The sequence below is a fragment of the Benincasa hispida genome, chromosome 12, assembly GCF_027475165.1.
Source record: "Benincasa hispida cultivar pf3 chromosome 12, pf3_genome.v1.1, whole genome shotgun sequence".
In the NCBI taxonomy this organism is placed as follows: Eukaryota; Viridiplantae; Streptophyta; class Magnoliopsida; order Cucurbitales; family Cucurbitaceae; genus Benincasa; species Benincasa hispida.
Genome location: NC_143489.1, coordinates 80,510,131 through 80,574,529, shown reverse-complemented (window position 1 = coordinate 80,574,529; position 64,399 = coordinate 80,510,131). Strand labels below are relative to the sequence as shown.

General features: G+C 31.6%; 2 protein-coding genes across 3 annotated transcripts; one reads left to right on the top strand and one right to left on the bottom strand.

Moving 5' to 3' along the window:
• The first annotated feature begins 21,805 nt into the window (after nt 1-21,805).
• On the top strand, nt 21,806-28,054 carry PBS1 (Protein kinase superfamily protein). 2 transcript variants are annotated; one of them, XM_039018452.2, is made up of 5 exons: nt 21,806-22,778; nt 23,353-23,558; nt 24,728-24,917; nt 26,567-26,958; nt 27,046-28,054. In XM_039018452.2, the coding sequence occupies exons 1-5, from the start codon at nt 22,658-22,660 to the stop codon at nt 27,538-27,540; spliced, it is 1,404 nt and encodes a 467-aa protein (XP_038874380.1). In that variant the 5' UTR covers nt 21,806-22,657; the 3' UTR covers nt 27,541-28,054. The 2 variants fall into 2 exon arrangements, with proteins under 2 accessions (XP_038874380.1, XP_090164376.1); XM_090308250.1 differs by lacking the exon at nt 23,353-23,558 and having other exon boundaries at nt 22,190-22,778.
• Nucleotides 28,055-29,241: 1,187 nt separating this feature from the next.
• Nucleotides 29,242-33,083, bottom strand: SAG29 (senescence-associated gene 29). Its single transcript, XM_039019870.2, has 6 exons — nt 32,889-33,083; nt 32,153-32,189; nt 31,384-31,594; nt 31,047-31,208; nt 29,752-29,871; nt 29,242-29,653 (listed from the first exon to the last, which is right to left on the bottom strand). The coding sequence occupies exons 1-6, from the start codon at nt 32,938-32,940 to the stop codon at nt 29,432-29,434; spliced, it is 804 nt and encodes a 267-aa protein (XP_038875798.2). The 5' UTR covers nt 32,941-33,083; the 3' UTR covers nt 29,242-29,431.
• Between the last annotated feature and the right edge of the window lie 31,316 nt (nt 33,084-64,399).

Genomic DNA, 64,399 nt, shown 5'->3' with positions numbered 1-64,399 from the left:
ACCTATCTTTAGCTCCAGCAGGATTATTACATCCTTTGCCCATACCGGAGCTGATTTGAGATAACATCAACATGGATTTCATCGATGGATTACCAATATCTGAAGGGTACAACTCCATCATGGTGGTGATTGATCGATTGTCGAAATATGCCCATTTTATCGCACTTCGCCATCCCTTCACAGCAGCCACGGTGGCAGGGGTGTTCCTTCGAGAAATAGTAAGATTACATGGCGTACCAAGAAGCTATAGGTTTCTAAAAACATGCAGCAGAAGAAAACGAGATCATTAAGTATTCTAGTTCCTCAATTTTGACATAAAAATAAGCATGTTCGTAGGGTATCAAAAGGGTTTCAACACATACCTTTGAAGATCCGCTTCAAACACGAATTTGAGCTGCAATCTTCTCCAATTGAAGTCGTGGACCACCACCAGAGCTTCCCTACTATTCTCTAGGAACCTTAGAATGAGTTGTGGGACTCAAAACAAGCTTGGATTTAGGAAAATTGGAGGAGAGGTACAAGTTTATCAGTTGTGAAGAACCCTTTCTTCAACTTGAAATTTCAATAGAATTTTAGTCAGTTTTGCATTCCCACTTCAGCTGAAATTCAATGTATATTTATATAGATTCAACATGCAATCACATTGCATCTTAAAGCTCCACCACCTGCTTGAATTTTGATGAAAAACCATAAATGGAAAAGTACTAAGCTTCTTTGTTTGAAGAAGTGGGAAAATCTCATTTTTGAAAAAATTAATTTTTCCAATTTTTTTTTAAATTTTGAAAAATGATTTCCAAAATCAAAATTATTTTCAATTTTAATTCTTTTAATTAAAATTAAAATTTTATTAATTTTAAAAAATTATTTTTTAATAAAATTAATAATAAATAAATAAATAATTATATTAAATTAATTTGTCACCATTCCACTACCATGAATCCCTATTCATGAAATCACATTTAAAAATTAATTGATTTTCTAATTTCGTTTAATTCCAAATTTAAACGTTTAATTATATCACATATAATTACTAATTCTCTTAATTCAAATTTAAACGCTTCAAATTAACTTATCACGTTGTTCTAAGGCTAATTCCCTTTGTGAGCTAGTAGGTGGACCTAATGGATCTACAAATCATGGACTCTAACGATCCGAGATTAATTAGTTAAACTCTTTATACCGAATTAACCTTCATTAGTTAACTACCGGGTCACTCGACTAAAACCTAGTAGTTGCACTCCCCTCACTGTAGATATATTGTGTCCACTTGATATAATCATGATTAATAAGTCGATCCTTCACAGGTCGTTCGTATTTACAGCTAGGTCAAAATTATCATTTTACCCCTGTAAATACATCTTGTTTCTTAAGCTCCGACTGATCCTCCATTGAACAATTGGTTTATAGTCTGACTCATAAACCATGATCCTCTTGATCAAAAGAGGGCAGGGCCTCTTTGTTCAAGACCAGGATTCAGCGCTTAACAGAACAACCTATCTGCTAACCCTAAGTCGAGTAGGAGTGAATTCAATCTTGTAGAGCTATGTTCCTAGTTATATATCTTGTCTTATCCCCAAAATGGAAGACTTATTGAGCAGTGTTGTTGGACTACTCTCACCTATGCAGATCAAAAGATAATCCAACAGGAGTTCATAGTTAACTCAAGATTAAAATCGAGTTACCCTTTGAATTTGAAGTAGTCAGTTTTAACAGTAAACAATCGTTATAAAGAAAAGTGACTATTTCATAGTCTGGTCTTATGCAACTCATTGCATAGGATGCCTCCACTCACATGTCTCTACATGAATGGTTTTAGGATCACATCATTTGTATCAGTATACAAAATGGACAGCATACAATAGTATCACCAGGATGAGGTACCCAATCTCATCCATATACTTATAGACCTTTTTTGCTATATACTAAAACTAGATCCTCTTTTATGTCGCCATATAAAGTTAAAATATTCATATTATAGCCATAGATTTGTTTATTGGATTTATAATATAATGCAATATTAATAAAAAAAAATTATTGAATAAGATACTCAATAACACATTTATTGATATATAGAATATGTTAACATTATTTACGAATTGCAAGTTTAGGACATTCCCAATAGAAGCATCGTGTCGGACAGAGACAAGGTATTCATGAGCCTTTTCTGGGAAGAGTTATTTAAATTGATGGGAATTCAACTAAAACGAAGCACGTCATATCAGCCACAAACCGATGGTCAGACAGAAGTAGTCAATCGGAGACTGTCAGACGAAAGTAGTCAATCAAGGATTGTCAGACGAAAGTAGTCAATCAAGGATTGTCAGACGAAAGTAGTCAAGCAGGGACTAGAGGCTTACCTATGTTGTTTTACCATGGAAACACCGACTAATGGTCCAAATGGTTGGCCTGGGCATAATACAACTACAATACTTCCTACCACACATCTATCAAGAAATCATCATACAAGGTGGTGTATGGCCAACCCATACCTCTGTTAGTATCATATGAAGTAGGGACAACTATGATGGGGGAAATAGACATACTACTAAAGGATAGAGATGAGATGTTAAAACACCTTAAGTCATATTGGAAACAACACAACAATGAATGAAGTCCCTTGCGAATGCTAAAAGACGAGAGGTTGAATTTGAAATATCTGATCGGATGTACGTCAAGCTCAAACCATATCCCTAGAGCTCCCTGTTTATCCATAGGCACCCGAAGTTCTCTCATCGCTTCATTGGCCCACTCCAAATCATTGAAAAAGTTGGCTCAGTGGCATATAAGCTCGATCTTCCTACTCATGTCAGTATCCATCTAGTGTTTTATGTGTCTTAACTATAGAAGGCGATCGACACATTATTACCGAGGATCGCAGCTCCTCCAGTGTGGTAGAAAGACAAACAATTACACCCACATCTGGTTGTTGTTTTAGGCGTGTGAAAGGTCGATATAGCGGTAGTATCCTCAACCGATTTTGAAGTCCTAATCCAATGGAACAACATGACTTCAGAGGACGCGACGTGGGAAAACAACCTGTAGATCAAAGAACAATTTCCAAATTTTCACCTTGAGGAAAAGATAGTTTTTTGGGGGGCGGGTAGTGATAAGGCCCTAATTCTTAAGAGATATGCGAGGAAACGAAATAAGATAGGGGAATCAAATGTAAATGGCTGAGGGATATGGGAATAAAATTAGTTATGGGCTGTAAGTGCTCTCATGGGCCCATGAAGAAAGATTCGGTTAGATATAAAATAGATTATTTAAGGGGTGAGAGGAGGTTAGCTAAGGACATCTTTTTGCATTATATTATGTGAATGCTCTGTGAGCTTGTAGAAGGAGGGAGTCTTAGCTTCCTTGGCAAATTTTGCCAAAATAGTGAATATATAATCCGAGTTTTATCACTATTTTAGGATAATGAGGTGTTTTTCAAATTTTTTACCTTACAAAATATGTTTTTATGTATATGAAATTTTTACTTTTAATTCAATAAGTTCATTTATGCCAATCAAATTTCACTATTTGGGAATAGACAATATTGTTGGGTTATATGTCCTAAAACTCGCAGTTTATAATCGTTAAACCTATTCTATTTGCAATAAAGTTTTTATTGAGGTTTATTCAATAAATTTGTTATTAAATATGTAAATTGCACTTGTAATAGCCTAAATCCAATAAACTAACGAACCCTTATCTATAACATGAACACTTGAACTTTATGTAGAGACATAAAAGTGGATCAAGTTTGAGTATATAGCCAAAAATGGTCTATAAGTATAAGGATAAGGTTAAACTTATCCTAAGACACTATGGATGCGACTTGCTTTGTATATGATACAAACGATGTGATCCCGAAATCGTTCATGAGGAGACATGCGAGTGGGGGCATCTTATGCAAAAGATGTTTGCATAAGACTGGACCATGACATTGTTACTTTTCTATATAATACTATTTACTGTTAAAACTGACTATTTCAATTTGATGACCTAAGATTCAATCTCAATCTTGAGCTAACTATGAACTCCTGTTTATTTAGAATTGTCCTTTAATCTGCATTGGTGAGAGTGACTCAACATCGCTGCTCAATAAGTCTTCCATTTTAATTGTAAAATCAGGTAGATAGCTAGGGACATAGTCCTGTCAGATGAAATTTACTCCTATCCGTTTTCAGAGATAGTAAATAGATTGTTCCCTTAATTACTGACTTCTAGTCTTGAATAAGAGGTCCCGCTCCTCTCTATGACTAAAAGGGACTCGATTTATTGGTAGGACCATAAACCAATTATTCATTATTGGATCAGTGAGACTTAAGGAGCAAGATGTATTATGGGGGTAAAACGATAATTTTGACCCAACTGTAAATACAAACTACCTGTGAATTTACAATGAGAAGAGTGCGGCTACTGGGCTTTAGTGGAGTGGCTCGGTAGTTAATGAATGTTGGTTGATTCGGTTAAAAAATTTAGCCAATTAAATTCGTATCATTGGAGCTCATAATCTGTTAAGGGTGTTCAAATAATCCGACAACCCGAATAACTCGGACTACCAGACCCAAAATATAAGGGTTGAATTGGGTTAGTTTTGTTTTTGGGTTGGGTTGGGTTGGGTCGGGTCAAACTTTTTCTATTCTTGTTGGGTTGGGTTGGGTCATGGGTTGCCTAAAAAAAATTGTATTGACCCAACCTAACCCGAATTTTATATAAACAAATAAAATATACTATATATATTTCTTTTTGTTTAAAATTTGATTACTTTGTATTGATTAATTTATGAATTGTAAATATTATTCTTTTAAAATTGTTATGATATTTGTCTTTATTTGAAGTTTGCAATAAATATCTTAGATGCTTGGTATTTAGCATTTAAATTTTATGAGATTTTAGTTATTAGTCATGTGTTATATATAAATTTACATATTTTTAATTAAAAGAAAAAAAAAAGTTATAACCCGACAACCCAACCTAATCCAACCTGCCAACCCAACCAACCCAAATTTTCAGGTTGGTCCAAAAAACACCTTCAACCCAACCCAACCCATGTACACTCCTATAATTTGTAGGTCCATTAGGTTCCCTACTAGCTCATAAACGGACTAAACCTTAGAATAGTGCAAAGAAAATTTGAAACGTTCAAATTCGATTAAAGGGAATTATTAATTATATACGATATAATTAGACGTTTAATTATCGAATTAAATTGAATTGGAGAGTTGTAAATATTTAAATATGATTTAAATATCTTATACATGAATAGAATTCATGTTAGGAATTGGTGTTTTATTAATTTAATATATGATATTAAATTAATTTTAATTAATTAAATAGTTTAATTAATTATTTAAAATTAATTTTGTAGAATTACTTTTATTTATTTAAAATTGATTTTTAAAATTAATTATTGGAATTACTTGTTATTTAAAATGAGTTTATGAAATTCATTTTTAATTAGAAAATAGAATTAGTGGGAAAGTCCTATAAATTCCACTTTCTTCAACACCTAATTTCACACTCATTTTAAGTGGCCTGGTGTCAATTTGCTATGCAACACGATTGCATGTTAAACTTCATTAAATACAAGTTTATTCAGGTGAGATTGTGTTCATGCAAATTGAAATTTTATGAAGAAATTCTTCTTCATCTTCTAGACTCAAAATCCAGAAAATTCTCCAATAATTTTCTAAATTAACTTCCATTTTGGATCCCACCATTCAATTTAAGGCCAGGAAACACTTGTGGTGATCTATAGGCCATTGGAGGGGAGAATCAAGCTCAAGATTGGAACTAATTTGGAGTTCTTCAAAAGTATTTGTTGAAACTCTAAATTTTGGAATATTATGGACTTGCATGATTGTAATATAAAATTAACGTAGTTAGAGTACTTAAGATCTTAATTGCTTTTGCATATTGAACGTCAACACCATTAATTACACATTGAATTGGTTCATTTGTTTGTCAATTTTACAATATTATTTTTCGTTCTTAAGGAGAGATTTCATTGTATTACATATTTATAAACTAAACTTATAAATATGATACAATATAAAGTGGTATAAACTTTTTTTAATATATTCACATACACAAAATGAATTTTTAGCATTCACATTACAAAATTCACAAATACGTACATTACACGTGATCCATTATAAGTACTCTAAATAGTTTGAATGCCTAGTTTTCGTCCTATACTTTTGGCTTTTCCTAAATTTGTACATTAATCTACACAATGATGATTCTAATCCTAGAGTAAGAAATAAAGTATAGTATTTTTTTGGTTTGTTCCTCCAATGGCAAAGACTCTATTTTAGAACCCACAGGCTTTACTTTTGAGATAATTTGTAATAGTTTTTTTTTTTTTTTTTTGAGTTTCACCCTAATTTAACACCAAATATATTGCAAAGTTATTGGGTTAACAATCAATTGCAATAATTTTGGTACTTATAAGATGTTGGGAAAAACTCCAATCTAGAATCACACAAAATAATTCTATCTTCGACCCTAATCGCAATAACATTCTCTCAAAATTTTTGACTACTTACACATTTTTTTTCATTTTCAAATTGGAGAATACAAAATAAATTTAATTAGAGTTAGCGGCACACACTAAGCTTAAAGTGTTTTTAAGTTGGGACAATTGGAAACTAAGAGCATGAACTCTTTTTATAGACTTGAAATCCATCATCGTTCTTCAATTTAATCGATGTGAGATTCTTCAATTTCAATAGGTTGTTAAAAATCCAATATAAGAAGCAAACAGAAATACAGTAGGAAGATAACATAACGGGAAAAAGCTCTTTCAAGAGACAAAATGCTAGGTACTTTTGTTTGTCTACCAAACATCACCAAATGCTTTAAAGTTAAATAATGAATCTTGAGTTATAATACAATGTCATATTGATTACTTCCTAATCTATTTTATAAGAGTGGTCTAGTGATCATAATTGGAGTTGATCCATGATGACTACAACGCAAAATATGTGCTATATATATGTATATTTATATATATATTTCAACAAAAGTCAATAGGTGATTTTGTGAATATTAACTTTCAGGTAGTTATTTTTCTTTAAAAAAAAATAATAATGAAATAAAATAAAATAGAGAAAATAAAAGAAAAAGGAAAATACTTATTGTTTGTTGAATGATTAAGAGTATGTTTAGTTTAAATTTCAAATGTTCAATTTTGAAAATAAATCATTTTAAAAAAACGAAAGTGTTTAGACAACTATTTAAAATAACTTTTGAAACACTTTCAAAATTTCTTTTTATCAAAAGAGTTTAAATAAAAATGATTTAGAAAAAAAAAAAACATTTGTTCCTCTAGTCAATCTAAACTAATCTTAAGTTCTTTTACATCATACAACCTCTCAAGCCGTCATTATCGCGTCGAGCAAGGACGGAGCCACGTAGGGGCCTAGGGGCACGTGCCCCCAATTTATCCGTCTTTTGTATTTTTAGTATAAATTATAAAGTTATATATATATATATATATATAAAAGTTCAAGCTAAATAATAAAAGTTCAAGCTCGATATATTTTCGTTTGTTTCCATGTTTATTTTACATTAACATTACTCGTATATGTTTTAAAATTAATTTCAAAGTTCAAGCTAGAGGACTATTTGTTGTTGTTCGTTTGGATATATGAACTTGGCAAGTAAGTTTTAAAATCTTCTTAAATTTCAAGTTTTTATGCTTTAAATCTATATAATAGAATGTGATATTTTTATTATTAATACTCTTGTAGAGTTAATTCAAAATTAATATGGAGAGATATTATAAAAGAAAAACAAAAATAGAAACCGTAGAAGCATCATCTTCAAAGAAGAAAAATGTTTTGGATTTTGATCGATCTTATACAGAAATCAATTTGAAAGAACTACCTGTAGATCTTGGTCTAAGAACCAAAATTTATGATTATAATTATAATATTCGAGATCAAGTTCGTAGAGTATATTTACTAAAAGGTCCTCGTTAGCCTCGAAATCATACTTTTTCCACTTAAGAAATTTGGTAAAAAAGTCAAAACGATTTATTTGATAAGTTAGATATTGAAGTTATCATGGACCGATTTTAAAACATGAAAACTCATAGATAACAATTGTAATGTATTAAATTAGTTCATTTATGAAGTTATGAATACTTTTCTTATATTCATTTATGGATTTTTTTTCTTAGACTTGTACATGTAGTACTTTTATATAAAATTTCTGGGTCCGCTACTAATGTCAAGAGTGCTACGTCAGACACTTTTTTTTTTTTAGTGTACTTTACCTATATGAGAATTACTTGGTTAGGGTTGTTATTAAGCTTGGTTAATTAAGCTATTCTGCTGTGAGCTGGTGAAATTTGATTGGTTTAGATGGCACATTTAAATAAAAAAAATATGTATGTTTTTTGGCACGTCATGTGGTACAATTCCAATAGTGTTGGAAAACAATGCATGGGCTTTAATTATGGCCCATTAGAGACACTCAAGTTCTGGCATTGACCCATTAGCCCACAAGAGCAAACACAACTAAGCCTATTTTCAGGCCCAACTACTGAATATTTTTTGGCCCATGTTTGTAATATTAACTTAATAGGTAACACTTTTAAGGCTAATAATTAAGTTTATATAAAAAAGATTATAGATATACTGATAAATTCAGAGAGTTGGATCTAAAATTTAGTTATATCAGCAAACTTTTTTTTGATATTATGTTATATCTACTAATATCTTGAGCCTAATTACTATATTTGTAACTACCTTTATTTGGAGAACAAGAATATTAATAATCACTAAATAAATTATGATGAGAGAGATTTAAACTTTTAAAAATGAATGAAAACAGTTTCCCCTATTAGGGTAAGTGGCAATGAATTTTCAAACTTATGGAATTGGCGAGCATCAACCTCTCATTATTTCTATAATATTATTTGAAGTTAAAAAGAAATAAACAAATCTATAGCTTTCTTAAATGAATCTATAATATTATTTATAAAATTCAAACCCATGTTACAACTAATACAAAATTGGGATTGTAATTCAGGTGACTAATTTTCGCCTATCAATCTATTTAATCGCATGAGGTCCGTTATTTAATGTATTATTTATGATCAGTTAATTTTCATTTCTAGACGCTCCACATGCGATAACGTAATTATTAGTTAGTTTGCATTTGATGGAGACTAGGAATGTGGCTTAACAATACTCAAGTTGGATATAAATAAGGCTTATGATATGCTCGAGTTAGAATTTTTTGAAGAGTGGATATATCTCATTAAGTCTTGTATATCTCGCCTGGTCAATGGTGAGCTTATTGGATCTATTGTTCCTTCTCGCGGTTTAGCCAAAGGAACCCTTTATCCGCTTATCTTATTGTCATCATTACTAAGGAACTCTAAGCTACTTGGGACTAGGCTAAGGAGCAGCGAAGTATTTTGAGAGTTCCTATCTGGAGGATTTTTTTTTGGACGATACTTTGATTTTCCATAAGGAAAATGTGATAGAATTCCTATAGTTATAACAGTTGTCAAACAATGTAAAAAATTATTTCATTAATGATTATATTTTTTAAACCTTTTTCATGTACTAAAATAAAATTATAAATTTCACTTGCACCGTATGAATCACACTTTCATTATTATTTATTGAAACAATTATAATTTGATCATAATATATATATATATATATTTTAATAATATGTGAGGTATAGAGATCGACTCTTTGACCTTGTGATTGATATTACAAACTATATCTATGTTGATTGAACTATATCTATTTTGACAAATCATAGTATTTTATTGTTAAAGAAATTAAAGTAATTCCTATAAATAGAAAAATTATGAAAAAGAAGAAACCGACATTGTTTACTTGTAGTTTCAATTCACCGTATTTCACGGCAATTACGTATTTTAATTTATTTTTTCAAAAAAAGATTTTTAAAATTGTTTTCACACAATAGAAAACGACACAATCATGGTATGCTTGCTTCTTCATGATTTACTCTCATTTTCTATTGCAATATATGTAGGTATAGAGAAAATTTCTAAGACCTATATATATATATTGAGGAAATTTCAAGATCTATATATAAATGTAACATCTTTTACACTAATCTATTCAATTTCTATAAATTTGTCTCTTAATTTTAACAAAAATAAATAAATAAAAATGTCTAAAAACTCATTCATTTAATAAAAATCAAGCTTTGCACAAAATTAAATTTGATTATTGCACAATTAACTATCCAAACTTAGAAGTTTTTTTTTTTTTTTTTTTTTTTTTTTTTTTTTTTTTTTTTAAAAAAAAACCTCTAATATTGTTTTCGTTTGAAATGAATAATTCCATACTATGTCTCATAATTCATTTAAATGCACACGAGACTAGGCTTTTAGCAATTGTTTGAACATATATATATATATATATATATATCACACGATAAACGCTGCAACACTTTCCTTTTTAAAATTCATGGAAAATTCATGGTCAAAATTTCAACACTTACCAAATTTAAGATGAAATTTGGATGAATTTGATATTTTAGAGTTAGATGGAATTCATACCACTTACAAATTTTAGAATTAAAATGGATATTTCTCTCACGTATTATCATTTTAGTAGGTAGGAGTGTTTGACTCACCAATATAAGTTGATTTGAGTTGGTAAAATATACAAACTAAACGTTTGGCCTACCAACTTCAAATATTGGTAGAGTTGAGTTGGTATATTTTACCATTTCATCTCAACTTTAAATATTAGCGACTACCGCTAGCACACTTTGGGAACCAATTATGGGCTTCGACAATCAGCTTCGATGATAACTCTAGCGACAAACTCCAATGACCACAAACTTCGACAACTACCTTCGTGTGACCAACTCTAGACTCCGACTACAAACTCTGACGAAAATCACCTTCGATGATCAACTCCCTGGACCAACTTTAGCTCCGACAACCACCTCCAACAACAAAACTCCGGCGACCAACTCCAATTCCACCTTTTAAGCGACCAACCTCGGATTCCGACAACCACCTCTAACTTCAAACTCTGACAAAAACCATCTTTGATGTTCAACTTCAACGACTACTTTCGCGCGACTAACTCCGACGACCACTCCTGACTCCGACAACCACCTCTAATAACAAACTCCAGCAACCAACTCCAATACCATCTTCATGCAAACAACATCGAGTTCTGATAATCACCTCCGACGAAAATCAACTTCGATAATCAACTTTGACAACCACCTCCGACTATTATAAGACCGATGATTGTTAAAGTATGTTATAAGGTTGTTGAAATAATAATATTTTGTCTACGTCAAGTGCGATATTTATATGTAGAAAATTGTCAAATATATTTTTATTTAATTTAATTCACATATCAAATGTAAACATTTATAATTGATAGTTTATGTTATCTTAATTATCTAATATAAAATTTTATTATCAATTATTAATTTCTAATTAATTTATTTATTTTGAGTAATTAAATTAAATAATATAATCAATGTTTAATTAAAAATATTCATTTATTGATATTTTAAGTGATTATATAAATAATTAATATAATAATATATTAAATAATTCTAAATTTAATGTATGACTACATCACTTGTTCTCTCACATTTAATTAAATAATTTTTTAGTTTTGGTTTCTATATATAAAATTGGTAAATAAACATATATATTTAATTTACAGACATTAATTATTCTATATATCCAATACAGATATAAATTATCTCAGACATTTCAAACCTATACATTTAATATCCACCCATAAAATAATATTTGCAATCTAAACGGGTCCTAATGTAAAATTACAAATAAAACCAAAAGGTCAATTGACTTAACCTTTCATAAATGTTCCTCGAATCATGATTTTAATAAATAATTTGTATAGTGTTTGTGAATTTGAGCAGCACAACGGGAACACGAATACCAATATAATATAATAATAGTATATAATAAAATAACTAAATATTAAAATAAATAAAACTTAATATATATAAATTAACAAAATATAAAATAAGAAATTTCTCTAAATTCTCCATTTTCTCCAAAATTCATGGATTTTGCCTATGTATATCTTTAAAATCCATAAATTGCCACTTATTTATAGAAATTTTGGCAAGTAGGGTGTGGTACATTTGGACACCAAGCATAAGTTGTGTATGACATATGGCCAACACATGTGGTAGTGGGAAGAGGACACTTGACTTTTGATACTAAGCTTGGGCATCTATCTAACACATTATAATATTTATAATACTCCTCTTTAGATGCCCATTATACATATGAAATGTGCATCATTAAAATCTTACTAGAAAAAATCTAATGAAAAAATATCCTAGTGAAGGAAAAAGAGTATATATTTTATATATTTATACTCCTAAAAAGAATAATATATCTGCTCATCCTCATGAAAACATCACTTAAGATTTTTGAGTCGCCACATTCCAATGTTGTGCACCAAAATTTCACAAGTTACGGTTGATAATGATTTTATAAATAAGTCAGGTTATCCTTCAAACAAATTTGTTGTACAGTGACGTCACTATTTTCTTCAAGATCATGAGTGTAGAAAAGTTCTGGTAAAATATGTTTAGTTTTATCCCCTTTAATATATTCTCATTTGATTTGTGATATGCATGTTGTGTTGTCTTCGTATAATATTGCTGTAAGATTTTTATTAGAAGACAAGCCACATGTTTCACGAATGTGTTGAGTCATTGATCTTAGCCATACACATTCTCAGCTAACCTCGTGAATTGCAAGAATTTCAGCATGGTTTGAGGAAGTAGCTGTTATGGTCTGTTTCACTAACCGCTATGATACATTAGTTCCTTCATATGTGAATAGACAACCTGTTTGAGATCCAGCTTTGTGTGGATCAAATAAATATCCAGAATCTGCAAAACCAATAGATCAAAATTTGATTTATTTGAATAAAACAAACTCATATCAGTCGTTTCTCGAAGATAATGAAGTATATGCTTAACTCCATTTCAATGTCTTTTTGTTGGAAAAGAACTATATCTTACTAATAAATTTTCTGAAAAATATAATATATGGTATTATATTATTAGCAAGATACATAAGTGCACCAATTGCACTAAGATATGATACTTAGGACCAAAAAGTTATTCATCATCGTCTCCAGATCGAAATATATCTTTCTTCACATCTAGTGAAAGAACTTCCATTGGAATGTTTAATAGATGTGCTTTGTCCATATAAAATCTTCAAAATTTTTCCTGTATAAGTTGATGGATGAACAAATATCTTATCTGTTAAATGCTCAATTTGCAAGTCAAGACAAAATTTTGTTTTTCCAAGATCTTTCATCTCAAATTATTTCTTAAGATATTCTATTGCCTTTTGAAAGCTCTTCAGGAATCCCAATTATATTTAAGTCATCAACATATTTGTAACAACAAATCCCAACTGTGATTTCTTTATAAAAACATATAGATATATTGGATTATTTTGATATCCTCATTTCAACAAATATTCACTCACGCAATTGCACCACATTCGTCTTGATTTTATCAATCCATATAATGATCTTTGTGACTTTATTAAATACAATTCTCGAAAATCTTTATGGGATTCTCATATAAATATCATAATCAAGAGATCTATATAAGTATGTCATGACTACATCCATAAGATGCATGTTCAAAGTCAGACCAATTAAATATTTTAGTGTAATTGCATTCATCACCGGAGAATACGTCTCCTCATAATTAATACCAGGTTTTTGTGAAAAATTTTATACAACTAGTCTTACTTTATATCTTGTAACCTCATTAGAAATTTAATATGTACTAAATATGCAAAGTCTTAAAATTTTAATTTATTAATTATAAAAAAGAAAAAAAACGACCTACCTTCAGCAAAGGAAGCAACAAGAGCTTGTGTTGATAACGTATTGTGAATTTGAGGAGCATAAAGGGAACAAGGATACCAATATAATATAATGATAATATATAATAAAATAAATAAAACATAATATATATAAATAAACAAAATAAAATAAATTAACAAGATATAAAATAAGAAATTTCTCTAAATTCTCCGCTTTCTCTAAAATTCAAACATTTTACCCAATGTATGTATATCTTTTAAAATCCACAAATGGTCACTTATTTATAAGGATTTTGGCAAGTGGGTGTGGCACATCTAGATCGTGGAAATTGAAGAACTAAATTGATAAGCAAATATAAAACATGCAATTGCAAATTTATAATTTAGATAAATAAACACAGACCTATATATGTATATATTAGGCATAAATTCAATTTCACAACTTAATTTTACAAATTTTAAATCATAGTATGAATTATATAGATTTGATCTGTATAATACAATCAAGCGTACTAAATGAGATTTTATAATGTCAAACTTTTACCAACAAATAACCTTTTATTAGAGAATATATTGCATAATGTGAAAAAATGTTTCTCAATATATAAAAGAGAAGAAAAAAAAAAAAAAGAAGAAAAGTGTTAGAATCTAGGGGCTTATAGACATGTTAATATTTGACTTTATGGTTGATTTTTGTTGATGGAATTTGAATGTCGACTCCACGTAGAGACAAAATGGTCAACTCTAAGTTTAATTCAAAGTGTCATTATCATCGGACAGCTTATATTTCTTTGTTTACATTAATGATTATGAATGCTTAAACGCGTAGATTTTCTTTTTCCTCATTTTTAAAGATCTTTCCTTTTTCTTTCCTGAAAAGAAAAACCCCACTAATAATCACGAGCAACTGATAAAAATATATATCGGAAAATTAAAAATAATTAAATATTTATATCCAAATCTGAACATAATTGAATCATTATGGTACTCATCCCCATTGATTAATTATAAACAAGTATTTTTCAAAATGTTTTTTTTTTCTTTTGATATTTAATTAACAAATCTAACATCTTCGGTCATTTACAAGCAATGGCTGTGGTGGTATTGAGATAAGTTATTACAAGTCTTATCGGATTCATTTTCATATCTATGGAATGGAAAATTAAAAAAATAGGACAAATATCAATTTATATCCTTAAATTTTGGATGTGATATCACTTTAAACATTAAACTAATAATTGTATCAATTTAAATCTTGAATTTTTATAAGTGTATCAATTTAAATTCTGATTTTTCATAATTGTATCGACTTAAACCCTTCATTATGTTTTATTTGGATACACTTGTGAATGATCAGAGTTTAATTTGATATATTTATAAAAATTCATGATTTAAATTGATATTTACCCTTAAAAATTTGTAATCACCAATAGAAAATTAGCGTTGAATTTATCAAATTAAACAACGTGACTGGTGTTAGATTTCAAAGTTAACCAATTTGGTTTGAGTTGAATAAAAATATATGTTATTGTATAAAAAATTAATTTCAAAACTCATGATGTGAACAGAAAGTCAGTGATTCTTGTGAATTTTAGTTCAACATAAATTAAAATTTACTGAACTCAATAGCCTGACCCTTGTGGTTTGGGTTATTTAAGTTGTTAGTTTTTTTTGACACCCTTATAGCTCAATAACTATGAGTAAAAATAAAGTGGGGTGAAGTGACATGAAATGTCGAGGACTTCAAGATTATGAATCACATTTTATTTAATACTTGATGTAGTTTTATTATTTCAATTTTCTCATTCCTTAGAGTATAATAAATAGGGTCATATTTGTCTTTTATGAAAATTTGAGAGAGAGATAGAGAGAATAAGAGAGAAGATAGAGAGTTTTCGGAGGAATGCCATTAGGGTTTCTCAACAATTATAATCAGATAAAACAAACTTAAATGTAAAGATTGGCATGGACCCAATGACCTTTTAACTATTAAAATAAACGTAACTAAATAAATCTAAACAATAAACTATTACATCAATAAATCTAAATAACATAATGTTAAACTGTTATATGAAGAATAAAAGTACTCCTTAACATCTTTTTACTATAATTAATTATGAGACATTTATAATATAGTTTTTCTAATAACCTCTATAGGTTGATCGTGCTAGTCGTGGATTGTCGAATTTGCTTCGTCATTTGTCGCCTGTCGTCGACCACTTACTGTCAATTGCTTGCGCTTAGTTTTTGTTTTTTTCCTCCCCTCCCTTTCTTTTGATTTTTTCTCCCTCGTCCCTTTGATTTATCCTTTCCTTTCCCCTTCTTTATTTTCACATAAAAATGCAGAAATGAACTCCCTCATCTAGGAGCACTAACCACTTAAACTTGACATTAATCGTGTTAGTCATAAGTCATCAGATTCTCTTCATCGCCCACTGCCCATTGGTCACCCACATTCGAATATTCGACCGATTTTGTTTTCTTTTGTTGATCTTCATCTTCCCTCTTTCCTTTGATGTCTCTTTCATTTCCCCTTCTTCATTTTAACAAGGAAAAAAGATAGGAAAAAACAAACTCCCTCGTTTTTGGAGTTCCAATGCCAAAGTGTAGCATCCATCGTGGTGGTTGTTGGTTTGGTCGTCCGAAGTGAAACGAAACAAGAAACTAACAAAGGAATTTCATCGTTTATTTATGTTGGTCTTCGATCTTCGATATGATTCTTTTTTATTGAAAACTTAGGGAAGAATGAGAAAAATGAGAAAGGAAAAGTGAGAAGAAAAGAAAGGAAAAGGAGATAGTTTATAGTATGAGATTCCTTCTCAAAACTAATGGATTATGAGAGGAGTAACTCATCTATCTTATAAGAAGTGTGAGATCTCTTGATTTTTCTAATGTGAGATTCTCGACACTATATGTCAAATGCCCCTTTAAAAGTGATCTACATAATTACCAAACATCTCAATTGGAAAATAGGAGTGATTTTTAGCATGATAAAGTAATTTTGATTATTCAAAAATCACCCACAAAAACATAATTTTGTTTACTACTCCTATGCTTGATTGAAATTTGGACTCTAACCTACACTATAAAACAAGAATTAATCAATATGCTCAAATAATTGTGAAAATCGAACATACAACAAAATGATTTCACCTTTAGCTAGTTTGTGTTTTTGTTGGAAAAATAAAAAATAACACAAGGAAAATAAAACATAAAGAACATTATTGAATAATTCATTTCAACACTACCCTCAATTACTCCACTGAAAACACATAGGTAATTAGCTTTAATATAAAAACTCTTTGACTAACTTATATTCTTTCCATGTGGAGCAACTTTCAATTAATTATTGTATGTAATATTTTGCAGGACGATTTAAAGCCTTAACTCATTCTTAACAATCTCAAAATTTTTCAAGTTACGCTAGAAACTTTTGAGTCAAACCAATATGAGATAATAGAGATATGATCTACACATAGCAAACCAACCATCATATAAATCGAACATGGAAGGAATTGAATTCCATTAGAAGCAATTGATCATCATGTCACATAGAGAAGACAAACATATAACTTAAACATGCTTTTTATAGAGGAGAACTACAAGGAAAATGGATTACCTTTTAAGATCCAAAGTTATCATTAAGGGAACAACTCATCTACTTAGACTAAAGTAGGAAATGAGTGAATTCTATTTTGCATAGTTATGTTCTCAGCTCCCCACTTGGTCCTATCCCCAAAATGGCATGCTTATTGAACCAGTGACATGAGCCACTCTAACCCACACAAATCAAAAGACAAACTCTCACAAGCAGTAGTCTATAACTCACTCAGAATTGAGATCAAGTTACGTATGGTCATCTTATTAAATATTAATCTCTTTAGTCAACAGTGTTACAAATAGAGATTAATTATTTCTCGGTTTGGTCTTATACAAATTCTTTGTATAGAATATCTTCACCTGCATGTCTTTACATGAGTGAATTGGATCAAATCATTCGTAACGCTTACAAAATATGTTGTATTCATAGTGTTACCAGGATAAGATACTCAACCTTATCCATATAATATAGATAATTTAAATTATCATTTGAATATCATACTATTCAAGTTACAAGAAATAATTTTGGATCTTAATTTATTGGATTGAGTTACAAAGTCTAAATGTCAAATAAAATTAACTCCTTATTTTATTAAATAAATTAATTTTTTTATACATTACAAACCACAAGATTTAGGACATAAATCGTAATAAAAATACCATTATAATCCCTATTACTTTGAAATTGGTTCAGCTTTAGTCTTTCTATTTTCATTTGTCAATTTTTAGTCTCTGTACATTTAATATATCTTAAATTTAGTCCCTACTACTAGTTTATCATCGATTTTAAAAATTTCTTTTATGTTATCAATTAACATTTTAACTATAAATTCTTAAAACATATTTATATTATATAAAAATTATTATTATTATTTAACTAATTACAGTAAAAATTAATTTCGAAAAACTAAATTTAAGATTTATTAAAAATCAAATAATTAAAGAATGAGAAGGTGTGAGAAGATGAGAAATATGATGGGAAAAGAAAAGAGAGAATGGGAAAGTTCTTAGACGGAGAAAGAAAGTGAGATATTGGTGGAAATGAGAATCTTTGCTCATATGGGAAAATCCTTTTAAACCCACCATTGTGTGTTTGGCCTTTTCGAATATTGTCGGTGGAAACCTTTTCTTTTTCTTCACTATTATTATTTTTTAAATATTAAATTTGACTTATAAACATATCTATATAACATTGCCCAAGTCAAAAGTAGGGTATTTTTGCATTCCTTTATACTTCATTTTTTCGTGTGGTGCGTTCTATGGAATTTTAAGTCCAATCTTTCGATATAGAGTGGTTTGAACTACACAATATTTTAATTACGTTATTGTATTTTTAAAGAAACATGTTAGAGAATAACTCTTGCATCAGTTGTTGATATAAAGAAATATAAATCGTAGAAAGTTTGAATCTTCTTAAAGAGAGCAATCACACTTAGTGTTTACATGTTTGTTTCTCAATATTTACTCCAATTTTCTATATTATATTATATATTTCCCCAAAATGGTTCAGATGAGTTAATTAGTCTAAAGTTTAGAAATATATATGAAGATAGGATTTGAGAAAGAGTAGGACATCAACAAAGAAAAATTATGAGATTAAATACACTATATTTGTTTCAATGGAAAGATAGAAGAGATCTCACGATCTTTATATGATACACAAGTTTCTCTTCTCATTATCAATTGGTTTTGAAATGGACCTTATGTTTACCTAATTTGGTATTAGAGTCCATAAAGTCCAACCATATATTCATTTTTTTTTTTTAAAAAAAGAAATTTGACTTAAGAATTTGGAATCTAGAGAGGCACACCATGGAAGGAAGCCTATGATTATTTAATAGTATGAGTTACTCTTCTTATTGTCAATTTATTTTGAGATCAGATCTCAAATTTATCTTGTAAGGTACTCAAGTTAATGAAGTCTAAAAACGTATTTGGTTTAAGAAAAAATTAGGATCTAACCCAAGAGTGGTGAATCTAAAGAGGTATCATCTTTTGAGAGGCATGTCGAGGGTCTCACGTTCAAAATATGGAGAACTCATAATTCTTATAAAGTACTGAAAATTAAATTTAAGATGGAATCTCTATGTGAAGGGAAAATCTAAAAGTCAATATTATTGTTTTTACAACAATGGCAAGGATGAATAAAATGAAAAGCTTAATTAAGTTTACTTAAAAATTTCACTAAAATTGATTGAAGTAAGTTGGGTTCTTTACCCATCAATATAGATGCTAAAGCCAAATTTTGTACAAAACTAAACTAAACTAATTACCATTAACAACATTAATCAGAATTGAATTAGACCAATTAGGCTAACCATTTATATCCCTTCAAAATCATCAACAATAAACTAAATTGAAAATCTATATATAAATATTTGTGAAAATATAGAAATCAGGCCATTATATTTTAAAATTTATGAAAAAGTACCATTCATGCTTTTGAAAGCAGAGGGTTGAGTTCATTTTTTGGACTTTAATTAAATTTTAATTTCATCCGTTTAAAGTTTAAATAGGCATTACAACTTAAACCAAGTACTTGAATCAGTGGTGCAAGTATTAAAAAAAAGTTGATGCAATTACTAGCCTCAATTAGATTATTTATTTATTTATTTTTGACAATATAAGAAGGATGAGTCGAATCTTTTAACTTTAAATTACATTCTTTTTTATATTTTAATTCTAATAAATGTAATGAATTAGTTTAATTAGTGTTTTTAATTTCTCCGATTGTATGATTAGGTTGACTACTTTTCATAATTGGGCTCAACATAATTTCTAATGTTTAGTTAGTTGAATTTTGTAAGCATGGTTTTTTTAGAAATTATAAGCATGATTTATGATTGGTTCATAAAAGTTTTTATATTTTAATTTGGATAATTGCAATCTATAATCAAATTTATAATTTAAATGGACCCATTCACAAAAAATCATAAGTAAAAGTCAAAAGTTTCCTCTTAAATTAAAAGATCTAATAGAACGATCTTTTAAATCACTAGAAATAAGTTGTTTTCATATTTCAACATGTGAAGATAGAAAATATCGAATATTTGATACCTTTTAATCGATAATATAATATCTTAATCAACTTAGTAATATTCGGGTTGACTTTTAAAATTTTCAATATATTGAATATGATTTTTTTTAAGAGAGAAATTTTAAAGAAAAATTCGTATGAGGAAAAGTAATTTAAAGAGGAAAAAAAAAAGTTGGGGAGATATGTGAAAGAGAGAAGAAAAAGAAAAATAAATAGTGCATTTTGAAGGAAACATATTTTATTTTTCAAAATTTCTAACTAATATTCTTCCTAGCAAACATCTCATCCTCTACCTCTGGACTCTCTAAATACTCTTCCAATCTTTTAAAAAATCATCACTGTACAATTTTATTTCCTTGACGTATTTGTCTATCTCTATAACCTTTCTAGAAAATATAATATAAGGACACAATTATTACATATTTAATTTTTTTTTTAAAAAAAAACAAAAACAAAAATTCAAAATGGTTATATGCCTAAAATGCTAATTTATTTTATACTACAATATATTTAAGTTATAACAAATAATTTCTCCTTATATTTGTGTTTATTTTATCTTAAAAGTTTAAACTAATAAATTAGGATGTATTAAATCTTTTACAATTCATATTCTTAAACAAAGTTTTGGATGCCATTGAGTTGACTTTGTTGATGTTATAACAGGATCCATAGCTTTTAACTAACTTATGAAGAAAGAAAGAAAGAAAGAAAGAAAAAAGGAAAAAGGCAAGGGAAAAATGAGTTTAAAAAAGGAGTGAGAAAGCAGTAAAGGAGTAAAGAGCAAGAATGTAGGGAAGGGAAAAAGTTATAAACATGAAAAATAAAGTTCAAAATGAGAAAGATGCGAGAAACTAGATAAATAGAGTAAAAGAAATGAGCGAGAATCTAGTAGGAAAAAAGATGAACAATAGAAGATAAGATTAAAATAAAATGGTCCTAAAATTAAGCTATCTTTTGTTTTTCTATAATAAACAATGATAATTGAATACTCGTCACTGATAAGTGATACTACATCCACTTAATGAAGTATGTAATTGTAATTAATATTTGTCTTCTCTAGTAAGGAAAAATCAAAGAAAGCTTTCACTCCTTGAGAGTATTAAAAAGTATCCTCAATGAAAATTTTTTTATTAAAATTATTTAACGAGACTACTATATTGTGTTTAGCTGCTCGTAGTGGTCAAATATTTGATAGTTCGAAAAAATCTGTGGAAAAACGATATTTTGGCTGTGGAATTTCATTCGATTACTTGAAAATTTTGAAAAGTTTTCATTTTTTTGATCACGAATAAAACCGGAAAGTGTATCGAAAACCGTCCGATTTGAATCCGATGGTGATGATGGAAATGGTGTGATTGGTTGAATTGAAATCAGCGTCAGAAGAACGCAAAAAAGGGAAGAAATTGAAGAGAGAGAGAGAAAAAAAAAATGAAAGCTTTGAATAAACAAAGAGATGAGTTGAAGGTGGAATCCACCAGTCCCGCCATTTGAGGTATCTCTTTTATTCACTGCTTCAGTTTAACCCTGTGTTCGGTCTCTCTGATAAACGCGACCCAACAAAACAATTCAAAGAAATGAATGCATAATTGGATCATTATTCAATTATTCATGGAACAGTGGATGTGAATTTGAGATGGGATTTTCTTTACCTTTTTCCCCCTTTTCCACTTGATTTTTTTATTCTGTTTTGTTAATTGAATAAATGGGGTTGCTGTAATTACAAGGGCGTGTGGAAGCCGAATAGAGTTCAAAGCAAAGCCGGCTCTTCTTCTTCTGGCTCTTCATTTTCACTGTACAAACTCAGTTAATCTATCTCACACGAAACCTTTAGTTTTTCCTTAACGACCCTCGCCCTCTTCTCTTCTCTTCTCTTCAACATCCTTTATTCGTATTTCTATACTGTTTTGATTCTTCTACTTTCTCTTTCTCTCTGTTTGTTTCTTCGTTTTTTTCACCTACCCGATCGGGGGAACCTTCTGGGGGACTGAAAATTTTTAGGAACGGACAGATTTGGACTGACCTTTGATGTGATTTCTTTGTTTTTCGTGGTAATTGGATTGGATTTTGAGTTTTTGATCGAGTCTGGCGGCGTTTAAGATCAATTCTTCCGTTTGTTATTGTGTTTTTGGGGAGTAAAAGGATTTTGAGGATTGGGTTTTTGATTTGAGGATATGGGTTGTTTTCCTTGTTTCGATTCGAGGGAAGAGGAGAAGTTGAATCCTGAAAAGGAAAGCGATGATGGTAAGCAAGACCATCCAATGGTTCCACCGAACATTGCCAAATTGCCTTCTGGTGAGTTTCTCTCTTCTCTCTTGTTCTTGATCTGGATTGTCTCTGCTGAAAAATCCGTGTGTTCTTGATCTAAGTTTAAACGATTCTTCATTGTTGTTCCTTTACTTGCTTCTTGTTAGTCTATGAAAGGTTTTGATTCGATGGAAAAAATTTTGTGGAGCTACTATTAGTGGACCCCAGTAGATTTTCTTAAATTTGATAGACTTGTGTTCTTTTCATTTGAGGAATCATGGTGAATTCTGTAGTATGATTTATCTAACTGATGGGTTTGTAATAGGGATCAGAGTCGCAATCAATTACTTGATAGGTCACCAAATCTGGCAATTGTGTTCATCCATTTTTTTGTATTCTGCATCAATCATGTTTGTATGCTAGTCAATAGGGTTTTCCAGTATTAGATTCTTCCACTTTTCGATAGTGGCTTCATGATCTTTTCTGCAAATGGAGTTTAATACTCCAAATCTCTTTCCCTAATTTTTCGGAGGTCAGATCCTAAAATTTAGATTGGTAGGAGGGCTGCATGCTTCAAATGGATCTGTTACTTAATTGCTCCGATGATATGTTTTGCTTCCAGGAATAGACAAACTTAGATCGAAAAGTAATGGAGGTTCCAAAAGGGAACAGCAGATTCCAAAGGATACGCCTCTTGTCAACATTTCTGCTCAAACATTCACTTTTCGGGAACTTGCAATTGCGACGAAGAATTTTAGACCAGAGTGTTTTATTGGGGAAGGAGGATTTGGACGTGTATACAAAGGGCGGCTCGAAAGCACAGGCCAGGTTGTGTGTCTATATTTTAAGACATCAAATATATACTGTTACAGGCATGAGCATACAAATTTCAATTATATGTTAGACTTGGATATTCTTGTTTGCTCTTTCCCCAAAGTAAATTCAGATTATCTTATGCTGGGAAAATAGTTTGGAATTGACCTTTTACTTGAAGGGAAAGGAGACATGAGAATTAGTCTTCATGATCTGCAAGATACATATCCATTAAGGACTTGTAAGGAGGATGAAATTAATATCAATTATCTATTTGAAGAAATGATGAGTCATCTAGAACTTATATTATGTTAGCTAGTTATTGTTGTCAAAAACAAAATATTGTTTCTTTTAAGTAGCTTAGAAGTTCCTTAGGCCAGAAAAATAGTTTGGAGTTGATTTATTACTTGTAGCAGAAAGGAGGAATCAGATTGTTAAGAACGAATTTAAGTCTTCCAGACTTGCACAACTCGTATCCATGCAGAACTACTATCTAAAATCGACATGTCTTGTCACACATATATATTCATATATGTATAAATTGTAGGACTTTAACTTGAAAATTTTACCTTCTTAAACTGGCACCAAAGATCATGATAGGGATCTACATCCCATCTGAAATAATTATACAATTTTCCTGCCATATTAAATGTTCTCAGGAGTTCGGATTTTTAAATTTTTTATTTTTATTTTTAGTTTAATATTTTATATAAATTGCTAATGGCCATTTTCCTCTCATATTTTGGCATTCAAGCTGAAGGTATTAGTATTATTTTATTTTATTTTAGTTTTTATATTTTTTATAATAAGATTGAAGCTATAAGCATTTAATTAGGTTATATTGTACTATTTTATGCCCTGAAGCTATTACACTTGATTAACTTCCAAGGGAAAATTGATGTGGCCAAGATGAATTGTGGTACTATTTTAACTGAATTTAATGACATAAATTTAAGGACCAATAGATTTATAGATGTATATGTCTGAGAACTGAATAATTCCTTTACGATATTATTTTATACACTATCTACTGAACTGTGGATTGATCTTCCAATAATTATAGGCGGCTTTAGTTACGTCCAAAAATTAGTCTTGATCTTTGTGCATTGGGAGGGAATCAGAATTAACTTTTGAGCAATCTTCCTCTTTCAATGGAAATTTCTGATCTGTATATTTTGCTGCAGATTGTTGCTGTAAAACAGTTGGATAGGAATGGTCTTCAAGGCAACAGAGAATTTCTTGTGGAAGTTCTCATGCTTAGCCTTCTACATCATCCAAATTTGGTGAATCTGATTGGTTACTGTGCTGATGGAGATCAACGGCTTCTTGTGTATGAGTTCATGCCTTTGGGATCATTGGAAGATCATCTTCATGGTAACATTTCTCCTGAGCCACATGTGAATAAAAATTCAATATATGTATTATCTTGTTAGAAGTCCTTTGTTCGTCACACCCTACAATTTAGCACGAAATTTGAATTTAGATCTAATGTTTTGATTGTAAGCCACTCTTAGCTCCCACTTGCACTTTTGTCATTCCACACTATATTTCCACTTTTCTTGTTAATTTAAGATTAGATATAGCCTAGAACATACTTTGAGAAAGGTTGAGACAGAATTTTTATGAATTTGTTAGCCTGATGTGGGCTCTTGGAGAAAGCATACCTCGTTACTATTAGGTTACCTTTTAGATCTACTATTCCTAACTTATACCAAATGGCAGCTAGATTTCTATTGCCCTAAAGCTGTTATTCAAAGACCATTCTATCTGATGAAAGAGCATGCTAGATGGACCAAAGGACTGTTTTTGGAGATGGGGTTGAAGTAACCAAAGTGAAGTCTCATGTTATGCGCTGAAATAAGTTTTTCTGGATCAACATTACTTGTTTGTGCTGAAATAACAAGTCTCATGTTATGAACTGACATGAGTTTTATGTGGAAATCAAAGAATACTGTTGAAATCAAAACAAACCTTTTCTTTTTAGTTTTTGGAAGTAATTTTCATCTAAATACGAGATAAATTTCCAGGTAATCTATGACTACATAGAAAAGAGGACCTCTTGTTGACTTATTTACTGTCTGTTGTTCATAATCTCCCCCTTGCGACATTCTTGAAGTTATTGAGCTTCTTGGAAAGGGGTGAAGGGAGGTCCATGTCTCGGGAACTTTATCTTGCATGTGGTTATGTGATTTTTAAGGAAAAAATTCCTTGTTATTTCCAATGTTATCCATTTTTATGAATTTTGTAAGCTTGTCTATTTGGCCATATCATCAGTGTTGTTACAATGTGAAATTATACATGTGTTGGAATTTGAGAGATGTGTGTTGTGATAACTTGCTAGTCTAGTTTATGAACAAAATGTAGTAAATCTGTCATATCAATCTTTTCATTTAATTGTTTCGTGCAGCCACTTAGAAATATGCTTGAGAGGAGTGTTGTTATATGCTTGATCATATTAATTCCATTTACTTAATAGATAATAGGAATAAGGAAGAACATGAATAAAAATTGTAGCAAGTTAATAAAATTTCTAATATTGTCTTTTTACTAAAGTTGTTTTAGAATCAGAATCTAAATGTAGAGGACTATCATGGCATTGTTTACTAATGTTTAGAATCAGAATCAAAGTTGATAGAAAAAGGTAACAAAAGGTGAGAAAAAATGGTAGTGGTACCCTCTAAAATGGGAGAATTGGAATGACATTCCTTATCCTCCCAAAAAGAATGAACCAATAGAAATATTTTATTTTTAGCTTAGGGCTTACCAATTGGGAATCGTGCTTTATACTTTGTCAGGTTTTTACCTTCTTATAAAGATCTCTTTCTAAAGATCTCTATAATTATTACTTTATATATGCATGTATACTGCCAATGGGAATGGGATTCTGCTGGATTTTGAGAGAATTTCTTGTTCTCCCTTGTAATTTTCTCCATGAAGAATGTTACTTTACTTCCAAAGCAAACTTTAAGTACTTTTAGCTTATGTCATTGTATCTTGATGATGATTTTTTTCTTCTTACTCAGAAATTCCACCTGAGAAGGAACCCCTAGATTGGAACACAAGAATGAAAATAGCTGCTGGTGCAGCCAGGGGTTTAGAGTACTTGCATGACAAGGCCAACCCTCCAGTTATTTATAGAGACTTCAAATCTTCCAATATATTACTTGATGAGGGATACCATCCAAAGCTTTCTGATTTTGGCCTTGCAAAGCTTGGCCCTGTTGGAGATAAATCTCACGTTTCCACCAGGGTCATGGGAACTTATGGTTACTGTGCTCCCGAATACGCCATGACTGGACAATTAACTGTCAAGTCTGATGTTTATAGTTTCGGTGTTGTCTTCTTAGAGTTGATTACTGGACGGAGAGCCATTGATAGCACCCGACCCCAAGGAGAACAGAACCTTGTCACATGGGTAAGATGTATATGCTATTTTTTTCAGCAGCTTCAATCATGTTTTGTTGCGTGCTAATTATAATTGGTCTTGTTTTATACAATGCAGGCGCGCCCATTTTTTAACGATCGCAGAAGATTCTCAAAATTGGCTGATCCACAGTTGCAGGGGCGGTATCCCATGCGAGGTCTTTACCAGGCTTTAGCTGTGGCATCCATGTGTACTCAAGAACAGGCTGCAGCCCGCCCGCTCATTGGAGATGTGGTTACTGCCCTGTCTTATTTAGCAAATCAATCCTACGATCCAAGTTCTCCTTCAGGTACTGCTGCTGCTGCTCAGAGAGCTTCCGGTGATCGGGATGAAAGACGGAACAGAGACGAGAAAGGTGGAGGGGTGGTAAAGAATGAAGAAGGGGGGGCATCTGGACGAAGGTGGCCATTAGATGGTCCCGAGAAGGATGACTCCCCAAGGGAGACTGCTAGGATTTTGAATAGGGATTTAGACAGAGAGCGTGCAGTCGCTGAGGCCAAGATGTGGGGAGAGAATTGGCGTGAAAAAAGACGACAGAGTACACAAGGCAGTTTTGATGGCTCTAATGGATAAGTAAATGCAATTAGAAGAAGAGATGCAAAAGGAATGATCACCTCTGTTACCAGTCCGTCTCCTTCTTTCCTGCACTATGTTTGATCACTCGAGTAAGAACAAAGAAGTTCCGATGTTAGGAGGGCTTATTCAAGCTTCTAAGTCGTTGCTTGTAGGCTGCTACTCCGTGTCATTTTGAGCAGCAAAGCAATTGATGTAGGGGTTGGGTTGATCCTTAAAGGGACTTTGATCGACACTTTTTCTCAACTTTGTTCAGTTAAAAATTTCCTCTTTTATGAATTCCCTTACCTACACATGAGGAAGAAGAAGAAAAGAAGAAGAAGAAGAAAAGGCAAGCATGGTGGAGGAGAATGTAGAGAGAGATAGACTCAGAAGGAAAAGAAAAAAGAATTGAAAACCTCAGGCTTGGCATTTTTGATTTGCTTATGTCCTGTATGATGAACTTGGTAGTACAACCAAAGAGATACAAAACTGTTTCAATCAGCCAATTTTGCTATTTTCTTCTTCCCATAAACCACAAGCTGGTGTTCTTTTTTTTCCCCCTCAAATTTCATACCAATGCACCTAACTTACTTTCACTTAGCTTCTTTACATATACAATAAAACTGAAACAACAAATTCAGCCTAAATACTAATCTAGGAGTGGGGAGGGGGATGAAGAATGATATAGGGAATGGGGAACGGGGAGTGGGGAAGCCATCCCCGACCTTGTTCCGTCCCATGAACATCTCTAGTCATACGCATCAAAAGACATGTTGAAGAACTCATAACGAATGCAGGAACATCTGAGGGGTTAACCTATTGCAACTCCTTCAAACAATGGTTTAAGTATATTCAATTCAACAAGCACCTTTTGGTCATCTCCTCATGACATTCATCACTTGAGTTTGGTTTCGTTTGTTCGTTAGTCTTGGTGTTCAACATTTTTCTTTCGACTTATAATTCTACTTTCCATCTTTCTCACCATATACCAATGTAACGAAGGTCACAAAGAAGAAAAATGACCGTCGATTTGATACTACCGAAATTTAGTCGTGTTGAACAATAATTTTATTTATGATCATATAGCAATATAACAAGGAAGATGAGAGAGCTTCCTACCTCTCCTAATTCTCACATAGAATACTGAAATGATGGATTCAAATATCCTACCAAATAAGATAATTCGCTATATAACTCACCAATACACATAATTAATTATCCCTCACTCACGCTCACGCTCACACACTCTTTCTTTTCTCTTACATGCATAAGCCTTTGTAATTACCATTGACCTATCACTATCAGTTTGTTAGACAAATATTAGTTCTTTTGGCATGTTGTGCAATGTTGATATGGCTTAATGAAAGCAATTGAAATGTGCCTTGTCACCCAACTCAATTCTGTATATATACTTCTTTCATCAACATGATTAATCTTCATTTAAACAACAATTTTAATCCCAAAACTTTCAAACGATTTGGTCTTTAAACTTTCTAAATTATTAATTTAATCCTTAAACTTTCAAAGTTTTTAAATTTGTAGATCTATTATACACAAAATTGAAATTAGTTTCCTATTTCATCAAACATAAAATTCAACATTAGATACTTTGGTACAACATAACATAGAATTATGCAAAAACATGTATGTAAAGAGTCAAAATTCATAAACTAAATTTATAATTTGAACTTGATAAACAAACATGAAGGAGAAAAGAAGTGAGAAAACAATAGGATGTAATTAATTATAATAGTAATAGATAAAAGTTGGAGGAAAGGAGAGAGAAAAGCCATCTTTTGGGTGATTGATGATGATGTATCAATCATCATCTTCTTCTTGTTGCTGTTGTGTTCACTCCCAATTGTATATAGAAATGAAAATATACACAAATTGATTATTATTGCTTTTGTCACAGTTGATTGTCTTCTTCTTCAGTTTCCTTCTTTATTATTATGACTTCCTTAATTTGTGCATCATTTCCGTTGGGCTTCATAGCATAAACCTCAGAAATTGCTATGCTTTTTACTACTACTTGTTCTGGCAGTTTCTCCTCCATTATCTTCCTCTTTCTATAAATTGCATATACCACCATTTGAAGCAATCCCAATATGAACCCTAACACATTTGGAATCTGTTCGCAATAATTTTTTTTGTTAATTTAATAATTTTGAAAGTACATAGACCCAAAGAACGATATATTCAATAAAATAAGGTAAATATTTTACTTACAGCAATGCATATGTCGTTCAAGAAAAGGCCATAAGCAAACCACATGATGGCACTCAATGTAAGGAAGAATGAGAGTGTAAATGGCATAAACTCAACACTCTTTGTTGCCATCACTTGTCTCTGCAATCAAAGTTATGTCAATGATATCCACTTATTATTTGGGGAAGAAAATAAAAATTTTGGGCTTCTTTCTTTTAAAATTTCGAGTTTGGTTTTAATTTTAATCTCTAAGTTTCTAAGTTTCAAAATGTTACAATTTCGTTGTTGAAATCTAATTTCGTTTCAATTTAGTTCTTAGGTTTCAAAATCTACATTTTTAAATTTGAATTTTCATTAAATACTCAATTTATATCTTTACTGGTAATGTCAATTAGTTAATTTAAAAGAATTATAATTAATTAAGTTTCGCTATTTTCTGTTATTATTAAAATTAAATTTAATATCTCACTTTATAATTATTTTAAATTAATCAATAGACATTAATGTCAAAGATTGAAAGTGTGAATTTAGTGAAAATAGAGATAAAAAATGTAAATCTTGAAACTTAAGAAACCAAATTGAAATAAAACTCAAATCTTAATGGTAAAACTATAATATTTTGAAACTTAAGGACTAAATCGAAGCCAAACTCTAAACTTGAGAACTAAAGTATAAAATTTTGAAACCTATGACTAAATAGAAACTAAACTCAAAACTTAAGAACCAAAAAGTATTTTTTATAAATTTACTCTACATTAACAAAAAAGACCAAAGTTGTATTGTTTTACAAATACCTTTCTCGATTTTGTGTTTAATTGTCTTTTTAATTTTTAATTTTGTATCGAATAGATTCTTGACAAATTTTAGATTTTTTGAAAATCATTTGATTTATTAGATATAAATTGTAATAGAAGTTAAATTCATAACAACTTCAATTCTAACTAATTCTAATTTGAAATATATACAAAACTTGAAAGTTCAATTTGTATTTTAGCCTAGGTAATTAGACAAAAAAAAGTTACTTAATCAAGTAATAGAGAAGGAATTGCTTAATTATTAATGCAATTATTGCGATCATGGGATAATTTTTGAAACCATAACTCCAAATAGATGAGTAGATACAATAATTTACAGGTTCCTTTAATTTAAACAAAAGGGACTTTTTTTAGGAGAATGGAGAAACTTTATAGTACTAGCATCATTTATATTTTCAACTATATGAGTATTAGATTTAGAATTATGAGATAATATAGTAAGGATCCGTATTATATAAAAAATTTCTATAATAATGGAAAGAAAATGAAATAAATACTCACCAAAATGCTTAAAGGAGCTGCAAAAACAGAGACAGAAACAGCAACACAAATCCAACCCATAACATCAACACGATTTGAAGGTTTGGAAATGAAGTGAATGGCCACAAGGATCAATCCAAAAAGTCCCATGTTCATCACAGCAAAGATTCTTATAGTCAACATCTGCCCCAAAGAAAAGAAAATAATAATAATCATCGAATGTATTTTCACGATTAATAATAATTTAACATGGTATTAAAAGAGGAGATTTTTGTTTTAAAATGATCTTGTAATAATGTATATTTTTTCCCTAGTTAATATGAAGACGAGAGAGAATGTTAAGAATATAAAGACTAACCCTGTCTGGGTTGGCAGCGAATATGATGAAAACGATGAAATAGGCAAACTCAACGATGCAGCCAAAGGAGTTGATGGTGATGAGAAGAAAAGTGTTGGTTTTGAGGAAGGCATAGTAGAGCCAAAGGGCGGAGCTGAAGAGCGCCACTAGATACGGTAGGGCGTGGAAGCCCTCCGTGGACTTCTTTTTCCATATTCGGTAAAATGTCGGTCTGAGAAGAGAATGGAAAAAAGATTTCAATTCAACCATTTAATGCCCTTATTTTTCTTTATTTTCTCGTTGCTTGTAGGAATGCTGAACTATTAGATGTATGAAAGAGACACTAAAAAAAAAAAATAAAAAATACATATACTTTCAATAATATATTTTATTGTATTTAATTCTACAAATGCCCTTTTAGTGAGAAATTCCCATGATGAGTGTGTCGGCAAATTTATTAGAGGCTGTTTGGGTGCTAACATGAGATGATATATCCCCACATCCTATATCATCTCAGTGTTTGAAGATTCATTATTCTATCTCACTGATTTTAATTGTTTGTGGACCCATTTTCAGAACGTGTTTCGTATTTCACCATCATTTTTCTTCCGTGTATACTATACCATCTCAGTGCTTGAATATACTCGATTGTTTATATTCGATCAAAACTCTCCAGACATTAGAACTTCTCACATCTTATATCATCTTAGCATCTCAAACAATTCTTTATTGTTAAAAGAGAACGGAAATTGAGAAGTGGAGATTGGGATAAGAGGAGAGAGAAACTTACAAAGGAGCTAAGTAGACAAAGAAGGAAACGATGTTACCTGCAACGGAAAATTTTCAAGTTAGTTGAGAAACCATTAATGCATGTGACAAGCCTCACTAATTAATTAATTAATTAATGCTTTTTTTTTTAAAAAAAAAATTGTTTAGTTTGATTCTCATTTTTACAACCATTAACTTAAATAAATAAAAACAATAATAGTTATTATATAATTAGAAGAAATACAGTCCCACCAAGGGTATATTTTTCTCTTTGATAACACGATAACAAAGAAAATAGATTTTTGGGTTTGTTTTTGTAAGATTTGATTTTAAGAATTATTATCAAAAGGGTCTTCAAAGAAAGTCACGGGAAGAGACCATTTCTTGAATGGGATACATTCATTATCTTATTTAGCTGATATTAAACGGTGATTATTATTTAGATCATATTTTTTAATTCAAGCAGACAAATAGTTATAATATTTTGGTAAAAAATTATTATTCAAATTCACCCTTATTTAACAAAAGATATTAAATAAGGAAAATATTCAAAGTAGTTGCATTTATCTTTGTGCAGTCCAGATAATTGTCAAATAAAAAACTGTCATGTGATAATTTTTTATGATAATTTTTTTTAAAAAAATTCTTTGTACATAAATGAAAGGAGCATGAAATTAGGTGCAACGGAATAAAACGAGGTTGGAGATTCATACTAGGTTGGGGTAAAGGAAAAAAAATGTGAATGGGTTAATGATTACCAAGAATGCCAAATGTGAAAACTAAGAGATGAGGAGTGTGAAAAATGGCCATTTTTTCTGCCTTGAAAGCTTGTTGTTGTAATTGTTGTGTGAAGGAGAGGTTGGCTGGGCAAGAAACCCTAACCTCTCTCTCTCTCTCTCTCTCCTCTGTTTCTTGCCTTATCTCTCCTTTGCCCTCTCTCAAAACAGAAGATGATGATATTGAGAAGAAGCATTTGGAGATATTTGATTTATATAGAATGAAAAGTGATTGTATAGAAAGAGAGAGAGAAAAGTTGAATACAGGTGGAGAATTGGTAGGTAAGTTACCACAAAATCATGCATCCAACCCATATGTGCACCTTTGCTTACTCCCACACATCTCTTACGAACTCTTCTTTTTTTTTTTTTTTTTTTTTTTTTTTTTTTTTTTTTTTTTTTTTTAGTTTTACGAAATTATTGAATGAGACTATCACAATAGACGTGCATTTAGTAATCAATTTTGTTTGTAATATAATACGAAAAAAAAATATCAATTTATATACTTAAATTTTGAAAGTAAAATCTACCGTCAGTAGTTGTATCAATTTAAACCTTTAATCTTTTATAAGTGAATCAAATTTACTCATTTATTAATAATTTTGTTTTTAAACTTTGAATGCTCAACTTCTATACATGTGTAACACTTCTTTAAATAACTATATAGAAACGTTGGATTTAAATAGTTAAAAATGAATTTTAAAAAAATTAAATTTTAGTGGTTTTTCATTTCATCGTTTTCTTCTATTTTTCTATATTTATTTAGAAAATAGTTGCCATAATTTTTCTTGTTACTTTGATGTGATTCTTTTAAGTGAATAATTTTATTACGTGAGTTTGAGATTATTTTAAACGGAATGAAGTTAACGTAACTATATAAATTATTAATAAAGTGTCTAATTTGATTCATTTATAAAAGTTAGAATTTAAATTGATATAATTATTGGAAGTTTTAATTGATACAATCCAAAGTTTAAGAAAAATATGATTTTTTTAGAAAAGAAAATACATATACAAGACATCTATAATTTATGAAAACAATTACATTTTGCCCAACTCTATAACATTTGAGTGTCAAGAAACTTATATGATATTAAATTCTAGATAGGTGTCCACCATGAAGTGATTCCATGATCTCTTAGTCTTAGTCTTATGCTATTAGATTCAGTTGTACATATTATTTCATATTCAGCTGTTATTTTGATAGTAGTTGATTTGCCCATTTTTTATGTTCCTACTACTAGGCCAATCCATGATGGTTAGTTAATTATTTATTTTTGTAATATATATACTATAATTTTAACTTTATTAATTTTCTGATTTTCAGCTAAAATAATGCCTTAAAAATGTGACTCACAGGTTATTCTAAGAACTCAACTCAATTTTTTTTTCTTTTTACTAAATTTGTAATATATATCAATTTTAAAAATAAAATATAGAGATTAAAATAGTATTTAAACTTTAAGTTTATGTTAAATTGTGCTAGCTAGGTAAACCTTAATAAAAGAGTACGACCTAGATGTAATTTCTTTAAAATATTTTTGGAATTTTAATAAAAACAATTAAAATTAAGATGAATTGCAACTAAAAGGTAAATCGCTATAAACCAAGCTGAAGCTATAATACTTCACATACATTGCTCTCAAGATATGTATCTGTATTATTTTAATTTATTTTATTGAGAAAAAGATGTGTCTGTCATTTAATAATAGGTTTTCTAGATGTTAAATTTATTTTTGTCACATATGATGACATCATAAATTTCGATTTAATTTATACATTATAATCTGTAACTTCTAATTTGAGTAATGCATGCGGAATTTTGATTTTAAAATTTAGCAATGTGTCACATATTTATCGAGTTTTTATCAATTATGATATGAGGATTTACTAAAACAATTAAATAATTTAATAATAAAATAAACAGCCACTAATAAAGTGTCAGTTTGATTATTTCTACCTTCTATTGAAATTCTTTCTTACAATTGTTGTGAAGATTTTATCGAAATTATAAGAATTGAATTGTACCAAATTTATAATTTAACCTTAACAAATATTATCTCTTTTGATGTTAGAGTAGAGGTTTAAATTTCATTCCTCATTTATATTGTACTAAAAAAACTATATAAAATTTTGTTTACATATTGACATTTCTATCGATATTTTCGCATTTCAATTATATCGAAAAAAGAATCATGAAACATAAAAATAAGCAACAAAATGTCACTTGCGTAAATATAATATAAATAATAAATATTTTTTAAAAAAAGATAAATAATAGATATTTTAACTTGTATAGAGAACACACCAAGTTTCTTTATTAATTTAAATATTATTTTCAAATATATTCATCAACATCGACAATTTTCATAAAATTAAGATATTGACATTTCTATCGACGCCAATATTTTAATCTTTGGATGAGACTGGATTGTGGTAAAAGTTTTCTTCTACTTCCATATGTATGAAATATGGGGAAAAAAAAGTATAATAGGATAGGAAAATTCGAATACACCTCTTAGACCCTAACACGTCTCTATATCAATTGAGTCAGGCTCGTTTTGACAAAATGTGGTTTACTTTTTTTTTCTTTTCCAATTGTGAAAATGAAGTTTATCTACCAAACAACATTAATTGACTAATTATTTACCACGTCCCTGAAATTTTAATTAATTACTTGATGACCACTTTTTCCATTTGTACTGATCAATTAATATTTTGAGTTGTCAATTGTATGCCCAAAAGGAAACTAAATATTAATTGCAATGTTCTTGAAAGTTACAGACGTATTAGCTTCTTATGGACCATCTTTTATATATATTTTTTATAATGGTGATGGTAAATCTAGCCTAATGAAGACAAAATTGAAAAATTTAACAGCTAAAATGGTAATTTTAAAAAAGGTTAAACAAAAGTGATTGCTGTAATTAAAAAATAATAATTCAACCACGATGAGAGTATTACGATTTATTGAAAAACTTCTAATACTGATAGTATTAAAAAACTTCTATTATTAAAATAGTGATGACGTGACACATAATAAAGAGATAGTATGAAAAATTATTCATATATGATATAATTATAGTGTAGAAAATTTTCTCGAATATGAAAAGTTTCCATATTCTCAATTTTTATTATGTGCTACATCAACGTGATTTTAAAATATAGTGGGATTTATTGACATTAATGTTCAAATAATATTTATGAACACAAATTTATAGCGTGAATAGATAAAAAGTATAGTACTATTATAAATTTTTTTCAATTTATTATGCCTTTTATATTAGTTTATCTGTTACACTGGACAAAGTAATAGCTAATTTTTTTTTTTTTTTTTTTTGAAAATACAACTTATTTGTCTTCCTTAATTTTTTTTTTTTTTTTTAATATGTTAGGGAAAGAAAAGTATTTGTATACAAACATGATTTTGAAAATTATAAATAATAAAATTGTTGTGAAACAGAACTAATTATTATTTTTGGTGACATTCCAGTAAAGGTTCGAAGAGATAGTGTCACCTAAGCGTAATTAATGATAAAATTTTGATAAGTTATTAATATTATTTTGATAATTTATAGGTGTGGCAATTAAATCTCTTGAACAAAATATTGATAATATAAAAACTTTAGGTTAGTTGAGTTATTTTTTATATTGATAAATATTTATAATGTAGAGACTTACATCGTCTAACAAATATGTTGTAGGTGTTCGTTCAGCCCACTTGTTACACAAGCAAAACTTTATTTTAGACTTGTGTTTCGTGAGCCCAATTGGGGTTAATTTTTTAGATTGACCTATCTTGAAAGTCCTAGATTTTTTTTTTATATTTATATTATTATTATTATTATTATTATTATTATTATTATTTATGTGATATGGGGATGACCTAAGGAAAAAGAGAGTGAAAAAGAAGTAGAAAATCGGAGAGAAAAACAACAGTTTAGTTTTTCAGCGGCAACTTTCACAAGGTTGTTGATTGTTGGAGTTTGAACCGTTGGATCGTGCTGAAATTTGGTTAGCCTATTTAAGACACATAGGATCTCGTTTTGAAACGTTGAATCGTTGTTTGGAGCTCTAATTTGTCCATAATCGCTGTCGAACATAATCTGTAAAACTAGTTGATTTTCATTCATTTTATCTCTCAAGTATTCATCTTTATGTATGAAAGTATTGGTGGATAGTGAAACTTTGTATGACTGATTTGGGTTTTTTTCCCTCAATTTTATCTTAACAAGAGAAGTTGACAGGGATGGACTTCTCACAAGTCCCGTGGTTTTTTCTTCACATCGAAGAGGTTTTTCACATATAATTTGTGTGTGCTCTCTGCTTTTAGTCTTCCGGAATTTTGTGGTTTATTACTATACATTGTTGGTTGATTGCTTGATGATTATTTAGTGATTTATTTGTGGTGTTTTGGAGAAAAATTATTTGGTTGATTATTTTTTAGGAGATCCTAGTGGGTTGTTATTATTTGGGTCCTATCAATTGATATCAGAGTAGGTTTTAATTTAACCATTGTTATGGAGTCTACTAGTAACGGTGGAGGTAATTCAATGATAAAATTGACATCAACCAATTATTGCATCTGGAGACCGATGATGGAGGATTTGTTATATTGCGAAGATTTTTTTTGATCCAATTGAAACAACCACAAAAGCATATGACACAATTTCTAAACCTGCAAAACCAGAGAGCATGGAAGAAAAAGATTGGGGAAAGTTAAAGAGAAAAAATTTGGCGATAGTCAATAGGTTGATATTAGCATTTTCAACCATGTGTCTAAGGAGACCAACCCATATGAGTTGTGGAAGAAATTGGAAGGTCTTTATGAAAGGAAGACCGCACATAATAAAACTTCTTTTATCAAGCAACTTGTTAATTTGAAATTGAAGGGCGATAAGTCTATTTCTAACCATTTGAGTGAATTTTAGGATATTATTAATAAGCTAACTACTATGAAGATTGATTTTGATGATGAATTGCAGGCTTTGTTCTTATTGAGTTATTTGCTGGACAGTTGGGAAATCTTGGTTGTGATTAATAGTAACTCTGCTCCAGAAGGTGTTTTGTCTTTGGATGTTATCAAACAAAACATGTTCAATGAAGATATAAGATGAAAGGAGATAGGGGAGGATAATTCACATGCTCTTGCTACTGAGAATCGTGAAAGAAACAAGAGTAAGAGGCCTACACCATGGTAACTCAAGAGGGACATCCAAGTCTAGAGACAAAGAGACTAGGACATGTCATTACTGTAACAAGCCTGGCCATATAAAAAAGTTTTGCTATCTTTGGAAGAAAGAACAAAGTAAGAAGCAAGACTCACAAAAAGAGGAAGATGATAAAAATACTAGAGCAATTATTTCTCAGAGTGATAAGGTTTTCACCTTAATTTGTGCAACCAGTGAGTGTTATCATGTAGAGAGTTCAAACACAGAGTGGGTGGTAGATTCAGGTGCTTTATACCATTGTGTTCCCAGAAGAGAGTATTTAATGAACTATCAATCTGATGATTTTGGTAGTGTGAATATGGGAAACGAGAACTCAACTAGCATAGTTGGGTTAGGTGATATCCATGTGAAGACAAGTATTGGGTGCATGCTTACATTAAAGAATGTGCGTCGTATTCCGAATTTACGCCTTAACTTGTCATCTGCAAATATCCTTGATCAAGAAGGATTTCGACATACCTTTTGTGATGATAAATGGAAATTGTCTAAGGGTTAAATAATCATTGCTTGAGATGAGTTGTTTTGCTCCTTGTATAAAAAACACTTAAGCATATGTTCTTCTGAGTTGAATGCAATAGAAGAAAAGAATTCTCCAAATTTGTGGCATCAAAGGTTAGTGCATATGAGTGATAAAAGGATTAAATTGTTGGCAGGTAAATCTCTCTGTTGGTAAAACAGTTTCACTTGACCCTTGTGATCATTGCTTGGTAGGTAAGCAACATAGAATTTCCTTTTTTTGGGAAGTCCACTAGAAGGTAAGGAAAAATGGAGTTAATACATTCTGATATTTGTGGATCTATTAAGGTGGAGTCACTTGGTGGCAATAAATATATATATATATTTTTTATCATTTTTATTGATGATGCTACTCGAAGAACTTGGGTGTATATTTTAAAAACAAAAAGTCAAGTGTCCGAGATTTTTAGGAAGTTTTATGTCATGGTAGAAAGGGAGATCGAAAGAAAATTGAAGTGTCTTCGATCTGATAATGATGGTGAGTATACTTTGAATGAGTTCAAGTATTATTGTTCACAACATGGCATTAGACATGAGAAGATAGAGCCTGATACATCACAACCAGTGGAGTTGCCGAAAGAATAAACATAACCATTGTGGAGAAGGTGAGGTGTATGCTTAGAATGTCTGATCTTCCTAAGACATTTTGGGGTGAAGCAGTGTAATGTGTCATATATTTGATTAATCGATCTCCATCAACTTCTCTTGGTCTAGATATTCCAGAAAGAGCATGGAAGGGACATGATCCCACTTATTTGCATCTCAGAGTCTTTAGCAGCAAGACATACATGCATGTGCCTAAAGAACATAAGTCAAAGCTTGATTCGAAGACCAATCCATGTGTTTTTTATGGGTATAGAGATGAAGAGTATGGTTATAGGCTCTACGATCCAGAAAAGAAAAAGGTAGTGAGAAGTAGAGATATAGTATTCTTTGAGCATGAGAAGGACACAGATCTTCTTAGTACAAGATACACTTCTACTTCAGAGTTATGTTTTGGTACTACTAATGATTCTACTTCTACCTATTTTATTTTTCAGTCGAAAAATGAGAATGTTGATGATGTACATGATGATGTTGATGCGATATAACCTAATGATAATGTACCATATCATGTTGATGATGATGATCTTGACGAGTCTTCATCTGATGAAGAAATTCATGAGAAAGATGCATATGAGGAAATGATTCATAGAGAAGTTTATGAGCAGACGGAGCAACCTATTCCCCAAGTGGAGAATACTTAGGCTCGAAAGTCCAATAGAGTGCGTAAACCTTCAACAAGGTATCCAAGCTCAGAGTTCATTCTAGTTAATGAAGATGGAGAGCCAAAGAACTATTAAGAGGTCTTGTTTCATGATGAAAAAAACCAGTGGCTCGATGCAATGAAGAAAGAGATAAATTCCCTAGAAAAGAATGGAACTTATGAGTTAGTACAACCTCCAAAGGGCAAGAAAGTATTGAAAAACAAATGAGTTTTCAAGTACAAGAAGGATGGTGAGAAGATAGTGAGGTACAAAGCTATATCAGTGGTTAAGAGATGCAACCAGAAAAAGGGCGTTGACTTTGATGAGATCTTCTCTTCAGTGGTCAAAATGACATCTATCAGAATAGTGTTGGGATTAGCAGTAAGTCTTGAGCAACTTGATGTAAAAACTGTTTTTTTACATGGTGACTTGCATGAAGAGATCTACATGGAGCAACCTAAAGGATTTGAAGAAAAAGAGAAAGATAAATTTGTTTGCAAGTTGAAGAAGAGTCTTTATGGGCTTAGACAGGTACCAAGGCAGTATTACAAGATATTTTTTTCGTTTATGATAAGCGATGATTGTAAACGAACTACAACTGATTCTTTTGTGTATTTTAGAAAGTTTCTTATAGGCAACTTCATTGTTCTTTTTTTATATGTAGATGATATGTTGATAGTTGGACAAGATATAGATATGATTCAAAATTTGAAAAATATTTGTCCAAGTCATTTGATATGAAATATTTGGGTCCTACAAAGCAAATCTTAGGTATGAGAGATTGCTCGTGTCAGGAAAGGTAGGAAATTGTGGTTATCCCAGGAGAAGTATATTAAAGGAGTGTTGGAAAGGTTCAATATGAAACATGCTAAGCCTTTTAGTATACCACTAGCAACTCACTTTAAGCTAAGTAAGAGAGCTTACCTTACAACAGAGAGAGAAAGAAGTTATGTCATCCATTTATTACTTTTCTGTTGTTGCTTCTTCGATGTATGCTATGGTGTGTACTAGACCTGATATTAGACTCACTAGGAAGAATTGAAATGGATCTTCAAATACTTAGGAGACACCTCCAAATTAAGTTTGTGTTATAGAGGTGGCAAACCTATGCTTGAAGGCTATATTGATGCATACATGACATGTGATCTTGATAACAGAAAGCTACCTCAGGTTATGTGTTTATATTTTTAAGGGGAGCCATCTCACAACAATCCAAGCTACAAAAATGCATAGCATTATCCATAACTGAGGCAGAGTATATTACAACAGTAGAAGCAAGAAAGGGGATGTTATGGTTTAAAAGATTCATTCAAGAGTTGAGTTTGAAGCAAGGTGAGTGTGTAATATTTTGTAATAGTCAGAGTGCTATGGATTTAAGCAAGAATTCAATGTATCATGCTCATATTAAACACATTGACATTAGTATCCCTGGCTATGAGATGTAATTTAAAAGAAGAGATTGAATCTGAAGAAAGTCTACACCGACAAAAATAGTGCAGATAAATTAATTAAGGTAGTTTCCGGAAGCAAGCTTGAGCTTTGTAGTAAGATTGTGGGATAAGGTTCAAGTGATCATGGATGTGATTGAGTCTTTCCCGTGTTAGATTAGAGGGGGAGATCGTTTCGGGTGTCCAGCCCATTTGTTGCACAAGCAAGACTTTATTTTAGACTTGTATTTTGTGAGTCCAATTAAGGCTAATTTTTTAGATTAGCTCATCTTGAAAGTCCTAGGTTTTTTTTATGTGATATGAGGATGATCTAAGGAAAAAGAGAGTGAAAAAGAAGCAAAAAATTGGAGAGAAAAACAATAGTTCGATTTTTCAGTGACAGCTTTCACAAAATTTTCGATTATTCGAAGTTTGAACCATTGGATGGTGCTGAAATTTGGTTAGCCTATTTGGGACATATAGTGTCTCGTTTTAAACGGTGGGATCGTTGTTTGGAGCTCTGATTTGTCTGTAATAACTGTTGAACAGAATTTGTAAAACTGGTTGATTTTCATTCCTTTTATCTCCCAAGTATTTATCTTTTATGTATGAAAGTATTGGTGGATAGTGAACCTTTGTATGATTGATAAAAAAATCAATTTTATTATAATAAGAGAAGTTGACAAGAGTGAGCTCCTCATAAGTCTCATGGTTTTTACTCTTCACATCGAAGGAATTTTTCACGTATAATTCGAGTTTGCTCTTTGCTTTTAGTGTTCCAGAATTTTGTGATTTATTGTTGTCCATTGTTGGTTGATTGCTTGGTGATTTATTTGTGGTGTTTTGGAGAACAATTATTTGATTGATTTTTATGGAGGAGATCCTAGTAAGTTGCTATATTGTTTGGATCCTATAAATTAAAATAAAAATTGTTTTAAAGCCTAATATCACTAGCTACTTGTACAAAAACATATATAATAAGTATTTTAGTACTTTTTAAAAGTATACTTTTAAATTTCAATGTTAAGAAAGGTAGTAGGTGCATTAATTTTTCTTAAACCATACTTTTACCAATAAAATAAATCGCCAACTTGAATATTGCTCTACTTGTTAAAGATATTGTATTTTCGAATTAAAAGAAAAAAAGAAAAAAAAGCTAAGTTAGAAATTAAAATTATCTCTGTTAAAAAATCCTTCAATTTATAACTTTTTTTTTTTCCCAACATATATATGTTGAATAACTTAAGAGACACGTGTATATATGTGCAAGTAATAGTATAGTGCTATCAACACTGCACCATTAGCCAAATTTCTATGGAAGTTTCATTTCTATTTTTATCTCTACGCTTTCATATTTATTATGGTCCTTTAATTTTGATAGAAAACTTTGAGGATTTTAACAAAATAAATTTGAATCATTAAAAAAACTAACAAACAACAACACATACATAACACTACTCGACCACTTGGTCATGTTGACATCTACTCACCAAAAAAAAAAAAAAAAAAAAGGAAAAAACGCATGTCTAATCAACTTTCTATTAAACAATTTATGAATAATTAATAGTCATAATTAAATTTATTTTCAATGCATAGTCTAGAGAGATTAAAGTATAAATAATTTAGTTACGCCAATATGACATTAACTCAACGATAACTAATAGGGATATCCCTTTTCTTGAGTTAAGATAGTTCAATTCATAATTAACATCTATTGTACTATTACTACTATCAATAATAATAACTATTATAGGTAATTTTGGACAAAACAACACAATCTGACACCTTGGGCGAAATTTAGAGAAAATCAATCAAACAAGAAAGATATGAGATTAGGACAAAATCACATCTAAAAACCCAGATGGACCTAGAAAGGAGAGGGAGGCCCAAATCCCCCCACATCTCGGTGATTCATAGGTTGGCCAAAGTTGACCCTAATTTAACACTAACTAAAACAAAATCTTTATAAATATATCATTATAACGAGTCAATGATGAAATCTTAAAGTTTCACCATCATTTCACTCTCTAACTATCAAAGTGTGTGTCATGAACAGTATCAGTGTGCAAATTTTTTTTTCTTCAACGGGCTATATTTTTTTCCTTCTAAACAAGTTTACTATTTAACCATATGAAGTTTAGGTGAAATTTTTGTTTGCGGAATTTTTTCTAATCAATAATGTTATTTATCGCACTGAAAATTAAAAAATAGATAAATTAAGTTGATATGAACGGAAGAGTATCAAAGACGAAAGGTATAATTTAACCTACGAAAAGATAATAATAGGAAAATTGGATGGTGTGTAACGACTTTTTTTTATGTGTTGATTGATAAAACCCAATCGCACAAGGGAAGCCAAAAAGAAAAAGAAAAATAAATAAATAAATGTGTTTTATGTTAATAAGCCAAAGCAACCAATCTCACACCATTACTAGAAACCGCCATATGTCCACGTCAGCCCTACTTGTTATATCACAATAACCAACCATCTCTCACGAGGTATGAAATTTTTTAGAACTATCGTAGGACCAATATTATTTCCATAAAACTTTTAGATTAGGGTATTAAATAGGTTCCTAAATTTTATCAATCTTCAAATATGTTCTTGAATTTTTAGTGTGAATCCTTAATTAAACTTTTGATTTTATAACTAATTAAGTTCTTCATCTTTTAGTTTATATCTAATACATCTTTAACATATTTGATATACTTTAAAATTTGTATACTTATTAGATATAAATTCAACGTTTAATGTCTTATTACACACCAAATTAAATTTTATGTCTAACAAAATTGTTGATTTTAAAAAAGAAGATGTCTATTGGATACATAAAATTGAAAAGTCATATATTTATTTAACATTTGTAAAGTTTAGGGGCCTAGTAAAAAATTTGAAATAAGCTTAGAGACATGTTAAATACTTTTTTAAAGACTAGAAACCTATTTGACAAAAACTTAAAAGTTTAAGAATTGAACTTATAATACCTTTCTATCTATTATCTATAATAATGCCACCAACGTAATTTTATCTCAATTGTAAATCGATATGCACTCTCTTTCTGAAAGTCAAAAGTTTGATCTTCCATCTCTGGTATAGTTAGTGTACTAAAAAAAAGATATTGTCTACCAAGCTACCATTGTCTTTAAGAATGATGTGGATTCCAAAAAAACATACCTATTACTTCTAGAATTTTTCTTGAGACCCGCAATAATATATATAGATATACGGTTGTATTTTTAAAAAAAAAAAAATTGGTGCAAGAGGATTTTTTTTAATAATTTTTTTGGTACAATTGGAGGCAATTAAGAGATTCGTCTCGTGGTTTCTAACACACTTGTATGCTAATTGAACTATACTTATGAGTAAAGTTTCCATTTAGTTTATAGATTTTGAGACATTACACTTTCACTCCTATGTTTTAAGTTTAACTAGTTTTTATTTGGCCTCTAATTTCCAGAAATTATATTTCTCCCTGAATTTTGAATTTAGTTTCAATTTTGATCTATATTCCACAATTTTACAATTTTACTCCTGAATTTTAATTAATGCTCATTTTTAATCATTTATGTTTATTTTTCTATTAATTAATGAAATAAACTAATTGTCATCAATTTTTCATTGTACTATTACCAAAGCGAGCATAGCACAAATGATATATGAATGTGCCAACGATCAAGAGATCTATGATTCAAATCTCATACCTCCTATTGTACAGAAACAATCCATCACACTATTAAAATTAATTAAAAAAATTTCATATCATAATTATTTAAAATTAATCAATGAAATGTGGGCACTATTAAAATTAATTTAAAATAAATTCATTACAAAAAAAAGTTTAAAAGTAAGTATATTTTAAAATTTAGAGACCAAATGAAAACTAAACTCAAAAAACAAGATTAAAAATATATCATTATGAAACTGGAGAGAACAAATAAAAACTAAACTTATATACTTCAAAGATAAAAATGTTTCATTTTAAAATGAAAACTATACTCTAAACTTTAAAATACCAAACAAGAGAAATATATACATAAAAACCACAACTTTTAATGCATTTTTTTAAAAAGTTAGAGAGAAATTAAGGGAGGCCATTGTATCTTTCCTTCTTTCTCCACTCTGCCCTTTTGTGTGTGTAAGCAAAACAAAGAAAGGTTGCACACTAACCTCACAATTCTGTTTTTCAATTTGTTTGAGACTGTTTTTTCTTTTTTTCTCCTCAAAGCATTCAAGGAAAAAAAAAACTAATTAATAAAAAGGGTTTCGTGTGGTGCAAATATGTACAAACTTTTTGCTTAATTTTTTTGCAGTTACAACAACGAAGTAATGGACAAAAACAATGATGAAATCATAATTTCTCTCTCTCTCTACAAATAAAGAAAAGTCTATGGTGGACATTATCTTGCATTTCTCTATTCTTTTTTGTTTGTTTTTGCCATTTCATGTGCATATAAAAGAACTTAGTAAGGGTTTTAATTTAGGGTTTTCCTTTAATATTATTTCTAATCTCTCATTTATATTATGAGTTATGAAAACGTTAACTTGTGGAACATTTTTGCTTTCTATGTTTAATTGCAAAAAATGGGGATTTCCTTTTTCTTGATAAAAACGTTGTTTTGTTGGTAATGGGAAGAATACATAACTCTAAAACTCTTTATGGATCCTTTTCTTTCCAGCTAATAGTTTTGCCAGATGGGTTATCCTTTATGAGACAGAAGAAAAGGGTCCCTTGTAAGAGATTTATTATTACTTAATTAACTATATATTTGAGTGAAATTAATAATTGATAAAATTGTAGTAAAGTTGTTCAAAATTAGATAGGATGTACGTTGAAGATTCATATTAGAAAAATGGAGAGATTTTATAATCTTTACAGAATACATGGAGTACTCATTATATTATCGAGTTTGTAAAATCCAAACAGATCTTTGGTCTAAAAAATAAATATATTGCGATTCGAGCTAAGAATTGGGAACTCGAAAGATATATATATATATATATATTTAAAAAAGATAGGATAAAGATCAATAGGTTCATTGGAACATCTCCATTAGGTGGACATTTTTGTAGCACCCTCATCATCTCCACTTCATTAATATAATTAATAAGTCCAAGGAAGTGACGGACAACAACAAAAAAAGGGCTAGAGGTAAGCCCAACAAAGAAGAAAAACCAACATTAAACAAAAGCATTTGGATTTAAAGCAATAGTAGATAATTTGTATCCAACGAAAAACTTTGATCGACTTGACCAGCAGCTTGCAAGAGTGCACACATCGTATCATAAGTTGATGACACTAGCTTGTTTATCATTGAAAGTTCTATTATTTTGCTCAAGCCATATAGTCCAGAGGGTGGCCACCAAAGTATTGAAGATGATAACATTCTTCTTGGAGGATTGGTTGATAGAACATAGATCTTTGCAAAGAGAGTGAATATAGTAATTTCTATTTGACCATCTCAATTGTCTATCCATTTTATCCCAAACTTCGAAGTTATTCTATAGAAGATGAATAAATGTTCCATGGTTTCACCATGAGCTTTACAAAGAGAGCACCGGCTTGGGTTGAGATAAGAATTTGATATCTCCAAGGTGTTAATGCATTCTTGAGCAAAAGTCCAAACAAAGAATTTGCATCTTTTTGGGATTTTGGATTTCTACAGGTTGTTGTAGATAATCGATTCAAAAGGGGGTTCATCCCGAGAGGGGAAGTAGATAGCTCTTTTTGTTGTTAAAATCTTGAATGAGCCATCATTTTCAAGTTTCCAAAAGGGTTGATCCATTCTATGTCTCTTTTCCGTAATATTGTCCTAGAAAGCAGGGGAAAGTCGGTTTACCTCCTAATGGAGCTCCAAGGTAACTAATGGGCAGAAAATGATTGTAAATGCCTCATTTGAAAGCAACTTCCTCATCCCGGCTACTATCTACATTAATGGCGGAAATAGTTTATGTTAAGATCAGAAGCAACTTCAAACATTCGTATAGCATTCTGCAGATTGGCAGATATTCATCCTTGTCCTCCACAAAGAGCAATATATCATTAGCAAAAAGAAGGTGAATCAGATTACAATCATTATAAAAGCAACACCTTTAACCAATTTTTGTTGTTCAAGGTTTTGAAATAACCTGCTTAGGTAATCCATAGCAATCACGAATAGGACATGAGACACAGGATCACCTTGACGAATACCCCTATTAGCTGTAATGGGTCTACATAGTTTGCCATTGATGAGAATTGAATATTGAACATTTGAGATACAAGCGTAAATCCACCTTCTCCATTTGACCGGGTAGTTCTTTTTTAAAAACGTGTAATCAATGAACTTCCAACTAATCTTGTCGAAAGCCTTTTCCACATCATGTTTCATCGCAAAGGCTTTCACTTTTTTAACACGCCAAAATTGATGGCCTCATTTGCCATGAGGTAGCATCAGTGATCTGTCTCCCTATAACAAAAGCCATTTGATTACCAAATATAGTACATGAAAGCGTTTTCTTCAATCTCTTCGCTAGAGTTTTTGTAAGTAGCTTGTATAAAGAGGTGGTGAGGCTGATAAGCCTATAATCAGTGGGTTTAATGCACTTCTCCTTTTTAACAATAAGGAAAATGTAGGTTTAATTTACGTTTTTGTTCACCACATTACCTCTAAAAAAATCATGGAACACTTCCAATATTGCTAGCTTAAAGGTTTTCCAAGATCGTTTAAAGAATTCCATGGTGAAACCATCGGACCCAAGGGCCTTGTTGCAATTAAAAGAACACAAGACAAATAGAAAATCAGCTTTGGTGAATGGCGCACAAAGCATCTCTTGGTTTGATTTGTTAATAGGCTACCAATCAAGATTTTCAATGAATCATGATTATCTGCTTTTATCAATGTAAATGTTGTTGAAGTGATTAATAATGATCCTATCAATATAGTCATTTGTATTGCAGCTGATCCATTTTCATCTAGAATTTTGAATATTAAACTTCGTTGTTGTCTAGCAATACAAACTTTATGGGAAAAAGTCATACTTTCATCCTTTTCATGAAGCCACAATTTCTTATATCTCTGAGCCCAATATTGGGCTCATGAGAGTTTATGAACCTAACTCAGATGGCCAAACAGAATACAAACAATCAGCAGAAATAAATCAAAAGCAGTAAAGAACACCAAGATATATAGTGGTTCGACCAGTTTGGTCTACATCCACTTTGAGAACCAGCTTGAATTAATTTATTAATGAGTAATAAAAGAATTTTACAAATTACAGATAATCAACGAAATCACCAATTTGTAATTTTTGTATCCACTGATATCGAGAGATCCGCACACAACGTCGCCTCTGATAACTGAGAACAACCCGCTGCAAAGAACAACCCAAAAATAGTGTGATATCGCCTCTAACCGACGAATCACGCGCAGGCCCGCGCGTATCCCTCATTGCTGCCACTCCACGCAAGATCAGCTTGAACCCACACCCTCGCCATCGACCTCGCTCGCCGGATGAAAGTCAATCTCTTCAGACACCCACGCCATCTAAACCGACTGCCTCTCGATCAGCTCAACCCAGACGGCTGCAGTGCTATCTCTTGCTTTAGGCGGCTCATGGTCTCTTTCAGCTCCAAGGCGCAGCGGCTTTAACTTCACAGCCCAAAAAAAAAACTTAAGCGGCTGCTCCCTCTTTTTTAAAAACCACTTAAAAACTTGTTATTTTCTACAAATCTCCCTCATAACAAGAATATTTAAGTGCCAAGCTGATTCTCCAATCTTCCTATCATCCAGATTTAATATTCAACCTATCTAATAGGTATTTGAACCTATGGGCTGGAAGAACCTTGGTTAACATATCTGACAAATTCTCAATTGTATGAACCTTGACCAGTTTAACATCTTTCTAGGCCACAACTTCTTTGGTAAAATGAAATTTGACATTGATATGCTTAGATCGTTCGTGATGAGATGGATTCTTCGCAAGATGAATAGCACACTGGCTATCACAATAGGCGATAGGAATGAACTCCTACGACAACAACTCACCAACTATCCTTTTCAACCACACTGCCTTTTTCACAGCTTCACCCACTGAAATATACTCTCAGTAGTAGACAGGGCAATAACTGAATGTAGAGCAACCTTCCAACTGACCACATTACCAAACAAACGAAAAATGTGACCTGATAGAGACCTTCTTTTGTCAAGGTTTGCAGCATAATCTGCATTTGTGAAGCCTTCCAACAATGCTGATTTTTTATAATCCCTGCTAAAACACAATGATACACTGGCACTACCTTTCAAATATCGAAGCCCCCATTTAACAGCATTCCAATGCTCCTTGCCAGGATTTGACATAAACCTACTTATCATACTCATAGCATATCCGAAGTCAGGCCTAGTACAAATCATCAAATACATAATACTTCCAACAATATTACAATAGGGAATATTAGCCATCTCTAACCTTTCTTGTTCAGTAACAGGACACTGAGATGAAGAAAGCCTAAAATGAGATGCTAAGGGTGTCGAAACTGCCTTACAATCAGACATATTATACTTCTCAAGCAGTTTATGCACATAACTCTCCTGCGAAATAGTTAGCAAACCTTCTCCCTATCTCTTTCTACATCCATGCCTAGGATCCTTTTTAGTTCACCTAAATTTTTCATCTCAAATTCACTACTCAATCGTTTCTTGAGATCACAGATTTCAGAATAATCCTTAGACACCAGAATCATATCATCTACATATAGAAGTAGATAAGTATATGTACCTTTCTGAGATAGTTTCCAGTACACGCAGGCATCATATGAGCTCCTGTGAAACCTCTGCTTCAGAATAAAGGTGTCAAACATGATATACCATTGTCTCGACGATTGCTTCAGTCCATAGATGGACCTGTGAATACGACAAACCATGTCTTCCTTTCCTTTCACCTCATAGCCCTTAGGTTGAGCCATGTAGATCACTTCCTCCAATTCACCATGAAGGAAAGTTGTGGTAACGTCCATCTGTTCAATAAACATATCAAAGTGAACAATAATAGATAAAATTAATCGAATGGACAAATGCCTCACCACCGGAGAGAAAATCTCATGAAAGTCAACTCCCTCATTTTGAGTGTAGCCCTTCGTTACCAGTCTAGCCTTATACCTAGGCTTGCTGTCACCTCCTATACCTGGTTTGATTTTATAAATCCACTTTGACTGAATGAGTTTCTGATTAGAAGGCTTTGGAACCAATGATCATGTCTGATTCTTCTGCAACAAGACAACTCTGCTTCCATAGCATCCTTCCACTGTTCCTTCGAATCAGATACAATAGCCTCCTCAAAAGTAAGAGGCTCTGCTTCAATACTATTAGTTGCACAAGTAAGAGCATAAGCAACTAAATCAACATAACCATACCTCGTAAGAGCTTGCCTCACCTGCTGAGGCCTGTCACATGTAAGCTGAAGTTCTGTAGGTCACTACCACTTGAGCTGTCTTCACCAAAAGCTCCCTCATCAATCAAAGTTCTCTGCAGTTGAGGCTGTCTACCATCAGAACTGGATGACTGATTACTGGAATCACCTGAACTAACTGATGGTTGTGCTTTAGAATCAATTCTAACCTCTGCCTCAACTTGATCAACTTGATCAACTGTCTGCTGTTTCTGTTACTCTTTGACACAAAATGGCATCTCTGTTTCATTAAAGGTCACATCTCTGCTGATAATGCATTTATTTTTGCCCTCTTCCAAGCACCAAAGTTTATATCCTTTAACACCCTGAGGATAGCCAATAAACATACATTTCAGTGCCCTTTTGTTCAACTTCCCTTCCTTAACATGAGCATAAGCTGAACATCCAAAAACTCTGAGATGATCCAAGCAAGCTTTTCCTGTCCATATCTCCTGAGGAGTTTTTAGGCCTAAAGCGGAAGGCGGACTCCTATTAATAAGATAACAAGCTGTTTGGGCAGCTTCCCCTAAAAATTTCAAGGGTAATGAAGCATTTGTCAAGAGACATTTTGTACGCTCCATAATTGTTCTGTTGAACCTCTCAGCTAAACCATTCTGCTGTGGAGTGTACGTAACAGTGAAATGCCTCATAATTCCCTCATATTTGCAAAATTTATCAAATTTTTGATTCACAAATTCTAAACCATTGTCTATCCTTAGATATTTTACCTTCATGCCTGTCTGATTCTCAATCTGCTTTTTCCATTCAAGAAATTTCCCAAAAGTTTCATCCTTCTATTTTAGTGGACACATCCACACCTTTCTTGAAAAATCATCAATGATTGACATAAAGTATCTCGAAACTCCCATAGAAGGTACCTTTGTAGGACCCCTCAAATCTGAATGAATATAATCTAAAATTTCTTTAATAGAATACTTTCTTTTCCCAAACTTCACTCTGGTAGACTTTCCCATTATGCAATGTTCACAAAATGGGAGTTCAATGTCTTTAACTCCTCCAAGCAAACCTTGTTGTGAAAGAGCTTGCAGACCTCTTTCACTCACATGAGTGAATCTGTTATGCCATAACATAGATGTATCTGTTTCTTTCCCATACGTAATAGCAGCATTACCTGAAACTGCAGTACTTTCCAACACATAAAGACCATTCCTCAAGGTCCCCTTCAGCTTAACCAAAGAACCCTTGATAACCTTCAGAACTCCATTCTCAGATTTATAAGAATAACATGCTCTATCTAATTTGCCCAGAGAAATTAGATTTCGTTTGAGTTCTGAAACATACCTTACATTTGTAAGAATTCTGATTATACCATTATGTGTTGCAATTCGAACTGACCCAATTCCTTTTACATCACAAGCACCATTATCACCAAGCAGAACTGATCCCCCATGATTTTCCTAAAAGTTAATCAAGAAATCCCGATTAGGAGTCATGTGAAACGTGCACCCTGAATCCATGATCCAAGCATTTTGAATGTCCCTGCTGGACACCATCAAAACCTCTGTTGAATCATACCCATCAGTAATATTTGGTGCACTAGAATCCCCTGTATGCTTGCTACTTGATGCTTCCTTGCTCTTATTCAAAGGGCAATTCTTTCAAAAGTTTCTTTCTTTATGACATAGGAAACACTTTTTGCTTTTCCTCTTTGATTTCGACCTAGATCTCGACTCTTTTCTTTTTCCGTTCTTTTTCTCATTTCTGCCTCTGGCCATGAGTAACTCTCCATCCTTGCATTCCTTTTTAATCTTGAGATTTCTCGTTCTCAAGGCATCCAACACTATATCCATAGACAATGAATCTCGTCCATATTTAATAGCTGCCTTAACTTCTCGATACGATTCTGTAAAAGAATTCAGAAGAATAACGGTTGATTTTCATCTGACATCTTCTCACCGATGTTATTGAGATCAACTATAATCTTCTGGAATTCATCTAGGTTCTCTTCTAAGCCTTTACTTGAGTCCATATTATATCCAAAGAATTTCTCCTTTAGATATAATTTATTTGGCAAGGACTTAGTCAAATAAAGACTTTCCAGTTTCTTCCACAACTCCGGTGTAGTAGTGACATCATCTACTAGCCTAAGCATTCCATCTGACAGATATAGAATTATTGTCGAATAGGCCATCTCATCTATATAGTCTATGATTTTGGCTACCTTTTATTGTACCAGAATAGCCCTAATCTTTTTCCTCCATAACCCGAAGTCATCTTTCCCATCAAATTTAACAACTTCAAACCGTGTAGACATCGAAGCCATCTGTCAAAATTAATTCCAATAAAAATTCCTGAACAAAGAATATGCTAGAGAGTTTCTGAACCTAACTTAGAAGGCCAAACAAAATGCAAACAATCAGCAGAAATAAATCGAAAGCAGTAAAGAATACCAAGATATATAGTGGTTCGACCAGTTTGGTCTACATCCACTTTGAGAACTAGCTTGAATTAATTTATTAATGAGCAATAAAGGAATTTTACAAATTACAGATAATCAACGAAATCACCAATATGTAATTTTTATATCCACTGATATCGAGAGATCCGCACATAACGTCGCCTCTGATAACTGAGAACAACCCGCTGCAAAGAACAACCCAAAAATAGTGTGCTATCGCCTCTGACCTGCGAATCATGCGCAGGCCTGCGCGTATCCCTCACTGCTGCCGCTCCACGCAAGAACCAGCTTGAAACGCATGTCCTCACCGTCGACCTCGCTCGCTGGACGAAAATCAATCTCACCGGACACCCACACTGCCTGAACCGATTGCCTCCCAATCTGCTTAACCCAAATGGCTGCGGCGCTATCTCTTGCTTCAGGCGGCTCGTGGTCTCCTTCAGCTCTAAGGCGCGACGGCTTTAACTTCACAGCCCAAAAAAAAAACTTAAGCGGTTGTCCCTCTTTTTTAAAAACCACTTAAAAAACTTGTTATTTTCTATAGGGCCTCTCTAAAAGGCTTAATATTTAGATAAACTTTCAAGGTAGTTCTTTGATCACTGTTTGTTTCAGTCAAGTTGTTGTTGAAGGAACACGGTTTAAGATTCTTGAGTGGAAGTGAATTGTCCCAATTTTTCAATTTTTATAGAATTTAGATTTTACAGAAGAATAACAAAAATTATGCATTTAGTACAAAAATTACGACATACTCATAAAAAAAATAATAAAAGGGTTTAAGAACCCTTACCTTTGAAGACTGTTCTTCAATAGATTCCCCCGTATGATACAGACACGACTATGATGGCTACCTTGGTATTCTCTAGGATGAGAACCCAAGAGTTTGTGGACTCTAGCTATTTTGGTAGAGAGAGAAAAATGAGAGAGGAGAATGGAGGAGAGGAAGAAGGCAGAGGTTTTTTTTTTTTTGTACAACACTTATTTCTGTATCTCAACCTCTTTCTCTGTTATCCCACTAAAGAAGATGACCAACCTCTTAGCCCCAGTAATGGGATGGATAGAAAGAAACGTGATCGAGAAAAGAAAAAAAGAGAGGGAGTTACAACTCTCTCCCATAATTATTTTCAAAAAATAAATTAAAATAAATCAAATTTATTTATTTATTTATTTATTTATTTATTTTAATGAATTATTCAATATATATTTATATAATAACTATCTTATCATATAATATATATTAAACTATATATTATATCAAATATAACATATAACATATAGTTTCTATATTGTATTAAATACAATGTAGCCTATAGTTTCAATTCTCTCTCACCAATGGCTTTTAAAATAAATCACATTTATATTAAATTTTAACTATATGAATCTAATTCATATAATTAATATTTGAATCATGTTCAAATATTTATTTCCTCTCAAAAGTACTTTATATTATAATGTATCAAATACAGTATAGTAATTATATCATATATAATTAAAATTAAATTAATTATATCATATATAATTAATTCCCTCGATTAATTTGAACAATCCAAATTAATCCAAAAACTGATTCTCATTAATTCCCGTTGAGCTACCGAGGGGACCTCATAGACCTATATCTTAAAACTCCAACAGTACATGAACAATTAATTAAACTCCTTTAATTAAATACTCACCATTCGTTAACTGTCAGACATTCCACTAAAGACTGACAGCTGCAATTTTCGCACTACAGATATATTTCTATATCCATGGATATAACCAATCAATAGTATGATGATCCTTCACAAAATGCTCATAAGTACAATTATGCAAAAATTATCGTTTTACCCATGTAGTTACATCTAACTCTTTAAATACCTCTGATCCCTCTAATGAACAATAAATCATAATCCAAATATGACCAAACCCCTCTCGGGTTAGGAGAGGGTGTGGCACCGCATTGTTCAAGCCCTAGAATCATCCTATAAGGGAGAAATTTATCTACTTACCCCGACGTTGGGGAAGAAGTAAATTCCGTCTTGTGTGCCTGTGTTCCTAGCTTCTCAATCAGACGAATCCCCAAAATGGTAGACTTATTGAGTCGGTGATCTGGCCACTCTCACCCATACAAATCAAACTACCGCTTTCATAGGTAGGAGTTCATAACTCACTCAAGATTCAGATCATGTGACCTACGGTCATCTTGGTGAAATGTAAGTCTCTATTATGAACGGGGTTATATAATAAGACTAAACATTTTGTGGTCATGTCTTATACAAAGTCCTTTGTATAGAATATTCTTGCTCACATGTCTCCACATGAATGATTAGGATCAGATCATTTGTAGTACTTTACAACGATTATAACATCTACAAAACGGGTCATACTCGTAGTGTCCCAAGATAAGGTATCCAACCTTATCCATCTACTACAAACCATTTAGGTTATCACTTAAACATGATCCACCCGTATGTCTCTACATACATGTTTAAGCTACAAGATAACCCTTGGATCTTATTTTATTGGTTTGGGGTTAATGCAACTAAAATTGAAATAAAACATCATATATGTTATTAAGTAAATAATATGTTAGTACATTACAATTACTAACTATAGAACTCTACGAGATTTAGAGCATTAACCCTAATAGCTGTTACATTCAAGCAAGTCACTTTCAATTTCTTTCGTCCAAACCTTTTTATCCTCATCAGTTACCCTCTTCTGCCTTCTCTACCAAGAGCGAATAGACTGAGATAATTGCTTTAATTTGCAAATGAAAGCGTATCTCGGATGGCCAGTTTGGCTTGTGAAATCCCACAAAACACGTGTTGTTTTTAAAATTTCATCTCCTACAAAGGATTGTTGTTGAATCGAAAAGAAGGGGGACCCCAACAAAGATTAAATGTTTCCAAGACAACAGGGAAGTGATCCGAAGTGATTCTGGTCAACATTCTAGAATAATGGGATGTGAATCTATTTTCTCACTGGCCTGTGTACAAAAACCTAACAAGTTTGGAAAGAATAGGTTGAGTACGAAGATTGAACTAAGTGTATTTACCATTCATTAAAAGAGGGTCAATCAATCCACATTTTTTAATAAAAGAATTGAATTAGGATTTGAAGAAAAAATTTCACTATTCAATCTCATTACATTGAAATCACCTCCAACAAGCCACTTGGGAGAGCAAGAATTGTGAAGAGCATATAATTCACTCAAAAACTCATTCCTATCCTTTCTTTTAGTAGGCCATAAAAGATAGTTATCCATGTTGGGATTGGTGTCCTAAATCTCGTGTATTCTCGTAGTTTGTAAACATTGTATAAATAAATTGTTAATAATAAAATTATTATTATTTTATGAGTATGCACAAACTAAGATCTTATGTTATTTTATGTAATTTAAACAAGTATGTAGAGACATGTGGATGGATCTTGTTTAAATAATAGTCTAAACGGTCTGTAATAGATGGATAAGGTTGGGTACCTTATTCTGGCGACACAACGAATATGGCTCATTTTGTAGATGTTACAAGTATTGTAAAATGCTACAAATGATTTGATCCTAATCATTCATGTGGAGACATGTGAGGGGAATATCTTATACAAAGAGTTTGTATAAGACCGGATCATGAAATGATTAGTCTCATTATATAACACCGTTAATAATAAAGACTTACATTTTACCAAAATAACCATAGGTAACATGACCTGAATTCTGAGTGAGTTGCGAACTCCTACTCATGAATGCATTCCTTTGATTTGCATGGATGAGAGTGGCCAGATTTTCAACTCAATATGCCTAACTTTTTGGGGATTCGTCTGATCGGGGAGTTAGAAACACATCTACACAAGATGGAATTCACTTCTTCCCTGTGGTTGGGGCAAGTAGATAATTGCTCCCTTAAGGGTTGATTCCAGGACTTGAACAATGTGGCACACCCTCTCTTGGCCAGAGAGGGTCTTGGTTATAGTTGGACTATGACTTATTGTTCATTAAAGGAATCAGTGGTACTTAAGAAGTTAGATATAACTGCAGGGGCAAAACGATAATTTTGGTCTAGCTGTACTTACGAGCAATTTGTAAAGGATCATCGCACTTTTGATTGGTTATATCCAATGGACACAAAAATATATCTGTTAATGCGAGAGTGCAGCTGTCGGTCTTTAGTGGAATGACCGACAGTTAATGGATGTTGGATAATTTAATTAAGGAGTTTAATTAATTGTCTAAATACCACTAGAGCTTCAATCTATAGGTCCATAAGGTCCCATCTGTAGCTCAACAAAGTTTTAATTGAGAATTGATTTTTTGGATTAATTTGAATTGTTCAAATTAATTGAAGGAATTAATTATATGTGATATAATTAATATAATGTATTTGATACATTATAATATAAAATATTTTGAGAGGAATTTCAATATGATTCAAATATTAATTATATGAATGAGATTTATATAATCAAATTTAATATAAATATGATTTATATTAAATACAATAAATAGTTGAGAGGAATTAAATATTTGAATATGATTCAAATATTAATTGGATGGATGATATTCATTTAATTGAATTTAATATAAATATGATTTATATTAAATGTCATGCATTGTTGAGAGAACATAAAACCATAAGTTATATTACATTTGATACAGTATAAAACTATAGGTTATGTGTTAGATATTATATAACATATAGTAGTTATTATATAGATATTATTTAAATTACATTAAATTTTATTTTAATTTAATTAAAGGTAACTCCCCCTAATTTCTCTGAACATTACATGTAATGAATTGTTTTTTTCGTGTACTCTCCATCTTCTTCCTGGGGATAACTGAGAAAAGTTCTCTGGGAAAATTCTTCTTGTTTCTCTTTTCCCTCTTTCAAGAATTCAAGTAAAGCCCACAACTCGTACCTGAATTTTAATCCCTAAAGAGAATACTTGAGGGTTCTCAAGTGATGGTGCCCAATTGGTAATTTCAAATTGGAAACTAAAGAGATCGTGATCAAGAGGGAATACGTGAAGAAAATTGACATCATGAGTATGTCGTTTTCTTCCCTAATTTATTTCCAAAAAGCATGTTGTAATTTATGTTTGATATGCATAACTATTTTATTTCTGTAATTTAAAGTTATGTGAAAAATTAGAATTGGAAACAATCTCTGCTTCTACATAAGGACCTTCATCAGTTCCCTTCAATTGATATCAGTGCCAAGTTGTATAGGTTTCGATCCCAATATTTATTACTTCAAGAATTTAATTACAAGTGGTGGGTTGCATTCTGTAAATTTTTCATGGTTGATGAATGTTTATTGAATGATTTGTAATTATGGATGTTTTTAGGGTTGGATTTCTATGTTTCCTGCTTCGTTTTTACAAATTCGATTTGTAAAGGGCCCATTGTTTTGGGCATTAAATGCTATTGACTCTGTAATTTTTTAAGTTTTGAGTTTCTCATGTTGTTCCCAGTGTCTTTCAGAGGAAAAATAAAGCAACGCTATGAGGAGGAAGAAGTTGTTGTTGGGCGATTGCTGAGTGTTTACTGGGCGATCATTGAGTACTTGATTGGTGACCGTTTGGTGATTGCAGGGCGATCGTTGAACGATTATTGGGTGATCGTTAAGCGTGGTGTTGGGCAATTGTTGCTAGGTGTGGTGCTAGATGATCGTTGCTATGCGATATCACTAAGATATCGTTTCTATGTGATAGCACTAGGTGATCGTAACTATACGAGAGCACTAGGCGATCGTTGCTATACGATAGGACTAGACGATCAATGCTATGTGATAGCATCGGGTGATCATTGCAGGCGATGTCACTAATCATTAGGAGTTGGCATTGGACGTTTGCTGCTGAGTGTTTATTGCTAAATGGTCAAAAGATTCCAAATTCGGTTCACTTGTTTTGAATTGGTTGAGCTTTTTATTAATGTAATAGGTAGTTTTGATTAATTAGATTAATATAAATGTTATATTAATTTAATAAATGCTTTAGAAGTCCAATCCCAGTCCATAATTGTTATTTAAATTATGTATATGATGTATGATTTAATTTTATTAGATATGTCATAATGTATGTCATATAGTAAAATCCCACTATAGGTTATGCATTATTAATGCATCATTTATATTGAAAATGTTATAATATATAGTTGTATGATTTAATTTTATAGTATGCTCATGCATCATATAATATAAGTGTTATACTATATGCTTGCATGCATTAATAATATAGTCATGCATCATTTATATTATAAGTGTTATAATATATAATTGTATGTATGGATGGATGGATATTTTCAATTTTTTCATTACATTATTATATAAGTGTTAAATATAGTTTGTAATGAAATGAGAATTGCATGATGCATGACATTACTTTAGATATTTTTATAAATGTTATAATTTTATAAAGTATGTCATTCGATGCAATGTTTGATTTTAAATTGTTTCATTTTTTTCTTAAGAGTTACAAACTAAATGAAATTAGAAATTAAAATCATTAATTCAGAATTGCATGCTTACTTAGGTAAAATCATTTTTTAAAATAGTTTTAAAATTTGATTCACATAGACCTAAGATAAAAAATTTCTAAGGAGATTAGAAGTTAGATTAATCTTTGTAAAAAATGATTAATAGGATTAAATTGGTTCTAATACTAGATTAAAATTGTAGTAAACATATCTATAACGGTTCTTTTGTTTAAGGCTAGTTCTGTCTAGGCTGGGGTATTTAAGTTGACACAAACGGAACACCCCTACCTGGAAAATGACCTATAAGGTAGATCAGGTAGATTTACTACAAGCATGCAATTGTTAATTAAGGTTTATTTAAAGTGTTTAACAAACGTTAATCAAAATTGTTTAACTATCCAAAGTAAATGTTACTTTTGGGTAAATTTAAACAATCGGTTAGTTAAAATAATTAGCTGTATTTTTCTAAATAAAATAAACCCTAGGTTATTAAAACACTTAGTTGGAGGAAAAAAATGTATATGATACATCAATTTTCACTCACGTTCCTCCCTTTATGTTCACACTGTAAGACTCATGCTTGGCCTTGGTGAGTATATATAGTAAGTGGGAGAGGGATGTGTGTCAACATATCCTACGGTCTCCTTCATTGGTTTCCACTGTGAGATCTTCTTGCACGACCTCAAGGCACCATAGGAGCATCCCCCTTTGAATTGTTTGTACAGTAGGTCAATATCAAAGCAAACTCCAAAAATGGATAGGATCGCTTTAGTTTTTGCCCTAATCAATTTTTTTTTTTCAGTTGGCTCATTGGGGCGGAACTTTAGGGTCTAAAATGAAGGATCACACTTACGAGAAATTGTTAAGCTATTTAATGATTTCTTGATCAAATAAATGATGACTGATTGTTATAGGAATAAGAGTTATTATTGTGTAATAATTGGTTGAGAGTGTCTCAATTCAGAGAAGGGACAACTGACTACCCTTTGGTGACTTTTGTCCTAAATCATTGAAACATCATTGCCAAATTAGATATTAAATGAGTTTCATTTAGATTTTGCTAAAACTGATTGGATTTTAGAGTTATGCTAAAATCTAATGTAGATTAATTTGTTTATTTTTCACGAAAATGTCAAACAGTATTTTTCCATTAGTTGCTTCTAATTTGACTAGTATTAATTATACGACGTGGAAAGATTCAATTAAACCTTTTTTGTGGTTAACGACCTCAATGTTGTCATGACTGAGGATTATCCTCAAGTCCCAATCCCTGATGCAACACGAAATGTTTGTGATGCATACGAGATATGGACAAAGACTAATTCTAAGGCCTGAGTTCACATTTTGGTAAGCACACCTGATGCACTAGCCAAAAGATTTGAGAGCATGGTCACTGCACATCAGATCATGCAATCAATACAAAAATTGTTTGAGCGAAAATTCTCACAATTAAAGCAAAATCGGGTTCATGACAATGAAACCAGTAATGTCAACTCCTAAACTCCAGTCCATATTGAATGTCAAGGGACAAATAGAGAAAGCAATTGTTACTAAATTTAATGAAGTTAATCAACGAGGATCGTCCCCTAAAACGAAACTTGGAGTTTATGATATGAGTTGTGGAGCTGATCCCACTACTCTCAAGAAAAGGAAGAACTCCAAAGAAAATAAATTTGATTTATTTGTCTTATAAACGTGCTTAGTAGAGAATGATGATTCTGCCTGGATAGTTGATTTAGGAGCTACTAATCACGTATGTTCTTCTTATCAAGGATTTAATTCCTAGAGATAATTGGTAGCTAAAGAGATGACTCTTATTGTCGGTACTGGTGAGATCGTTTCAGCTGTTTCCGTAGGCAGGCTTAAGTTATATTTGGACAAGAAACGATATATGTTATTGGATGACATATATGTAGTACCTCAAATCAAGGGGAACTAAATTTCAGTTTCTTGTCTGATTGAACAAAAGTATTCATTGTCCTTCTCTAAAAATAAAATGTTTATTTTAAAGAATGGAATGGAATTAGGCTTTGGTTCAATGGAAAATTACTTATATGTACTAAGCTTATTAGTTACAAAGGTCATGCTAAATACTGAAATGTTCAAAATGGAAACAACTGTTAAAAGACCGAGAGTTTCTCCTAAAGAAAATCCCTATCTTTGGCATCTAAGATTAGAGCACATCAATCTCAATAGGATTGAGAGATTGGTAAAAAAAATAGACTTTTAAATGGTTTAGAAGAAAACTCTTTACCTGTATGTGAGTCGTGCCTTGAAGGAAAAATGACGAAATGACCTTTTACTGGAAAAGATTATAGAGCCAAAGAAACCTTGGAGCTTATTCATTCAGACTTCTATGATCCGATGAATGTAATAGCACGAGGAGAGTATGGATATTTCATATCTTTCATGGATGATTATTCTAGATATGGGTGAATATTTCATCTCTTTCATAGATGATTATTCCAAATATGGGTATCTATACCTAATGCAACATAAGTCTCTTGAAAAGTTCAAGGAGTACAAGACCGAGGTTGAAAACTTGTTAGGTCTAAAGATAAAAACATTACGATTTGATCGTAATGAAGAGTATATAGATTTAAGATTCCAAAACCATATGATAGAACATGGAATCACGTCTCGACTTTCATCCTCTAGTACACTTCAACAGAATGGTGTATCGAAAAGGAGAACTAGAACCCTATTGCACATGTTTCGGTCTATGATGAACTATGCTCAACTTCCTTACTCGTTCTGGGGATATGCAGTAGAGAATGTTGTTTATATTTTGAACAACGTTCCCTCAAAGAATGTTTTTTAAGCATCTTTCGAGCTATGGAGAGGACGTAAAGGTAGTTTACGCCGCTTCAGAATTTGGGGATGTCTAACTCATATGCTAATAACAAACCCTAAAAAGTTGGAACCCCATTCAAAAGTATACATATTTGTAGGTTACCTCAAGTAAATGAGAGGCGGGTACTTCTTTAATCCAAGTGAGAATAAATGTTTGTGTCGACAAATGCTACCTTATTGGAAGAACACCATATGTGGGATCATAAGCACGAAACAAAATTATTTTAAGTGAAACTTCTAATGAATCTACTTAGACTTCAACAAGAGTATTTGAAGAGGCCGATACATCAACAAGAGTTGTTGGCAATATTAACTCTTGAGATGGATGTATATGACTAGATGAACCTACATCAACAACTCTTGTCTGGGAGCTTGTAGATCAGCTTGATGGAATAAAACCTATAGGTTGTAAATGGATCTACAAGAGAAAAAGAGGTGTAGATAGAAAGGTACAGACCTTTAAAGCTAGACTTGTGGCAAAGGATTATACCTAGGTTGAGAGAATGGACTATGAAGAAACTTTCTCACTTGTTGTCATGTTAAAGTCTATCGGACTTCTCTTGTCCATAGCCACACATTATGACTATGAAATATGGAAAATAGATGTCAAGACTGCCTTTTTGAATGGTAATCTTAAACAGACCATCTACATGAAACAATCAAATTGATCCATTGAACAAGATCAAGAACAAAAGGTTTGCAAGCTTAATCGATCCATTATGGATTGAAATAAGCATCTCAATCTTAGAATATAAGATGATTTGATGCAGCGATCAAATCTTATGGCTTTGATCAGAATGTTGATGAGCCTTGTGTCTACAAGAAAATCATCAACAACTCAGTAGTTTTCCTCGTGTTGTATGCAGATGATATCCTACTCATTGAAAATGATGTAGGTTTTCTGGACTGATATAAAAAAATGGTTGGCCGCCCAATTCCAAATGAAATATTTGGGAGAGGCGCAATTTATTCTAGGGATCTAGATCATTAGGGATCGTAAGAATAAAACGTTGGCTTTGTCTCAGGAATCGTATATTGACAAGATGCTTGTGAAGGAACTCTTATCAAAGAGCACCTCTGAGTAGAAGCAAGATCGTTCCAAATTCATTGTGACAGAAATACCGTATTCACAATCAATCATACAAGTTATGCATTTACGACATGCTTTGAACTTTAAACAACAAAGAAACGAGATACGTATCAGTTGAAGAACTCTTCCTCGCTTTACAATCTCGCTCTCGTCAATGGATTGCACCTCTCGTTTGTTGTGCAAGCCAAACCAATCGTCCACCAAATCTCGCTATCGTCTACCCACGAACGGGCTCCTCGCGAACAAGGCAACACAGGAGGACACAACCACTCGAAAACCTCGGTATCTCAGAGTGAGAATCTAGAAGGTGTGGGCTCTGTTGGATTTGGTAGAGAGAAGGAGGAAGGAACGATCGTTTACCACGACCAAGTAAGTGGGAGATATCGAAAGTCTATCATATAGACGACTACTTGATCGTTTAGTAAAAGGTACACGATCGTGTAGTAAATTGGGGCTGATCGTATAGACAGTCATTTAGTATAATGCTCGAATGTGTGATCGTTTAGAAAAAGCTAGACGATCGTTTAGGTAATTCTATGCTATCATTTAAAAAATGTGCGTGCATACACGATCATTTAGTAAACTTTGAGTTTTCGTGTATGCTCTCAGTTTGCTAGGCGATGGGCAGTGTACTCAATCGATGAGCGATTATCTGATCACATTGCTAAATGAAAACCATTTTCATTTTATCTTTCAGTTACGAAAACTGAATGCAACCTCCCACTATCTCATTCGGTTACGGAGAAAAAATCGCCAACAATTATCCCATAATTATTAAATTAAAAAATAAATATAATCTTATTATATTTATAACCTATGGTTTAATATCACATCA

Excerpts from the sequence above, each read along its gene's own strand:
- PBS1 (XM_039018452.2), top strand. The coding sequence starts at position 22,658 with ATGGGTTGTTTTCCTTGTTTCGATTCGAGGGAAGAGGAGAAGTTGAAT. Across the intron at positions 22,779-23,352 it reads CATTGCCAAATTGCCTTCTG|GAATAGACAAACTTAGATCG; the intron begins GTGAGTTTCTCT and ends TTTTGCTTCCAG. Across the intron at positions 26,959-27,045 it reads AACAGAACCTTGTCACATGG|GCGCGCCCATTTTTTAACGA; the intron begins GTAAGATGTATA and ends TATACAATGCAG.
- SAG29 (XM_039019870.2), bottom strand. The coding sequence starts at position 32,940 with ATGGCCATTTTTCACACTCCTCATCTCTTAGTTTTCACATTTGGCATT. Across the intron at positions 32,190-32,888 it reads TTTCACATTTGGCATTCTTG|GTAACATCGTTTCCTTCTTT; the intron begins GTAATCATTAAC and ends TTTCCGTTGCAG. Across the intron at positions 31,595-32,152 it reads TTTGTCTACTTAGCTCCTTT|ACCGACATTTTACCGAATAT; the intron begins GTAAGTTTCTCT and ends TTCTCTTCTCAG.